We start from the raw sequence: 65,166 nt of genomic DNA, 5'->3' as shown, positions 1-65,166 counted from the left end.
CCCAGGGATCGAACCCTCATCTCTCACATCTCCTGCATTGGCAAGTGGGTTCTTTACCACTAGCGCCTCCCCAAAGGGCATGGAGGCCCAAGGGACATGTGGGTTATCTGCATATAATAATGCCGAACTGGTGGGATTGCTGTGAGGATCAAACCAGCTCTCTCTCATTCATTCATCAGCGATCCTTAGCACTTCCTGGGTGCTCACTACGTGTCACACTCTGTTCAAAGCCCTTGACACCCCTTCCTCCCTGCATCCTGATGAGACAGAAGGCTGTTGTCATTTTCCCCAGTGGACAGACACCTCCGAGAGGTGGAAGGACTCACCAGCGTCACATATCTCGCGGGCTCTGAATCCAGACCTGTCCTCGTTCGCTTTTAACCACTAGGCCTCTGTGTGTCTGACACAGGTCAGTCATTAGAGATGCAAACAAGGAAAATACAGACATGGGGTTTGCCCTAAGGCTCTCATAGGCTGACGAGAGCAAAATGTAGGAAGCTTCTGGACACAGTATCCCTTTACCAACATCAGGGATTATCTCTCTTTAAAACGGATGTGCTAGCCACATAATGGTTGCCAGAGATGATACTCAAAATATTTGATAGATATTATGATACAAGTCCCAGCCAATCAGAACTGAAGCCAAATCTTTGGTCCAGCCTCACCAGGATGACACCAGGGACAGCCCCAGTCACAGTCCCAGACAGCTAGTCTGACAATGAAATGCTTCCTCCTCAGGCCGGAAGGGGTGTCCCTGGAGAAGAACAAGGAATGCATATTTCCAGATCAGCTCATGTCTGGTGGTGGCATAAGGGGTCGGGGGATGGTTAGGTTGAGGGGAAGCAAGGAGATTTTTCAGGGAATAGGAAAACTGTTAGGAACCCAGAAGCAAAACCAGCTTGCCAAAAGGAAATTCACAAAAACCTATTGGCTGAAAGCAAATTAACCGAAAATTCAGCTTTATAAAATCATCCAGAGAAGACATAGTTTTCCTTTGAGAGGGCTCTCATTCATTTTCAATTCTGTTCAGCAAAATCTAAGAGCTAGATAGTTGTCAGCACAGGCAGAGCCTTAGCCTAGGCTCCTGGACCAGGGCAGAATGCAGAGCACTGTTTTCCAGGGGGTGGAAAAATCACAGGTTCACTCTTGGCCGCCTTGAGCTCCAGCCCCCCTGGCTTCTGTGCTGGTACTCTTGAGACTCTGGGTGAACGGCAGTGATGACATATTTAATGAAAGGTAAATATTTATGGTCAGTCTCCAGCAGATGTACTCGGTGGGTGGGTGGGTCAGTGGGTGAGTGAGTGGGTCAGCAAGGGCATCAGCACAGGAGCTGAGATCTCATCCATGGTTATGCCATGGATCTCACCCGATACGTTGCTGTGTGCCTAAACTTGACCCTTTTGTTGTTCTGACACCAAAGCAGGTAGGAAACCATGCACTTAAGATACCATCAGCAACCTTCCAACTCCAGGAGCACTGCTGTATGCTTGGAGCTGGAGCAACTTCTGTTTTGTTGTTTTGAAAATTCCCAGGTGTTCCCTGATGACTCAGTGGGTAAAGAATCCACCTGCAATGCAGAAGACACAGGAGACGTGGGTTCGATCCCTGGGTCAGGAAGATCTCCTGGAGAAGGAAATGGCAACCCACTCCAGTATTCTTGCCTGGGCAATCCCAAGGACAGAGGAGTCTGGCAGGCTACAGTCCACGGGGTCACAAAAATTGAACATGACTTAGCGACTAAACCAGAACCATTACCATCAGGGAGGCCCAGCACAGCCAGGCAGTCTCCTGGGACATTGCTGGCATCTAGTGGAAAGACAGGGGAGCAGATGGCATACAGATACAGCACTCACAGACAAAGGAGGGTCCCAAGGAGACCCCATCCTCTACTGCAGGTTTACATTCAACAGCCCGTGCTCTAACAAGAGTGGTACTAGCAAAAAGAGGAGCCAAAGGAACGGAAAGATGCCGCTCCAATTCACCCACAAGAATCGTTCTCAACACCATCAGACCCAACACCCTCTTTGTACTATGTATCCTTAGCTTTTGTCCCCTTTGCGTCATGCTGTGCTAAGACGCTTCAGTCATGTCCGACTCTGCGACCGTATGGACTGTAGCCCACCAGGCTCCTACATCCATGGGATTCTCCAGACAAGAACACTGGAGTGGGTTGCCATGCCCTCTTCCAGGGTATCTTCCCAACCCAGGGATCAAGCCTGCATCTCTTACATCTTACATGCAGTTTCTTTACCACTAGCACCATCTGGGAAGCCTTTTGTCCCCTCTACCACTCTAAAATTAAATTCATTGACAATAAAATCAGTTATGCACATTATTACGAAAATTCATATAATGTCATAACTATTAATATAATACAAAGGTGAAAATATAGTAAAAACATATGGTTTTTAAAAAATGTGTTTCAATATGTAGATATTCACACATGAACAAATTAGGACAGGCAATTTGGTCACATGTTTGCACTTACACAAAATGATTAAGTGTGAATTTAAGAAAAGTATAACTGTCAGAAGCCATTCTATACAAGAAGTGCGGGAAAATAAAAGAGGAGAAATATGGGTAGGGGCTAGAATAAATCCTTTTACTTGAATAAATGATAACAGACCACCCTAATTATTAGTACATGATAGGAGAAAAGAGGAAATGACCTTACTGAAAGAGGAAAGATGTGTTTTACATTTGGGCCAATGAAGAATAAAAACAAGAAAAACAGTTGAAATTTGGGTTGCAAAACACCCCCCAGGCAGTGTTGCTATCACTGTGTGAGCTTTATCAGCAGGACATGGTGCCTGGTTCAACAAAGGTTGGTTGGCAAGTGAGTAAATCTGCCATTTGATTGAGAAAACTGCCATCTGGTTGATGTATAACTCAAGTAGTCTGCTTAAAATTGAGGCTATCATTACCAGTAGGCACGTTATGTACATTACTTAATTCTTATAACTGTGCAAGGAATTCACTTGGGCTTCCCTGGTGGTTCAGACAGTAAAGAATCTACCTGCAATCTGGGAGACCCAGGTTCAGTCCCTAGGTCAGGAAGGTCCCCTGGAGGAGGGAATGGCACTCCAGTATTCTTGCCTGGAGAAGCCCCATGGACAGAGGAGCCTGGTGAGCTATATAGTCCATGGGGTCACACAGAGTTGAACACAACTGAGCTACTAACACACACACAAAGCATTCATTTATGATCTTCATTTAACAGAGGTGAAACCCCAGATTTGGGAAATTAAATAAGTAACACAGTCAAACTTTTGGTAGAATGTGGCAGAGCCAAGATTTGAATGCAGTCTGCATCTGATTTGAATCTCATACTCACCCTAGCAGGTAGGTGGATAGAAATAGGAATTGTTTCCACTTTGCTTTTGAGGGACCTGAAGCCGAGAGAAGTGACGTGACTTGCTAAATGTCCTGCAGCTGGAGTGTAATGTCCTTGTCCTGGCTGCAAATCTGTGTCTTCTCTAACTTTTCCATCATATCCTGGGATATTTATCCTATCTTGTTTAGGGATCTCAGAAATCAGCTGCAATCTTAAGCAAATTAAACTCTACTGGCAGGATATGAGCATGGTAATTTATCAGCTGTTTCATAATGGAGACCAGAAATGTAAATGTCACTTTGGCATTTAGTTAAGATCTGTGCTCAGTATGGGAACAATTAGCTAACAGACTGCAAATAAATTCTCTGATTACTTAGGCCTGGGATAGTGACTTGTTACAAAGCCACTCTTGGAGATGAGGGTGATCTGGCTTGAACATCTGTCATCAGATTGATAGCTGGGTTTGATCCTGCATGGTGGGCTGAGCTATAGTGCCGTCCCCCTTCACCAATCCTCAAGCATCCTTCCTAAGTTTGCACGCCGGGTCTAAGTTCCCAAGGAATGGAAAATCTTTTTCCTATCAAGGATACACAAGAATGAGGCATTTCATGGGGACAGACCACTCTCCGAAATCTATAAGAACCAATGTTAAGGTTCTTTGACCTGTTTCTCTAAGTAGCGACTATGAGATAATACAATGAAGCCTAGGTGCTAACCAAATTCTCCTACTCCGAGAATGGTGGGAGTACTCTGATGGTTGGGAGTGTGAGATGGCACAATTATTTCAAAGTTCTGGAGAACTTTTCTTACAAAGTTAAAAATGTTCTCACTCTGTTACTCAGCAACTTTACTCCTGGGCATCTATCCAAGACAAAAAAAAAACACATTCACAAAAAGAATTGTAAAAGAAATTTCACAGAAATTATGAAATGCTTCTCCAAGCTTCATAATAAACTTTCATAATAACCCCCCAAACTGGGAGCAACTTGAATGCCTACCAACAGGTGAATGGAGAAACATATTTGTGTTATATTAATATAATAGAGCAATGATGTTGTTGTTCAGTCGCTAAGTCATGTCCGACTCTTTGCGACCCCATGGGCTCAGCATGCCAGGCCTCCCTGTCCCTCACTATATCCCAGAGTTTGCCCAAGCTCATGTCCATTGAATCAGTGATGCTATCCAACCATCTCACTCTCTTCCATAGAGCAATACTCAACAGTTAAAAAAAGAAATAAACTACTCATACAAGGCTTCCCTGTCGGCTCAGAGGTTAAAAGCATCTGCCTGCAATGCGGGAGACCTGGGTTCAATCCCTGGGTCGGGAAGATCCCCTGGAGAAGGAAATGGCAACCCACTCCAGTATTCTTGCCTGGAGAATCCCATGGATGGAGGAGCCTGGTGGGCTACAATTCATAGAGTTTGCACAGAGTCTGACACCACTGAAGTGACTAAGAAGCAGTCCATGGGGTCGCAAAGAGTGGGACACGACTGAGCGACTTCACTTTCACTCGTACAAGTAACAACAGAAATGTATCTCTATAGCATTTGTTGAGTAAAAGGACCTATCCATACATAAATAACTATCTAATTGACTTCAATAATGTAAAGTTCTAGGACAGGTAGAACTAAGTTATAGTGATAGGAATCAGAACAGTGATCTCTGCTGTGGGTGGGAAGCCACTGACTGGAAAGAAACAAGGATATTTTCTGTGGCAATGAAAATGTTCAGTATCTTGACACTGGCAGTGGTTATACCAGTTATGCCAAAATTCATCAGGCTGTACACTTAAAATGAGTTTGTTTTATTGTGTAAAAATTACATTCTAATTTTTAAAATGAAACCTAAGATTGTTTCAGCTACTGGGGGAACATAACTGTTTTCTGTTTCTATTTCTGCCTTCTCTTCCACTTTGTTTTCCATGCCTTAGGCCTTAAACCATCAAGAATCATACAGTCAATCCTTAGTGGAAATAACTGGGAGTTGGGGGCTGGGACAGTGGGATCCATTGTAGTCGAGTAGTTAAATGATAGTCAACCCATGGTTCTAGGAATTAGATTCAGCAGCTTATGGATTTTTTTGTGTGTGTGTGGACTCAGCTGGGTCTTGGTTATGGTATGCAGGATCTAGTTCCCTGACCAGGGATCCAACCTGGGTTTCCTGCATTGGGAGTGCAGAGTCTTAACCATTGGCCCACCATCTGGGAAGTCCCCAGATTTTTTATTAGAGTATAGTTGATTTATAATGTTGTGTTAGTTTCAGGTGTTAGTTTCAACAGAGTGATTCATATATATATCTGAATATCCAATATATATTGGAATATGGCATATATATATATATATATATATATATATATATAGCTTCCCTGGTAGCTCAGTGGTAAAGAATTTGCCTGCAATGCAAGAGACCTGGGTTTGATCCCTGAGTTGGGAAGATCCCCTGGGGGAAAGCTTGGCAACTCACTCCAGTACTCTTGCCTGGAGAATTCCATGGACAGAGGAGCCTGGTGGGCTACAGTCCATAGGGTTGCACAGAGTCTGACACGAGCAAAGTGACTAAGAAGCAGCAACAGCAGCACACATATATATAATATCCTTTTATATTATGTATAATATTCTTTTTCAGATTCTTTTCCCTTATAGGTTATTACAAAATATTGAGTATAGTGCTATACAGTAGGTCTTTATTGGTTATCTATTTTATATACATTAGTCACTCAGTCATGTCTGACTCTTCATAACTCTGTGGACTGTAGCCCACCAGGCTCCTCTGTCTATGGGATTCTCCAGGCAAGAATACTGGAGTAGGTTGCCATGCCCTCCTTCAGGGGATCTTCCTGACCCAGGGATTGAACCTGGGTCTCCCACATTGCAGGCAGATTCATTATCATCTAAGCCACCATTTTATATATAGTAGTGTGTATATGTTAATCCCAAACTCCTAATTTATCCCTCCTTCAACTTTCCCCTTTGGTAGTCAATCACAAGTTTGTTTTTCATGTCTGGGAGTCTTTTTCCCTTTTGTAAATATGTTTGTTTGTATCATTTTTTTAGATTCCACATTTAAGTGATATCATATGATATTTGTCTTTTTCTTATTTACTTCACTTAGTATGATAATCTCTAGTTGCATCCATGTTGCTGCAAATGGTTTTTTTTATGGCTGAGTAATATTCCATTGCATGCATATACCCCGTTTTCTTTATCAATTCACAGATCAAATATTTTTGAAGCACATTAAACACTTGCTGTCACCTCCATGAAAAATATAAGAATAGCCAGGCAGCCTGTTCATGCAACTTGAATATGCCTGTCCTAAATACTCTTTGTTCAAGGAATGAGCCCTGAGCACAGGCAAGAGACTTTCAGGGAAGGATACCATGCAAAATCAGTGTATGAAGAGGGAAGGAGAAGGCAGATTCTAGCATCTGCTCTCAGAGACTCTAGGGCCTCCTCTTATCCGTAGTGACATCGCAGGCTAGTTAGCCCACTGGGGCCTGGGGCAGCTCACTCAACAACCACAGGGCTGGGCTCCAGTGGGAGTCAGTGGTGGTGTTTATGGGAAAGTGGCTGGGGCTGATCAGAATCTAAGGACTTTAATAAAGCTACCACCTCACGAAGCTGATTGTCCCTACATAACCCAATGTGTTTACGTGGAGTTTGGCCCTAGGTCTGCTGAGGTCATTGCACATTCAGAAATGTGAACATCAGTCAACAGTTCACGAACCAAAGTTATCCTGACCTTTGCATTAAACTGGCTGTGCTCTTCCAGTAAGACAGATGATCGAAAGGAGAGAGGAGGGAGAGGCTGGGTAGAAATGTAAAGGGAAGATGCTGACAGCATCTATGCTTGCTTCTTCATCTATTCTCTAATTCTACAACAAATATCGTCACATGTCAGGCTCTGGTGGGCTGAGTTTCAAGAATGAATACAACAGGGTTCCTGGCCTCAAGGAACTCCAAATCCTGCAAAGCCATAATGGACCAACTGGAATACAGTGTGACATGTTTCACACACACTCACTCACTCACACACACACACACACACACACAGAGTGCCAGCTCTGCCTGACAGCATTGGGGAGGCCTTCGTGGTTGGGAAGACACATCAACTGGATCATAAGGACAAGTAGGAGTGATAAGAATATTCCAGGAAGCATGCATGTGAATCTACAATTATCTCAAAAAAATTTTTTTAAGTTTAATTTTAAAAACTAAAAAAAAAAAAAGGGAAAATTTGAGGAAGAAGGAATAGCAAGTACAGGCAGAGACATGGAAACATCATGTTTTGGTTGCAAGTGGGGACAAAAGTCAGCCAGCGAGCCTCAAAGGCCCTCGCTGAGTCTTCCGGAGTCCCTGATCTCTAGGAGTCCTTCATTAACTGGCCCACTGGCTCTGGGTTCAGCAGGTCCGGGGCCTCAGCTGAACACCCTAGCTCCATCCACATAGGAGCAAGACTTGTAGGCTCAACCTCAGACTCACGGACTGGGATTGAAAGCAGGAAATAGAATTAAATTTATGTGAAAGCGCCAGATGAACATCTGTTAGTTCAGGTCCCCCACTTCCTTGGTCACCCCAGCCAGAAGCAACCTCTTCCTCCTCTGGTCTCCCATAAGCTACTCTGAAATATGAATCAATAGCATAACAGTTAACAGTGTCGGGCTTCCCTAGTGGCTCAGACAGTAAAAAATCTGCCTGCAATGTGGGCAACCAGGATTCAATCCCTGGGTCAGGAAGATCCCCTGGAGGAGGGCATGGCAACCCACTCCAGTATTCTTGCCTGGAGAATTCTATGGACAGAGGAGCCTGGCGGGCTACAATCCATGGGGTCACAAAGAGTCAGACAAGACTAAGTGACTAACACTTTGTCACTTTGTCTAACAGCGTAGACTCTGGAGCCAGATTTTCTGGCTTTGAATCCCAGCTCTGTGTTTGCCAGCTGTGTGCTCTGGAAAAAGTTACTTTCTGCTGTGTGCTTCAGTTTCCTTATCTGTAAAATGGGGATAAAGTTGATCCCTATGAATTAATACATGCAAAGCCCTTAGAACACTGCCTGGCACATTGTAAATGTCCTTTAAGTGTTATTGATTATTGTTAAGGATAACACTACCATTTATTGAGTACTCGGTACTATGAGCACAGTGTGAGGACTTTTACACACCTCATCATGGGGCAGCTGTGAGACCCCCTGGTGTCTGAGCAAGACCAAGTCACAAATGAGGTGTCTTTAGGGAGGAAACCACTGCTTCCTCTCCTGTACCAACTGTCCTTCCCTGTCACCTAACTCATATATAAGCTGTATTTGATCCTGAATCAGCATAAACCTTCTGAAGGATACAAATCATCTCCAAGATGCCAGCAGCTCTCATATCAATGGGCTGTTGATGGCGGCTCCCTCATTGTCTCCCATGGGGATAGCCATGCCTGTGACCCCAGACACCCAGCAGAATCTGAGATCCTGAACTCTTGTCTGCACCCAGCACCCAAATTTCTCCAAGATCTTGGGAAGCTTTATAATCCCAGCTCTTGCTACCTAGCTCACTTCCATATTCAGAAGCTCTCTCTACTTCCTATCAGACCTGATCTATGTAGCAAACTTAGCAAATGGAGAAAGAATTTTCCTTCCCCCTTCAGACCCTGTAAAACAAGGACAGACAATGCAGCCCTGTGACAAACGTCACTGGCATATAACCATATTCCCCAAAAAGCCCTTCTTCAGGCCGTGTCCCCATCCTTCCCTGTGACTCACTGCACAATTGCCCCCACCCAGGGGAACAACCACACTGCTGGTCTCTTAGCCTCTGAGAGGTTCAGTAGCTGCAGAAAGATCAAACTGTCCCTCGTTTGACCCCATCCACAACTGGTTGGCTTCAGGCTTCAATAATTCAAGGTTAATATTAACTTGCCTGCAGCTCCTTAGGGTCAGGCATGTGATGGGCTTGAGCCCAGACCTCAAAGTTCCAGGTTCATCTGATTTCTGGAATCAGCTTAAGCAAGACAGATGGCTGTGTGGCACAGCTGGGGCCAGGAGGGCCTAGGTGCCCCCCATCATAGGGGATTGGGGGGTGCCTTTAAGCTCGCAGAACTACATTTGTTCTCTAAGAGCTGGGCCATGACTGCTCAAGAATAACCTATCATTTCCCTTCACCCAAATTAAGCAGGCACATTTCCAGGTGGTGCTAGTGGTAAAGAACCCACCTGCCAATGCAGGAGACATAAAAAACATGGGTTCAATTCCTGGGTAGGGAAGATCCCCTGGAGAAGGAAATGGCAACCCACTCCAGTATTCTTGCCTGGAGAATCCCATGGACAGATGAACCTCGGGGGCTATAGCTCATAGGGTTGCACAGAGTCGGACATGACTAAAGTGACTTAGCACATACACATACAATGATTAATAAGTACCCCATGCGTGTGTGCATGCCAGGTCGCTTTTTAGTCACGTCCGACTCTTAGTGACCCTACGGACTGTAGCCCACCAGGCTCCTCTGTCCATAGGATTCTCCAGACAAGAATACTGGAGTGGGCTGCCATGACCTCCTCCAGGGGATCTTCCCCATCCAGGGATCAAATTCACTTCTCCTTTCTCTCCTGCATTGGCAGACAGGTTCTTTACCACTAGTGCCACCTGGGAAGCCCCAGGGCCACCTGAAAAACAACATCTCTTTACAGCCTTTTCCTGAAACATGCTCCAAACCCACTGATGCTGTCCTGTCCAACCCAGTGTCAAATCCAATGCTGAACCCATCATGAACACAGTCTCTGGAATTCGAGAGATGCTACAAACCACCTCAAGAGAGCTCTGCTTGTGTCCCTCTGTGCCCCTGTGGGGATTAATTCACTTGGGCTACAGCAGTGAAGGCTGATACTAAAGAAGAGAAAATGTTCCTTAGCTCAGTGACCAAATTTGAAAGATCCCCAGGACTTCACATTAGATTCAAACTTGAGAACCTAATTTGAAGTTGATTCAAACTATGAATCTAGCTATAAGAGCTATAGAACCCCCACTGTTCTACCGACTACCTGAACGTTATAAGTATTAACTCATTTACTTCTCATTAAAGTGTAGGAGACGTTGGGAGAAACTGCAGAACTCAGAAGTTAGAAGTGGCAACAGATGGGCACTCAGGCGCTCACAAGGCTCCCGGGTCTGTGTTCCTGACCATAACATAATGTCTCCTGGATAGCTAGGAGGCCCGGTGGTGTGAGAGCTGACTGCGGGCATGGCCTGGAGGCTGATTATGGAGGGGTAAAAATAACCGTGGCAAAGGGCTTTTCAGATCCTGCCGGCTGGTCACTTTGAAAGTATTTCTGAGGTAAGCCTGCCATCTAGTGGTAAAACAGCAGGTAGCAATTACCCTCAAGTGAATGTACAATGAGCCTTGAATGGGGAAGGTAAATACATCAGCAGCCAAGTTGTTTTTCAGTTCAGCTGCAGATTCTAAACGATAGGGAAATCCCGCTGCCATGGTCCTTGAAATAGCCTAGAATTGTCACCTGCCATTGAATGGGCTACAGGCTAGATGCAAATCCCAACTCTTCTCATTACTGATGGAAAGCTTGAGCCAACTAACTTCCTTTTCTCTTCTGAAAAATGGGAAAATAATACTGACCCATATGGTTGCTGTGAAAATCAAGTGAAATAATGTGTGTGACACGTCAGGCCTGTTGTCAGCACTTCATAACATGGTTGGTGCAGAATGAGGGGCTGGCTCAGGAGCACGGCGGGAAGGGCCTGGACAAATTAGACATTAATTAGTGACATTAGTGAGCCCCACAGGACTGCTCTTGGGGAATTCTTTTTTTTTTTAACATGTACTATTGTGAAATACATTGGCCACCTGATTCGAAGAGCCAACTCATTGGAAAAGACCCTGATTGAGGGTAGGAGGAGAAGGAGGGGACAGAGAATGAGACGGTTGGATGGCATCATCGACTCAAGGGACATGGGTTTGAGGAAGCTCTAGGAGATGAAGGATGGGGAAGCCTGGCATGCAGCAGTCCATGGGGTTGCAGAGTCTGAGCGACTGAACAACAACAACAAACTTGCATTGGCTTCCTCAGACTTCCACCTGATTACTGAGTCATTCTCCCACTCACAAGTGTTGGTGGTTCTCCCTGCTGCCCTTATTCGTCTCTGGTCAGGCCTGGAGGGCTCGACACAGCACAGCCCTCAGAACAACCTGGCTGGGTCACTGCTGCCTGTGTTCCAGTTCCCAGGTGTGACTGCTCCTTACCCATCCCCTCAGCACTTCCCCAGACAAGCCTTTCCTTTACAACATGGGGGTTTTTGTAATTCTCCACCGAAATCACTGATTCTCTTCCTTTAGCCATCTTTGAAGCATTGGGAAAATAAATTGTTGTTGTTCAGTCACTAAGCCATGTCTGACTCTTTGCAACCCCATGGACTGCATGCAGCACACCAAGCTTCCCTGTCCTTCACCATCTCCAGGAGTTTGCTCAAACTCATGTCCATGGCATCCATGATGCCATCCAGCCATCTCATCCTCTGTCACCCCCTTCTCCTCCTGGCCTCAATCTTTCCCAGCCAACTCTCTTCCAGTGAGTTAGCTCTTCACATCAGGTGGCCTAAGTATTGGAGCTTCAGCTTCAGCCCTAGTCCTTCCAATTAATATTCAGGGATGATTTCCTTTAGGATTGACTGGTTTGATCTCCTTGCTGCCCAAGGGGAAAAATACATGGCTTGAGCAAATTAACAACTATTTTATTTTGAGGTTGAATTTGGTAACGAATGTCACTTGAATGTGATGTAACTTGGCAAAGTTCATTTCATGGTTAACATGCTTTGGCCCACTTGCTCACTGGCTTCCAAGCTAGATGTTGTTCCCATTAAAGATTAACTTGTAACTTTGAACCTCTTCTGTCTTCAGTGCGCTACGGATGGAGACCTGCCATTCCCACCACAGCCAGCTGTGAGCCAAGATCGGGGTGGCTGCCGCCGGACACCACTATCCCCAGGCACTGGAAGAGGCTAATACCAGGTGTGTTGCTGGTTGTCTCCCGTGTGCTTGGAACTGGGGTGGGAGAGCAGGTGGCAGGTGGGGCGAGAAGAGAGGCTAGAGACTTCAGGAGGCACTGGAGGCGCTCAAATGTGAGTCTTCAAAGGTAGAGTCTTGGCAGAAAGATGCCATGTGGATGCAGGGAGTAGGACACTGAGGGGCCTGACAAAGGAAGGCTTTGCCACAGAGTCACTCCATCGGTTCCCATGAGTTATCTATTATATACAAAAAAGTTAAAAAGTGAAAGTGTTAGTCATTCAGTCGTATCCAACTCTTTGTGACCCCTTGTGGACTTTAGCCCACCAGGATCCTCTGTCCACGGAATTCTCCAGGCAAGAATACTGGAGGAGGCAGCCATTCCCTTCTGCAGTGGATCTTCCTGACCCAGGGATCCAACCCATGTTTCCTGCATTTCAGGCAGATTCTTTACTATCTGAGCCACCAGGGAAGTCCCATTTTATACATAGTAGTATATATAAACTAGGTAACTCATGAGAACCTATTGTATAACAAGGGAAATCTACCCAACGCTGTGTGATGACCTAAATGGGAAGAAAATCAAAAAAGAGGGGAAAAATGTACATAAATAGCTGATTCACTATGCTGTACAACAGAAACTGACTCAACATTGTGATACAATCATACTCAAAAAAAAAAAAACAACAACTATAGATAGAGAGGCTATGTCTAGGGAAGTTAAGTTTTAGAACCACCTGAGGGAGTAATTTTTTTTGGGGGAGGCCATACCAAGCAACCTGCAGGATCTCAGTTCTCAGGCCTGGGATTGAACCCTGGCCCTAGCAATGAAAGCCTGAAATCCTAACTGCTAGTCCACCAAGGAACAGCCCCGAGGGAGTATTTATGGATGTCCTTCGGAGGGGAGATAGCTTAAAAGATGTCCACTTGAAAGGGTTCTGGAAAATCTAAAAGTCACAGTTCCTGCCCTCGGGGATCTACTTTGTCACTTGACCACTGCTTCGTGGCCACAGACAGAGGATAACAGTGATGCAGCAACTGCTTCTAAAAAGCAAAAAGTTAATGTTGTCAGACAGTTGGGCTGGTGTAGTTTCTTTGGGGAGTATGTTTACTTGGAACCGGGTAACAATTCCTTCTGGTGTATAGCCTCCTGAAATTATGATTGGGTCAAGCTGAATCTGGCTTCCCCAGTGGCTCAGCAGTAAAAAAAATTTGCCTGCAATGCAGGGGGCACAAGTTCGATCCCTGGGTCAAGAAGATCCCCTGGAGAAGAGCATGGCAACCCACTCCAGTATTCTTGCTTGAAGAATCCCATAGACAGAGAAGCCTGGCAGGCTGTAATTCATAAGTTCCCAAAGACTGAGCATGCATGAACTCAAGTTGAATCTATGGATCAGTCCGGGAAGAACTGCCCCCAACAGTGATCAGTCAGGGTGGTATTGGTAGAAAGATACCCAGATCAGTGGATTGTAATAGAGAGTCTGGAAACAGGATCAAGGGAGAAATGGCTTTTTGTGATATCCTACCTCCTAACAGGAAGCAAAACTCCAAAGTCTTTACTACTGAAGTAATAGTAATAATTTACTATGATAATTTACTATTATCATTACTATTATTTAAATGATAACTCACTATTATCATTAGGCTATTCTGCATTTGACAAGATCCTTTGATTCTCATAAGAGCTCTGTGGGATAGACAGCCATAACCTAACTTTATAGATAGATGAGAATTGGAGCTTGTCTAGACTAGATGGAGTGGAACATCACTTACGGGCTACCATTTGAGAAGCAATGAGAATATTCCCACATTCCTGGGTAACCCTTCCTAGAAAAGGATTTCTGTTATAGGCAACACCATATCGACTAAAGGAGAGTCAGCTGTTGAAATCCACCTTCTCTTTTGACTGTAAGCTTCTTGGGAATAGAAACTAACATCATGTAGCTCTTTTTTTAACCTGTAGTGTTTGGCATGATGCCTAGATATAATAGGTTGGGTTTGGCTTTGCTGTCGTAAGGAATAAACCCTGAATTCTTCATGGTTTAACATTCAAACATCTATTTCTTATTCACAAAAAAACAGCTGATCTCCAGGGCTCCTCCTTTTCAGGTGATGATTCAGGGATCTAAGCTACCTTTATCCTATAGCAATGCCTCCTGATGGACATGGCCCCTGGATGTTGTAACAGGAGGAAAAAAAAGAGAGTCACATAGAATCTCTTAAATTCTTGGCCCAAAATGAACACATGTCACTTCCACTCCTAGCCCATTGACCAGAACTAGCCCTATAAAGCCTGTCTACCTATAAGCAGCTAGGAACCATCGAGGAGCACATGCGGAACAGTGACTGCCTCTGCTCGTCCTGGCTGAGAGTGTGCACTAGACAAGCCTTGTGGGATTAACCAACGAGTAAATCCAACACAGTTTGAATTATACCATCACCAGGACCTGGAGTCTGTCATACAGAGTAAAGTAAGTCAGAAAGAAAAACAAATATTATATGTTAATGCATATACATGGAATCTAGAAAAATGGTACAGATGAACCTATTTCCAAGGCAGGAATAGAGAGGCAGGCTTACAGAATGGACATGCAGACATAGGAGGGGAAGGGGAGGTTGGGATAAATCAGGAAATTAGGACTGACAAATATAAACTACCATTTGTAAAATAGCTAGCTAGTGGGAAGCTGCTGTTTAGCACAGAAAGCTCAGCTCGGTGCTCTGTGATGACCTAGAGGGGTGGGATGGTGAGGGGTAGGGAGAAGAGGTCCAAGAGGGAGGGGATATATGTATGCATACAGCTGATTCACTTTCTTGTACAGCAGAAACTAACATAACATTGTAAGGCAATTATATTCCAATAAAAAAGGAAAAAAATAAATTATACCATCACAGAATTACTCGAAGGTGAAATCCACTTTCAACCTCCAGAGCCTCAGAGGAGAATGTCATCAACAAGAGAAAGAATGCCAATGGTTCTACCATTTAAGGATAGTCTAGTCTATACAAGAACTTCCCTGGTGGCTCAGACAGTAAAAAAATCTGCCTGCAAAGCAGGGGCCTGGGTTCAATCCCTGGGTCAGGAAGATCCCCTAGAGAAGAGCATGGCAACCCACTCCAGTATTCTTGCCTGGAGAATCCCATGGACAAAGGAGCCTGGTCCTCTGAAGGATGGACCACAGTCCATGAAGTCACAGAGTCAGACGTGGCTGAGCGACTAACATTTCCACTGTCACTCTAGTCTATACAAGGCACTGCTCTAGAAACATTATGTGGACTGTAGTGTTGAGAATCCCAGGGACGGTGGAGCCTGGTGGGCTGCCGTCTATGGGGTCGCACAGAGTCGGACACGACTGAAGCGACTTAGCAGCAGCAGCAGCAGCAGCAGCAGTAGTGTTTAGTCCTCATGAGGCCCTGTGGGACAGGCATTAATAATCTTCTTTTAGAAATAACCTGTTCAAGGCACCTGGTGAACAAGCAGCAGAGCTGAGTTTGAGCCCATGTTTCCCAAGACATAACCCTTATGAGATCCTGTGCTCCTGGCTCCACGGGCTCCCTCAGCTACTGATGTCTCATGGAGCATTGTGAGCAGCTTCTCTGTCTTCTCACTCCTCTCCTGCTGCCTCTCAGGAGCTGCCACTCCTGCGTAGAGCTATGCCTACGAGACCTCAAGTCAGGAGTGAAAATAGTCGAGTTCAGAGCTTGTTCTGAACCTTTGTGTAGTTTCTGACATCTGTTTAGTGCGCTTCACCCTTTCTGAGCAAATGAAGGTGCAGGGCTGTGATCTCCACACAGGACACCTTTCCCAGTGGCCTAGATCTTGTGGGAACTGATCAGGCTCACTCTGTGCAGCTCTTTTATTTTCTGCCATGCCACAAGGCATGTGGGATCTTAATTCCCTGACCAGGGATTGAACCCACAACCCATGTGTTGGAAGCTCAGTGTCTTAACCACTGGATCACCAGGCAAGTCCCTGTGCAACTCTTCTGACCCTATAGAGCAGAGACCTGAACTAATCTTGCACGTGTGTGCTAATTCGCTTCAGCCGTGTCCAACTCATTTGCCACCCTGTGGACTGTAGCCCATCAGGCTCCTCTATCCATGGGATTCTCCAGGCAAGAATACTGGAGTGGGTTGCCATTCCCTCCACCAGGGAATCTTCCTGATTGAATCCACGTCTCTTATGTCTCCTGCATTGGCAGACGGGTTCTCTGCCACTAGCGCCATCTGGGAAGCCTAGCAAACCACTAACACCATGTACTGGCCAACTAAACAATATTCAGAGCAAACCAGAGGAATTCCTAGGCAGGCCCTGCCATCCTCATCATGTGAATAGAGACAACTTATTTGAATTTTCTGAGTTTTAATTTTTTCATTTATAAAATGGGACTCTCACCATTTTCGATGCCAGCTCTCACCCTACAAACCACACTTGGCTGCAGATATTTGCTTCTTTTCGTGATGCTTCAGAGCCAAGCCACAGGAGTCAGAGTATATGACTGGATATGTGACGCTGGGCAAAATATTTTAATCTCTCTGAACCTCCGGTTTCTCATCTGCAAAATGAGGATAATGATATTTGTGTTTGGAGATTACACATTAATGCACCTAAAATAAGTTACACTACACATGACACGTCACAAAGCATTCCATAAATGGTTGCGAATTTATCGTCACTATTCTTGTTATTAAGGAGCCACCACGCTGTCTCCAAGGGCCTTTGTGTAATCAAATGATTCCACTGCTCAAGAGAAGAAAATTCCCAGTCTCTGCAAACACCCTGTGAACCCTTGGATCAAGGTCTCCCAGTATATCCTAAACGATAGCCAACAGCCCATAGAAAGCACACTATTCACAACGAGGCTTGTGCTCCAAAGCTCTACTAGGAGGTCATTTGTTGGGAACTCAGCACATATTTTCCCATAGAAAGAAAGCTATTAAGATAGTGGCTGGATTCCTAGGTTACTGAAAATACCCACTTGATTTCCAGAGAAGCAGAAAATTAGCATATTTGCAATGCAAATGAGTATAGAGTCCTGTACGGCTAGTAATAGGCTAAAACTGAAAATGAAGAAGTTGCTTACTAAATAGTTTCTTTTGTTTTTATAAATGCTGATGAAGAGGACAAGCAGGCTTAATTAGACAAAGAAAGAACTCTGTGGTGACAGAGGGTAGAAATCTTGTGCCCCTGAGGCTATATTCAAAGGCTTTGGAGGTTTTCTTTAACCAAGTCTAAATGGCAACCCACTCCAGTATTCTTGCCTGGAGAATCCCAGGGACAGAGGAGCCTGTTGGGCTGCCATCTACGGGGTCGCACAGAGTTGGACACGACTGACGCGACTCAGCAGCAGCAGCAGCAACGTGACTTCAGAACTTTTTCACTTTGTTCATAATCCAAGGAACTCCACAACACCAGTCTCATCCACCACAAGGGGGTTATTTTTGGTTTGCAAATGGAAAAGGGAAGGAGACGGGAGAAACTAGGGAAAGGGAAAAAGTGAGAAAGGTTTCCTGAAAGAAAAAGCAACCAATAGTTTGGAGAAATCAGGGAAAGAAGAGGATACATGTGTAGGATGATGAATTAGCTGGTGGGCCATCTGGGAACCCAGGTGGGGTGAGAACCCGCCTGTAAAAGGGAAACAGTGCCCTGACTGGTGAAAGTGTTCCCCGCTGAAGCCTTTGGTTGCACCACAGGGTCAGAAGAGATTGTAAAAACCAGCCTCAAGGTTGGTGAGGAAGAGCAAAGGATGTCTGTGAGCTTCCAGCTGATTGGTGTCAGGAACCAGCCTAGATAAGGGGCTGGTTCCCTGCTCTGCACTTTATCACCATGAAGTAAGTGCTGAACAAGAATGCTAACGTGATCCATCTAAACAGAGGTCTTTGCATTTTTATGGACAAAGGAAGCATAGAATGAGGACCTCAAAAAACATCAGCCCAACTAATTTCTAGTGGCTTCGAATCTGGTATTGTTGTTGTTTAGTCACCCAGTCGTGTCTGACTCTTTGCAACCCCATGGACTGTAGCCTGCCAGGCTCTTCGGTCCATGGGATTGTCCAGGCAAGAGTACTGGAGTGGGTTGCCGTTTCCTACTCCAGGGAATCTTCCCAAACCCGGGATGGAACCTGCGTCTCTTATGTCACCTGTATTGGCAGGGTTCTTTACCAGTAGCACCAGCTGGGAAGCCACAGTGCCATCTGGAAAGCCCCCCAAATCTGGTGGAGATTATACCTAAATATATAAAACCCACAGTTTCTCCAGTGAGGAACTGAGGTCCAAAGAGGGGAAGTAATTTGCCTCTGCTCATAGAGCTAAGTGTCAGTAACCTCCTCTGAAGCAGACTGCTTCTCCATCCCCAACAAGTGTGGGTCCACTGACTACACAGGCAAGAGTCTATTCTGTTCCTCCAGCTTCAGCCCCTTTTTGCTGATATTGGCTAACCAAGCAGGGTCAGGAGGAGTTGGAATGATAAAATCCAGTGTAGATAAGTTCAGTCTCTACAAACCTCAGGTCTACGCTAGAAACTAATGCCCACGTAAGGAGAAGCAAATTCCAGGTAATTTCACCAGGCTCTTCAGAGAAATTCTGAGTCACATACTACGTCAGAAAGAGCACTGAGCATGGAGACAGGAGACCCAGGCTCATTTTTTAATTCCGCTGTGCTGTGAACTTGTGGACGTCTCTCCATCTCTCTAAAGTCCCTCTCAGCTCCATCAAGCACAGCCGCTCTGTATTCTCATTCTCACCAGGCAGGATTTGCAATCATTACCATCCGCAGAGGTGGAACACTGGGTCACTAATAACCTAGTTACGTCACAACAGCTCCAGAATGAGCATTAATATAAATATACCTCCCCTCACAACCTCACACTCTCCTTAAACAGAGCTCCTAGAGTAAGACAAAGACAGTCTCCATAGTTAGTGACAGAATAGTTTCTGAAGAGCCCACATGTATTACTCTTCATAGGAAGATGTGCCCACAGCTCAAGAGGGGAGTTTTAATGACTGGGGAGAAAAACCAGCTCATGAGAAAGGATGGTAGGGTGGTGGCTGGAGAGGACAGATTATTATTGCACAAACAGAATAAAACAAAACCACAGCCCTCTTGTCCTGGAAGGGGTCCTGAGTCCTCGGCTCAGTGTGGGAAGCCTCAGGGAAAAGGCCAGGGCTGACCCTGGGCTGATAGAACCCTAGGTACATTCTTGCAGCATTAGACTACCGGCACCTGTCAGACCCACACCGGGCTCTCTGCCTCTAGGCCCCCATATAAATGCCATCCTTGGTTCCTCAGGGCATGCCAATGTTAGGGACACTCCCATCCCATCTTTACTCTGATATCTGACCTTATGTTCCTGAGAGTCCAAGTCCTGTTTTTGTTTTTACATTTTATTGGAGTTCAGTTGCTTTACAGCATTGTGTTAATTTCTGCTGTACAGCAAAGTGAATCTGCTATTCGCATACACATATCCTCTCCTTTTTGGATTTCCTTTCCATTTAGGTTACCACAGAGCACTGAATAGGGTTCCCTGAGCTATACAGTAGGTTCTCTTCAGTTGTCTATTTTATACATAGTATTAATAGAGTATATATGTTAATCTCAATCTCCCAATTCATCCCACCCCCACTTTCGCCCTTGGCGTCCATATGTTTGCTCTCTATGTCTGTGTCTTTATTTCTGTTTTGCAAATAATATCATCTATACCATATTTCTAGATTCTATATACATGCGTTAATATTTGGTATTTGTTTTTCTCTTTCTGACTTACTTCACTCTGTATAATAATCTCAAGGTCCACCCACATCTCTGCAAATGACCCAGTTTCATTCCCTTTTTTGTGTGACAAGTAATATTCCATTGTGTTATATGTACCACAACTTACTTATCCATTCATCTGATGTCCATCAACAGAGGAATCCGAGTCCCTGACCTTGACCTTTCCTCCTCACTTCAGGGTTCCCTGGGGGCTGGCCTGCCTCAGTTATGGGTGTTGTTGGCTCCCATCCCCTGGTCCCGACACTGCCTGTGGCTCCAGCAACACCAGCACCCCTCCTTCCCCTGCCCATACCTTCCACTCCCAGGGCCTCCTCCTGCTACAGCCTCTCCGGCTCCAAGGCCACTGTTGCTATGGCAATGGCTCCAGGCTTTGCAGCCACTGTCCTTAAGACAGTCAGTCACAAAGAGATTAAAGCACTGGCAGCCAACCTTGAACAGAGTAATGTCTCAAACAAGACTCCCAACGTGTAGCCTTGATGTTATCTCTACCACTCCATTGGGAAACTTGGCATAAGCTCCCAGGGGACAAGGCCACATGGTCTAAAGGACAGCAAGCATTTGATCCTGGAGGCAGGTCATCTGAGATAGCCCTGAGAGTCTCCCTTGAATCTCAGCCACCTGCGCATTGATGTCCCCTCACCCCGAGATTTATTACAGAGTGCATACAAGTCAAAGCATTCCTAAAGAGACATCAACATATGAGCCATATGAAACTCCAGAGGAAGACAGGTTGTTATCTAGCCTAATTTGGTAGGTACTTAGCAATTTTGAAGAAAGCAAAATCTGCCTTGAAATGCTAACCAGCCCCAGTCTATGAACTTCCCCTTTCCCTCACTCGGGAAGATGTGAACTTCAGATCGTTAGCAACAGGTACCACTGAGTGTCTTTACACTTAGGTTTTAGTTTCCTTATTACGGGTATGTAAGTTGCACCTCATCTTTTTTTTACCCTAGACAAAAAAAGAGCTAAACAGATGAAATGAGCTAAAATGAGCTAAGCTGTTGATCAGCAAGCAAAAGACTTTCATCCTTTTCTCCCTTTTCTCTTCCTCTTGCATAATTGGGGTAGAGGAGAAAAGAAGAAAAAAATGCTGGAATGAAGGTCAAATGAAATGGGAATACAAAATATACCCGTTAGACAACTTGGACCCTCTCTTTAATTTCTGGTGGCTTTAAAGTCAATATGGGTCAAACTGAAATTCATAATAACATATAGTGCTTAGTTTCCTTCCCAAATAGGGAAAACTTAAACAACACAGTTGTCCTTCTCTTCAGTTATAAACCTTATGTTAGACCTCTAGTAAAAATTACGGGCTCAGGGCTCTACTACAAGGTATTTGTTTCCCAGGCTCCATTCTCTTCAGAGGAAACTAACACCTTCATCTACTTCACTAGGAAGCAAAAAGGAAATAGGTGAAAAAGGAAATAGTAGATAGACATTCGATAAAATTGTGTTTGCTATATGTAAAGATGGTGCGTTATTTATTTCCAAGCAGCTTTATTCACATTATCCCAGGTGAGTGATTCTGAGTGAGGCCGTACCATTTCCTTTAGATTAGAAGCAAATACTGTTAAGTTTTTATGCTAAAAGTCTGCAGAAGAACATTTCTGTGAGCGGGTAATGTTTAGGATATGGGGATTTGTTGAGACACTGGGAGCTGAAACTTGATGATGAATTCTCAGCCCACAAAGCAGAGAGATGATACACAGGGGAATGGTAAATTCAAGGAACGAACACTTATGAACAGCAACTCAGTGTCACATAGCGTCCCACTGCTTGGGGAGGCAAAGTGTGTTGGGGGTCTCAGGTTCAGTGATTCATGAGGAAGATCTACAGGACACAGTAGACAGTTGAGGCTATGATTCATTACAGTGAAAGAATGCAAAGCAAAATCAGCAAGGGACAAAGGGCAAAATCTAGAGGAAAACAGGCATAAGTTCCCAAGAGCCCTCTCCCAGTAGAATCACAGACAATGCAGTTAATTCCTCCCAAAATGAGCTGTGACGGCACTTTGTGAGACGTTGTCTACCCGAGAAGCTTGTTTTAGAAAGTTGATGCCCAAGGTTTTTTGCTGGGAGCTGGTCACAGGGACACTGTCTGCCTAACCCGTACCAAAATTCTGGACTCTCAGAGAGAAAGCAGATGTTCAGCATAGAGCACATTGTTTGCACAAATAGTTTAGACACAGAGAGACATTCTTATCAGGAAATGGTGGGAACCCGCTTGGAATCCAAGTTCCCAGACTTCAGCCAAGGTCCAAACTTTATGCAAGCTTTCCGAGGTCTAGCATTCTCAGGTCTGCTTTATTAACCCTTTTATGCACAGAGAGGTTTAAATAATTGATTGCAATACAGCTGGATAAATACAATGATGAATTCATTCACTGAAAGTCACTGAGCCTTTAAGGGTCAGATAGGAATGAAATAAATTAGACATTGTTCCTGCACTTTGCCAAACTCAACTTAGCACCCCAATTGCTCTCTGCCCATGACAGGTTGTGCTGTCCACAAAAAGCTCTGTGATTGTGCTCCAAAGTCCACCTCCAGGCCTCCTTGCAGAACTCACGGCACATCCCAGGGGTGCTTCCTATCTGTTGTATAACTTCTTTCTGCTTAGCCTTTCAAGCGGGTGTTTAGGCTACTTTCCTCTGACTTAACTGGATTCTGGCACAGAATCCCACCTCCACCAAGATTCCCAACACCCCACATTTCATCTGGCCTCTCTGGTCGCATCATTCATTAAGGGAGTTGCCTCATTAGTGTTGGAAGCCCTAGTCCCTGGGTCTTATCTGCATCCTTCAGATGATAACTTGGTAGGCACTTAGTTTCTACCCACAGGCTTTGGGTAACTCACCCCATGGCCAACCGCTGGGGAGATGTGCTGAGCTACGTACTACAAATTTCATCACCCTTCATAGTGGAACCTTCTTATGCGGAAGCTCTACATGCTGAGGCTGATCGTAACCGGTGCCTTCAGGATTTCTGTAGATACTTGCTCCTACTAGAGAGATTTGCCACCTAATCCTGCCCTTTTTCCTCTTTCAGGGATGGTCATAGCAGAAGTACCAAGCTCCATGTATTTACGAGGTTCAAATAAGGGGATAGGAATGAATGGAGAGAGCATGTATCATTTTCTTTGGCTCAAAATTAGCACCATGCTCAATGACGCAGCCAAAGAGTTGCAAAAAGTCAGCTTCCTACCAGATAATGAACTAACTGCCCCATGTATTCATATACCCAGAGGTTCCTAGGAACTCCCAGATATTGATCTCTGTTCAGACCCAGTTTTCTTGCCCTGATGGATCTCCTTCCCAAAAGGCAGAGATACGAAATAGCCTTCCAGAATGTTCAGAAATTGTTTATAGTGACTCAGCTGATGAGAAAAAGCCACCAAGAAATTAAGCTGGTGTCAGGAGCCAGGTCCTAGAAAGGTGCAAATGCCACGCTATGGGCACTTGAAAGCCAACAGCCATGGCCAGACTTGCATTTTAGAAAGGTCCCAGACAGCTGGAGGGAGACAAGATGGAAACTAAGAGACAAGAAATTTTCATAATAATCTTATATGAGGTGGTGGGGCCTCAATAAGATCTGAGGCAGCAGGCCTAGAAACAAGGGGACAGACCTGAAGGATAGTGAGAAGACCCAACAACCAGGAGTGGGAGCCGGGGCTGGGAGAGCATAGGAGGGCAGCACGACCCCCTGCTCTCAGTCTGGGAATCAGCCTCTCTGGCAGCCCCTCCTTGTGGATGAAGATTACACGGGGGTTCACATTGAATCCAAACAGCTCTGTGCTATAGTCCACCCCTACCCCTTCACCGGCCTCAACTATCTGAAGAATTCTCATTGAGTTTTGTTTGGTTGGTTTTGGTTTTTCCTTTAAAGGTCCAGAAATGCCCTTGGTGTGTTTGACAGACTTTCAGGCGCATGCACGGGAGCACCTATCTAAGTCAACCTGGGATTTTATCGAAGGAGGAGCTGATGACTGCTGCACGCGGGATGACAACATGGCGGCGTTTAGAAAGTCTGGTCTTCCGTATCCTTTCTATTGCTAAGCTAAGGTGCCCAGGGCGAAAGCTCCTTGGAAGGTAGCAGTCCTGGTTCTGCCTCCAAAGAACAGAGTATTCAAAACATCGTAATGGGCTTTTGTTGGTGGTGGGGATTTGGGGGGTTTTCTCCACAGGTGAGTGGGTAACTGGGGATAGGATGGGTGGAGAGACCTTTTATCTTAGGGCCTCTGCACAACTAGCACAAGTGAGTCACCCTCTGCCGATCATGCTGACTCTCCTACTTGAAAAGATAGCACAACAGTCTCAGGGTCTCCAGCCCCCAGGGCGGGGAGGAGAAGCCAGCTGGGTAAGCCTAAATCTCCTGAATGCCTGAACTTCCAGCTTGGAGGTAAAACAGGAGAGAGGGCTCAATGCTGGAGGAAACATGGAGACCCAAGGAGTCTTGGGGAGAGCAGGAGATTGATTCAAGAGAGAAGAGCTGGGCTGGCACAACAGTGGTAAAGTAGGGGTCAGTAAACAGGTCAGGTCAGGCCCACTGCCTATTTCTGGATGGTCAGGTCGGGCCCACTGTTTCTGGATGGTCCACAAGCTAAGGCTGGGCTTTTTTTCATTTTTAAATCATTGACAAAAACCAAAAGAGGAATTACAAAATGTCAAAATTAGAAGAAATTTTCATTTCAATGTCCATAAATAAAATTTTATTAGAACACAGCCATGCTCAGTCATCTACATCTTATCAGTGGTTGCTGTGATGTTACAACAGCAGAGCCAAGTAATTGCGACAAAGACCTCATGGCACTAAGCCTAAAATATATACCATCTAACCCTTTACAGAAAATGTTTGCTGACCTCTGTGATACCGAGGCCAGAAAAAACTGGAAAATGGGACACAAGGTGAACCCTATCTTCTATGTTTTCATACTATTGAGCACTATATTAAACACTTTAATTGCCTCCTCTCATGTGTCTTCACAAGACTATTAGGAAAGTCGAATTATTACTCCTATTTCACAGATAAAGTAACTGAGGCTCTCTGACCCAAGTTTGCACAATCAGCATTTCCAGAAAAATTTTTCTCAGTTTATGTAGAGGAATAATAGTATTTTGTGGAAAACAAGTACTTTTGGACCCCGAAGCTAACTAAGTCTCTGTTGGGACTTACAAATGTGTTTCATATAATTAACACTTGTTAATTTCCCTACCTTCTTATAAAGTAGTGTTTAAATCAGATCTTCAATGAATTAACCTCTAACCAAAAAAAAAAATGTGACACTTCTCTGGGATTTGTCCTCTTGCAATGACCTTTTCTTGCCTTAAAGAGACTTGTGTCTGGGCTTCCCTAGTGGCTCAGATAGTAAAGAATCTGCCTATAATGCAGGAGACCTGGGTTTGTTTCCTGGGTCATGATGATCCCTGGAGGAGGAAATGGCAACCCCCCACCACTCCCGCCCCAGTATTCCTGCCTGGGAAATCTTGGCAAGATTTCCAGAGGAGCTTGGCATGCTATATCCACGAGGTCACACAGAGTTGGACATTACTGAGCAACATACACACACGCACAGACTTGTGTTTAACCTAAGAGAGAAGAGCCTACAACTATGCCCTGCTCATTTATATCCATTCTAGTTCTTGTTATGATGCATCAATCAAAGCCTCCACATGCTGAGAGTCTGGTCATGGAGGCATGGCTCCAAGACACAGACTCTGATTGAGCAGGCAGAGAACAGAAAGACTATATGTGCAGTGGGAGTTCAGGGAAGGCCAGGTTAATGTGGAATAGGGAGTTGGGAGAGGCTTTCCAGAAGAAAGGTGCCTCCTGCTTGTCTATACTGCCTCACCAGCCAACTGACCCCACGAGTGATTTCTTGGGACCCAATGAGGTCCTAGACCTGTGCCAGGAATCTGGAGGTCCCAGCAGCACCTTCATGCTGGAGAATGATCCCACCAACAGAACATCTCTTTGTTGTCCAGCACAGAATCCGCCTCCGTCCCCGGTACCTGAAAGATGTGTCTAAGGTGGACATGCGGACCACCATCCAAGGAGCAGAGATCAGCGCTCCCATTTGTATCGCACCCACAGGTTTCCACCGCCTCGCCTGGCCTGATGGAGAAATGAGCACAGCCAGAGGTGTGAGCTGCCCCCACCTTGAGGCTCCCCTCCCAAGGCCCTGTAGGTGTGCAGACATGTCCTTCAGGGCAGGGGCAACCAGCTTCTCTATGGAAGAGGCTTACAGACATGAACCTGGTTGGAATCAAGGATAGGAAAAGGAACAGATAAAGCTACATTTGCCTAATATTTCACCTAAGATTGAGGAAATACCAGTTTTCCATTATAAAGAATGGTTAGGGTGGGAGGGAGCTACAGATGAATAGGAGAGTATGAAAACCCCACCAAGCCATGCCAAGAAAGGGGCACTGGCCCTGTGGGGTAAGGGCTGCTTAGTGTGGCCAGCAGGGGGAGGCCTTTCTTTGAGCCCTCGTGGGCCAGGGCTGGGGCTAATTGCCGAGTCTCTTAATTCAGGATGAGGAGAAAGTCATGACCTTACTCCTGACATGAGGTCCTGGAAGGTGCTCTTGTCCTAATGTTCCGTTTCTCTTATCCTCTGGGAAAGGTTGAGGGCAGGAGGAGAAGGGAATGACAGAGGATGAGATGGTTGGATGGTATCACTGACTCAGTAGACATGAGTTTGAGCAAACTCAGGGTGATAGTGAAGAACAGGGAAACCTGGTGTGCTGCAGTCCATGGGTTGCAAAGAACTGGACACAACTTAATGACCAAAAAACCACAGTTGATCTGATCATCTTATTTGAGAAAAAGTTTTCCATTGGCTTTTGTCTTCTTCCTAGTCCCATCTCAGTCTCTTTCCTCATTTGCCACCACCAAAAAACAAGAAGAGAGGAGAAGGGAAGGGCAGGGGGCAAAAATATTCCTGGGATTCATTTGTCATCTTCAACTGAAATCAAATCTTTTTTTCTCAAGTTGCCCAAGGGTTCCCTGGGGTCTTTTCCTTTGACTCTGTGATATAGGAAGTGATGAATCCAAGGATACTAGAGCTAAAGTGACATCCATCTGGTTAGGAACAAATTTGGCTGAGTTAAAATATGAATACCCTGTATGAATATGACTGCTTTACTAAATCTTCATAGTTGAGGGTGTTGGGTTGTTTGGGGCAGGAGAAAGCGTTATCTCCTGTTGATGTTAGGAACTGAAAATATTAATTGTGATTAGGTCAAATTCTCTACCCGTGAGTTGTAGAATGGTAGTGACATTAACCTCTTGGGGAATCCCCTCCTTGAAAATGATTAAAATGAGAAATGAGAAAGGTGCAATTGGCACATCATCGTCACCATCATCAACAACATTATTACTAGCATTTGTACAGTACCTCACTTCATAGCTTTAAAAAAAAAAAAAGGATACCATAGCTGGTATCCTATTTAATCTTGCAACAACCCTATAAGAGTGATATTATCATTTCCCCCTTTACAGATAAAGAAAAAGAGACTCAAGGCCACACAGCTAAGAAGTTGTAGAACTAGTTTTCTTCTACCTCCAGATAGCATGCTTTTTCTACTGCAAAGCTCAGTCTTCTCCTTGGAATTATGTTCTCAACCTTCACCTTCTTTGGTTCCTTTCTGCTTCATTAATGAGTTCATAAGATGTCCATTTCCTATCTGAAAGCTGCAACATGTTCAAATGGTTTTGGGAAATGGTTTTGGGGACTCAATGTCATCTCTAGCCTGAAATATTTTAATGGAATACAGAGTTTATAAGACCAGTTATACAGTGGAGGACCCAGGCAGTCTGATCAAACACCTCTGATGCCTGCCCGATAGGGAAGAAGAATGAAGTCAAGCTTTATCTTCACTCACAGGCAAGCTGGCCAGAGGGAACACAGACCTATAGGGCATTTCACCCCAGTTCAGAATGTCACTGCCCTCCAACCTGAGCTGTATCATTTGCTTTACAGCTGCACAGGCAGCCAGTATCTGCTACATCACCAGCACATATGCCAGCTGTAGCCTTGAAGATATCGTTGCTGCTGCTCCCAGGGGCCTGCGGTGGTTCCAACTGTATGTGCACCCGAACCGGCAGATAAACAAACAGATGATCCAAAAGGTGGAATCCCTGGGTTTCAAAGCTCTGGTCATCACTGTGGATGTACCCAAAGTTGGCAACAGACGAAATGACATTACGAACCAAGTGGACTTGATGAAGAAGTTATTGTTGAAAGATCTCGGATCACCTGAGATGGTAGGAAAGATACCAGAGCTGGGAGGGCAGGTGTAACGAGGCAGATTTCTATCCCTCTTTCCTCTCTTCTTTCTTTCCTCAAGAAGTCATTGTTCTATACCTGTTCTGTGCCAGGCACTAAGGATGCAGCAGTTCAAAAAGCAGATGGAGTTCCTGCTGCTGAGAGCTTCCAGATAAGCAGAATATAAGACAAATTGTTCTCACCTCTGGAGCTGGCCAGCCTGTCCCCAGAAGTGTTCTGGGCAGGGCTGGGTGTTAGGAAATAAGAAAGCTAGGGAAAGGAGTTTTTGTTTTTTTGTTTTTTCATGAGACAGAAGAGTAAAAGTTTCTTCCAACATTTTCTACTTTATGGCACACTTAGAAAATGATCATACATAGATAAATGGACTATGTGAAGAAGATGCTCCTATTCAAGGTGAATGCCTATGGAGCAGGACTGCCTTGAAAACTGGGCAGCAATATCTCTGCACACCTGGAACTCATTCATGAGGCACCAGAGAGCTACAGTGTAGTTTTTTGAACAAGGTGACTACAAAGGCACTTCCTCCATTAAAATCCTTTAGTCCAATGGGATGAAGTGTCCCAGAGAGAGAAAGCTGTGGTAAAGTTGGAATCCCTTGACTGCATTAGAAATAATGATACCAGCCTTTTCAGCCAATGAGCAGCTGTGATATCCAGCCAAGTGACTCAATAGTTCTACCCTTTAGCCACAAATTGGCCTTGAGGGTTTCTGGTATCTTAGCTCAGATTCCAGGGATACCTTGGGGCCTATAGATATTTGATTCACATGGTGAGCAAAGATAAATATGGGCTTCCCAAATGACTCAGTGGTAAAGAATCTGCCTGCCAATGCAGGAGACACAGGAGATGTGAGTTTGATACTTGGATGGGGAAGAGCCACTGGAAAAGGGAATGACAACACACTCCAGTATTCTTGCCTGGGAAATTCCATGGAGAGAGGAGCCTGGCAGGCTACAGTTCAGAGGGTCACAAAGAGTTGACATGACTGAGCAGGCACGCAATATCTGACTTAAGATTATTGAAGTCTTGCTTAGTTATTGTTACCTTGTACATACCTCAGTCACAACAATCACATTGGCCTATAAATGTTTTTGCTTATCTATCTCACTTAATAAACTCTGAGATTTGGGGGGTTTTTTTGAAAGTAAGGACTGTGTCTCATTTGTTTTTGTGTTCCCAGGTCTTAGAAAAATTATTGAGCATGGACACAAGTAATGGTTAACAAATAAGCAATGGGAGTAGAAATTCTTTAACAAAAGTTTTGTTTGGACAGGAGCTAGAAGTAGTGTTGGCTTTTATGGTTCCTCTTTTCAAGCTTACAAATGGCGGCTTTTCAAATATGCCTCGTCTTTGGAATGAGAGTCTCAAAGGAATTCAAGGCTAAGGTTCTCTTATTCCCCACAGGGAAATGTAATGCCTTATTTCCAAATGTCCCCAATTGACCCATCCATCTGCTGGGAAGATCTCTCCTGGTTTCAAAGTTTGACTCGATTGCCCATCATCCTTAAGGGGATCTTGACAAAAGAGGATGCAGAGTTAGCTGTGAAGCACAATGTCCATGGCATCATTGTTTCCAACCATGGTGGGAGGCAGCTTGATGAGGTTCCTGCTTCAGTAAGTAGAATGACTTCAGAGTGGGTGTGTTTGTAAGTGCTGTGTGTGTGCACATGCATTTGTATGTGTGTCCACAGCAAGGCACTCTGTGATATTTGGTGCTCGTTCCCCTCTCCCTAACCGACTATGTTGGTTATATGTGTGTATATATATATGAAGGTTATATGTGTGTGTGTGTATATATATATATGAAGGACTTTTAATCATTAATAATAGTCTAGTGTGTGCCAGGCTATTTTTACAAACTCAACATGTGTCATCTCTAAAGCGCACAACAGTCCTGCATTATTATCCCTACTTAACAGATGAGGATACTGTGAGATGTAGAGATGTTAAGTAACTTGTGAGTTCACACAGTTAATAAGTAGTTAAGGTGAAATTTGATAGAAGAGTTGTTCCCAAGGCATAGTGGTCACCTGCCTTCTGGAAGAAGCATTCAGCTGGAAGCTTGCCTGTCTGCATGGATTGGAACCTCATATTTTCTCATATGACACATCCCAGGAAGAAATGGTGCCTCACTTAAGCTAATAAATAACTTTCACAGTAAAACTTAAAATGCTCTATGAATCTTTTGCTAAAAATCCAAGACAGTCTAAATTTTCCCCTAGCTGATGAATTTGTCCATTAGAGATGGAGTCTGGGGAAAGAAAATGAAAAGGAGGGAGGCAGGGAAAGAATTTTTAAAGGAAGTTCATTGATGTTCATGGAGATTGATAGCTTGTATTTTTCAAGGGATTCTTCTATGCTGCTTGACTCATTCTGAGAAATGGAAATAAGTTTTTTTCCTCTTAAGGTTTTTTGTTGGTTTTTTTTTTTTTTGGTCTTTTAAGTAGGACATATTCACTGCAAGTAAATTGTAAAATATACCTAAACAAAAAGAATTAAGATAAAAATCATTATTATTAATGACAATAGTTTGGTAATCAACTTACTGTAAATGTAACATTTTAGGTTTGAAAACTATATATGATATTGTGCAATTTTCTTCTCTTCATTTATCAATATATCAAGAGCATCATTTTACTTCAATAAATTTGCTTTTGTTTTTAATGGTGTATAGTATGAATGGACAATTTATATGACCAACTTCCTATTGTTTAACATCTGGATTGCTTCCAAGGGTTCACTCTTTTAAACAATACATCAGTGACCATCCTGAAATCTTTAGCACATTCTCAATTTCTCCTTTAAAAAGAATTACAGGAAATAGAAAAAGTTACACCAGCCAGTTTATACATTTCAAGGCTTATGAAACTTGGAGGTTTCAGATGCCAATCACTGGCCTCCTCCTCTCTACCAGGTTCTACCTCATAGCAAACAAGCACAGATTGAACTACAGGGAATGGTCAAGCCTCCTACTTCCCATCCCAACTCTTGACCTAAGACTTTAGGAGAATGTAGGTCTTCAGAACATGTGCTGAGCTCTCTCACCCAACTCCTTCAAGGATACGCATAAAGCCATCTCTCATGCATCCAGTAATTGACAAAATTGAGGGTGCAGAGCATAGCAGGTCCTGAGCTGACCCAACTGTGCTGACAATAAGAACAGAAAGCAAAGAGCCCCTCACCAACCAGCAGCAAACAGGGTAGAATACTGACTTTTGAAATAACTCTAATAAAACATTATATAATTGGCTGTCTCTCATTAATCAGTTTAGCTAGTCTTGCTCCCTCAGGGAGTTCTGAGAGAGGAGTGGGGATAAATGGCCCACTAATTTTCCCACTGCACTTCCTCAATAAAGAATGAGCAGTGATGAAGGAAGGTGCCAGAACAAAAAGAGTTTCTTCTGCCCCATCACACTGATCAACATGCTGTTCTCCCAGGCCATCTGACCTAACAGCCAAACCCAAGATCATCCAGGGAGAGTACCAAGTGAGAGACCCACCCTTGGCTCAAAATTCAAGAAGATGCCAAAAAAAACTGAATTGGGAATAATAGTTTCATGAACCATTTGAAAGATGAAAATTAATGCAGAAAAATCCACAGTGAATAGCAACAGTTTTAACAAAGATAGGATCTGATCCTGCACTTGCATAAGGTTGCCTCACTCATTTCACTGTAACCTGGCCCTGGTTCCAATAAAGTTTTATTTATAAAAACAAGCCCCAGCTTGCAGGTCAAAGTTTGCCATTTGATTTTTGTAAACATTGTATTCAAATATTATTTATATTTTTGACACCCTTTAAATTTTGTGCCTGGGGTAAGTTGCTCACTCTTCTCAACCCAGTCCCTCCTTGTGAGGGGTGTGACTGTCTCAGTGATAGTCCATCTCTGTAATGTTCCATATCTAACACTCCTGTGCTTCCTTCCAGAACCAGGGGAAAGCTAGCTTTGGCCCCAGAAGACTCTAATGAATGCCCTATTGTGGCTTATCAAAAGTTAACTCTCAAGCCATACTGAGTGAACCCCAGGCTGAAATTCACCCCCGATTGTGCTTCTTAAACTACTCTCAGTTCCATTGTCCAATGTGGCTCACTAGAAGGGCTTTCCTGGTAGCCCAGACAGTAAAGAATCCCCCTGCAATGCGGGGGACCTGGGTTGAATCCCTGGGTTGGGAAAATCTCCTGGAGAAGGGCATGGCTACCCAATCCAATATACTTGCTTGGAGAATCCCCATGGACAGAGGAGGCTGGCAGGGTGCGATTTATGGGGTTGCAAAGAGCTGGAGACAACTGAGCAACTAAGTGCACAGGGCAGAAGAGTTTGCACAAGTACATTTATTTCTTTCTCACAGCATGCCAATTCAGGAGACGTGGGTTTGATCCCTGGATCGGGAAGATCCCACAGGCCACAGAGCAACTAAGCCCAAGTGCCACAACTATTGAGCCTTTGGTAGAAATGTTTCACATAGTACCATGGTGGGACTGTAAAAATACCCTGATTTTGATGCACATTCTCTCCAGTCTTTACACGTAGGTTAACAAAATGTTCAATTCTCCCCCACCCACTTGGAAAGTACAAAGCTCTTTCCTCCCTGATTTCATACTCTGCTTGGTCTCACCAAAGGATCTCATTCAGGCAGAATTCAATCGACTCCTTCCGCTGCAGATTCTACTCCTCCTCTTCAGTCATTCCTCAAAGAGACAGAACAGGAGCCCTGAGGCAGTTCCATAAGCTTTTCCTGCAGGACCCTCCCCCCAGACTCTGCCATCACCCCTCCTTCCAGACTTGGAGGTGCCCAGGAACATAGCTCAGTCTGGGGCACCTTAGGTTCACAGGGCTGTTGACCACACAGCTGGGAATGAAAGAGAAAAAAAGGTGGGAGAAAAGATCCAGTTGAGAGAGGCAGCCAGAGTGATCAGGCGTTTTTGTTTTGTCTTTCTAAGGCTTCAACCAAGCTCTTACAATGTCACCGCTGTCTTTCTCTCCCATGTCTCAGATACCCCGTAAGGGAGTCAGGAACAAGTTGCTCAGATGTGTTGAGTCAGAAATAAGTTACAGTCCAGTTACATGGAACAGGCTGTGGTTCAGACACTAGGGTCACAGTTGATCACATTTATTTTGCCAAAAAGACTTAGGGCCTTAGCAATGATGAACATTTCTAATTGTGCCACCTTAGAAGCAGAGAAAGTGGACGAGAAGCAAAAGTCAAAATGTCCTTTAAAAAGAAGAAGATTAAAACGTTGTGTGCAGCCTGGATGGGAGGGGAGTTTGGGGGTGAGTGGATACATGTATATGTATGCCTGAATCCTTCTGCTGTCTACTTGAAACTACCACATTGCTACCTGGCTATACCCCAATATAAAATGTTTGTAAAAAATAAAATGAAATAAAAAGAACATGTGGCCCTAGTGCTAAAGAATCTCCCTGCCAATGCAGGAAAAATAAGGAACCTGGGTTCAATCCCTGGGTTGGGAACATCCCCTGGAGGAGGGCATGGCAACCTGCTCCAGTATTCTTGCCTGGAAAATCCCATGGACACAGGAGCCTGGAGGGCTACAGTCACGGGGCAGTAAAGAGTCAGAGACGATTGAGTGACTCAGCACACAAAAGCGAACACTACAAATGGAAAAATGCCCCCTCAGGGATGTTAAGAAATACCAAGAGTTTCTTCTAAGCTGTAAACACCTGAACTCTGTCAGAGCAGGAAAGGGCAGGAGGGGGTAGCCTGGAAAGAGTCCCTGGGCCTTGGGAATGTAGCTACCCTGCTTTGACAGCACCTGCAGCCTCAAGCATAGAAGCACGAGGCATTGCCCCAGCTTAGACCTCCTGGAGCCAGCCAAACCCGGGGGGCAATGCTGTCCCGTGACGCCCTGAGAGTCCAAAAGGAAGTCTCTGAGCCACACTTGTCTCTCGTTTTCAGATCGATGCCCTGACAGAAGTGGTGGCCGCTGTGAAAGGGAAGGTTGAAGTGTACCTGGATGGTGGGATCCGGACTGGCAACGATGTGCTGAAGGCTCTAGCCCTCGGGGCTAAGTGCGTTTTTGTGGGGAGACCCATTCTGTGGGGTCTTGCCTACAAGGTGAGAGTGGTAAAATGAAAACCAACCAGAAGGCACCCCACTTCTCATTTGTTTCCACGTGCTTCTGTGGTTTAACCCCCAAATTTAACCAGGTTTTGGAGGTGCCACAGATGCTGAAGGACAGTGACACCTCACCTGCCCCTCCACACTTCTCCCACAGCATGCTGTAAATTTTCAAGAGCTCTCAGCCCCACCTTTTTCCTCTTTGCTTTCCTTTATTCCCAACATAGTTCAAATTTCACAGATAGCCCCCATCCGCCCCACCACAGCTCTGAGCTCACGTAGAAGTATTTTTTAATGTTTATTTACTTTGCTGCACCAGGCCTTAGTTGCATGCATCACGCCGGATCCTCAGTTTTGTTGCGGCATATGGGTTCTTTAGAGGAGGCACACAAACTCTTAGTCAAGGTGTATGGGATCAAGTTTCCTGACCAAGGATGAAACCCAGGCCCCCTGCATTGACAGCATGGACCACCAGGGAAGTCCCCTCACTTAGTATTGAAACTCAGCCTGTGGTCAGGATGTTCCTTCATGCCACTTTGTGTCTCCTCTTTTCTCTGTCTTGTGAGCAGGGTGAACATGGTGTTAAGGAAGTTTTGGACATTTTAAAAAATGAATTCCACACTTCCATGACCCTGATAGGTAAGTTTTTACCATGTTTTTCCTAACTCAGAGCTGAAAGCAGGCTGTCTAAAGAACAGAAGCTCGGGCCCTTCCTTCTCATTTGCCTCCCCCAAACCCAGAGAGAGCACAGAGGAAATCCCCAAGACAAAAGTGAAATGAAAGTGTTAGTCTCTCAGTCCTGTCTGACTCTTTGTGACCCTGGGGATTTGTAAACCTGCGAGGTTCCTCTGTCCGTGGGATTTCCCAAGCAAGAACATTGGAGTGGGCAGCCATTTCCTTCTCCAAGGGATCTTCCCGACCGAGGGATTGAACCTGGGTCTCCTGCATTACAGGCGGATTCTCTACCATCTGAGCCAGTCAAACACAAACTCAGAATGTGATACCTCTGCTACAAAAGCAAGTGCAATTTCAGATTGTGGTAAAGAGGGTCCCATCTCACTGTGGCCTGCTCAGATCCCATCAAACTTGTCAAATGTAGTTCTGGGGGTGATCTTTAAGAAAGATTCATGGATTGTGAAGAGTAGGGAAATTAAGTCACAGGGAAAGCATGGAGGAACTGGAAAGGTGGAAGCAAGCAGGATGACAGAACAGAGAGAAGGAAAAACATCAACCTGAATAACCACAGGCAGCAAGACAAACTTGAACATCTCAGAGTTACACACAGGCAGGTATCAGGCATAAATGAGGTAACTATAAAGCAGTGTTCATAAAAACTTATATGTGTTCAGCAAATCCATGTGATCACTGGAATCCAGTGATCCTGTGAAATAGTGATTCTCGGCTAATGATGGTAACTTCCTTCTTCAGAATTATTTGGTTTGGGGGTGGGGGTGGCTTATCCTTTTTTCTCATTGGCACAATGATGCAGGGTTGGTGTTGGAGGTGTTCAGTACTCAGGGATCAAGGATGCTAAATGTCCTAAAATGCCTGGAGCTGTCTCATAGAAAATTAGCCTGCCCAAATGCCAGTCACCGGCAGCTCTGTCTCTAATTGTCTTTGTCTGCTGTAGATGGTAATAGATTGTAATGTGAGAGGCAGACAAGATAAACCCAAATAAGACCTCCATTCATGCCTCAATTCTAAAATTTGGTAATAATAGGAACTTCCTCCAGAAGTAACAAAATGATGAATCCAGAGATCTGAAGTGGAGTCATTTTTGTGCCATTGACTTATTTCCACAGATGATGCTACCAAGTGTCTGCCAATCTGCCAGGCACAAGGCAAGGTATCCAGGTCTTTTCTAGTCTGGTTTTCATCAGCTATTTAAACAAGTATCTTGTACTCAGCATCCAAGCTACATAGTGTTCACTGGGGCTGTGAACTCAGCCTTTTGGGCTTAAGTAGTTTAAGCTAGAAAACTTAGACCAGCATTAATGCCAGTCCCTTTCAACTGAGTAGATTAATAGGAAAAAAAAAACTGGGGGAGTGGATTAAGGCATCAAGGACCAGGACTGTCCATTTGGGGCCAAAGCCTATGAAGATAAGTTAGTAAATAACCCAAGGTTACCAAGTCTCTCCCATGAGGGCGAGGAGGGCACAAGTGTGAACAGATATCATGTTGATGTCTTTTGCCCTTGGGAGGGAGAGAGAGATGGAAAGATCTATGAGTTTCTGCAGGTTCCGAGAGACTGAGGTGACTTCTGTTGCTCCCCCAAATATTTTCTCCTGTCTTTGTGACATTATGTCTGAACTTTTAAAACAGAAGCCTGGAGGGGGAATTCACAATAACAAAGCTTTTTTATTCCACCAAAAGTTTATACTTAACAACCATTGGGATGGAAATAGAGGCTGGAAAATCTTTTTCTGAAATAAAGGGTAGAGAGCACTCTTTTTAAATGGGGTCAGGAAAAAAAGAAAGAGAAAACAGGATGATGAATACTTTTATGCCTAACTTTTTATATTTCTTTCCTTCTAATTGTTCTCCAATAAGAATGTACTGTTTAAATGCAGAGAAAAATGACTAACCAACAACCAAATGTGGGATGGGCAGGAGGGTTTGGGGAAGAAGAGAAGAGAAAACCTAGGCTGAAGGGCATCCCTCAGCATTCTCTATGGGTATTGGTCCCTCAGGAAAGACTCCCCAAGCTGATCCCTGAGGAGACGGGGGTCTCAGGTGAGGAGGGCTGTGTTTTCAGTGGAACTTACTCAAATAGAAAATCATAATGTGAAACTCCATAGAGTTTCATATTCAGTTCAGTTCAGTCGCTCAGTCGCATCCGACTCTTTGCGACCCCGTGAACCGCAGCACGCCAGGCCTCCCTGTCCATCACCAACTCCCACAGTCCACCCAAACCCATGTCCATTGAGTCAGTGATACCATCCAACCATCTTATCCTCTGCCGTCCCCTTCTCCTTCTGCCCTCAATCTTCCCCAGTATCAGGGTCTTTTCAAATGAGTCAGCTCTTCACATCAGGTGGCCAAAGTATTGGAGTTTCAGCTTCAACATCAGTCCTTCCAATGAACACCCAGGACTGATCTCCTTTAGGATGGACTGGTTGGATCTCCTTGCAGTCCAAGATTAGCCCTTCACTGCACAATGCATGTAAGATGCTTGACACAAAACCAGCAGCCAGGAGGTGATCAGTCAATATGACTTCTCTATCCTAAACCTCCTGGAGATGTGTGACATTTTTCCTCTGTGACCTTGTGACATCTCAGCCCTGAGAAGAGAACCCTATTTGCACTATTGTGAAATCAAAATAAGCTTAGAAATCATCTTTTCCTAATTGTGAGACCATACGCCAAAACTGTACATATAGGAATGTTACAATCCCAATTTGTCTTGGAAAACAAAACCGTGCACATATAAATCATGTGTACACAGACCTCACTTAGGTCTCATCTCTTGTAAGGGACAGGGTCTGAAACAGAAGATTCAACAGGGGCTGAATCTTCTTGAGTTTTATTGCTCGAAACTACCCACTTTGCTTTAATTTAGCCGAAGTGTTTTAGTGTGAATATCCTCCTAATTTACAAGAATGAAAAAAAAAAAACAGGAATACATTGTAATTATGAATTCATTGTTAAACCTTTAGTGAACCTCTACCAAGAACGAGGCAGTGTCCCTGGTACCATGTGGACCAAGACTCCGTCTGATGAGCTTATACTGATAAGCAGAACAAGTACACAAACAGCACCAGGGCTTACATGGGAACAGATACTTCAGAGTGTCTCAAAATGGTATCACACGCTTTGATGCAACTACTGAGACATTTTTACATAGTTTAAATATTTATTTCTACTACTAGCAGTTTCTATTCTGGCATCTCTGCGCTCCTTGAGGAAGTCTACCCTCTCCAAAGCTGCACAATTTTGTCTGCCCCGTGGAAACCCGGACCTGTCAAAATCATTGTCACTTCTGATGACAGCACCTCTGGCTCCAAATTCCTGCTTCTGCTGACTTAGTTCATTTTATGAGTTATTTACGCATCCCTCACCTGCCGTTCTTGTCACCTATCATCAACACCAGGGGCTTCCCTGGTGGTTCAGTAGTCAGGGATATTCACTGCACACAAACTGACTTTTCAAAAGGCTGAAATACTGCTTTTATGTTTTTTACCATCCCATTTTGCCATGGCTGTTTTAAACGAGGACACAAGCACAGGCTTACAAAACAATTCCCAGATATGTTCTGTATATATAACATTTTATCAGGGTGAGGGCAAGGGTCAAGGCTTGTTTCTATCCCCATGGTGGGGTGGTGACTGGGGTTTCAGAGAAATGAGCTTTTAAACTACTTTTTTTTTTTTTTTAGGTTGCCGATCGGTTGCTGAGATCAATCAGGACCTGATCCAGTTCTCCAGGTTGTAAAGAAAGACAGCTGATGGCCTGACTGCAGAGTTTGCCCATAGGAGGAAGACAAAATCATAGGGTGTGTGATGCCCTCTTGCCTCAATCCCATCCTGGCCAGCAGCTTATCCCTGCACCCTCAACCACTCCACCCCAAATCCCTCATCTTCCTCAAACATGCCAATGCTCTTCTTTGCCTCACTGCCTTGTATATGTTGCTCTCTTGCCCGAAATCCTCCTCTGAAAGCAGAGATCTTAAAAGAGCAGATCAGCAATGGCTGAAATAGCTAGTGATTAAAACTATTTGAATATACTATGTTTCTATGAAATAACTATGGAAATCTGTACCCAAGAACAGAAGAGCTATACCATAAAATATTCCTCAACGAAAATCATACTCCTATCTGTAGACAACAGAGAAATAATATAGTTAAAAACATAAGCTTTGGAGTCATACAGACATAGGATTGCCAGGTCTGTTACTGACAAGCTGTGAGACTTGGGAATGTTTTTTGATCTCTGTTCTTCCATGTCTTTGTGTATAAAATGAGGTTTATAATACCTACCCTATTAGGTTGGGAGAAAGATTGAGGGAGATAATATACATAAAGTTCAGAGCACAATGCTTAGCCCCTAAGTTTAAGAAAGAGTAGTTTTTGGACTTCCCTGGTGGTCCAGTGGTTGAGACTTCACCTTCTAATATAGGCGCTGTGGATTCAAGTTATGGTGGGGGAATGAAGTTCCCACATGCTGCAGGATGTGGCCAAAAATTAAAATACATAAACAAAACTTGAAAAATCCCTCTTAAAAAATAAAGAGCTAGTAGCTTTTATGATTATTATTTGGCAAATTCCTATTTATCTTTTAAGATCTTGTTCAAATATCACCTATTCTTACCTGGCTACTTGTTAAAGGTTTCCTATTGGGCTTTGCATATTATACTATTACAATCCTTATTATAATGTGTGATGTTTATTGGTCTCTCTCCATAAATAGACTTTACATGTCTCTGAGCAAGAAACTATATGCTTCGTACTGGGTTTGGCATATAGCAGCATCTCAATAAACATTTGTAGGATGGATAGATGGGTGGATGGACTGAAAATGGTGAAAGGAGAGATGGGAAAATGAATAAATGCCCTATCAGAGTAAAAACTCCCCAGACCTGCAGTCAGCAAGAATAGACTTCTAGAGCAGGGGCGCTTGGCTAAATAAGATCTGACACTTGAAGACATTAAGGAAGTTAAGGATAAATTCCCGATATCCTAAATAAATATTGATAATTTAATAACTGGTGTTCATGTTCTATCTTGGTCCTTGTTATAGTCTGTTTTCTATACAACAATCATTGACTTTTTTAAGTACAAGCAAATCCTGCTAGTTTAGTGCTTAATTCAGTCGCTCAGTCATGTCTTACTCTTTGCAACCCCATGGACTGCAGCATCCCAGCCTCCCTTGTCCATCACCAACTCCCAGAGCTTGCTCAAACTCCATTGAGTTGGAGTCCATTGAGTTGATGATGTCCATTAAGTTTGTGTCCATTGAGTTGGTGTCCATTAAGTTGGTGATGCCATCCAACCATCTCATTCTCTGTTGTCCCCTTCTAAAGCCTTCAATCTTTCCCAGCATCGGGGTCTTTTCTAATGAATGGGCTCTTCGTATCAGGTGGCCAAAGTATTGGAGCTTCAGCCTCAGCATCAGTCCCTCTAATGATTATTCAGGACTGATTTCCTTTAGGATTGACTGGTTTGATTTCCTTGCAGTCCAAGGGACACTCAAGAGTTTTCTCCAACAACATAGTTTGAAAGCATCAGTTCTTTGGTGCTCAGCTTTCTTTTTGGCCCAACTCTCATACCCATACATGACTACTGGAAAAACCATAGCTTTGACTAGACAAAACTTTGTTGGCAAAGTAATGTCTCTGCTTTTTAATGCACTGTCTAGGTTTGTCATAGCTTTTCTTTCAAGGAGCAAGTGTCTTTTAATTTCATGGCTGCAGTCACCATCTGCAGTGATTTTGGAGCCCAAGAAAATAAAGTGTGTCACTGTTTCCATTGTTTCCCCATCTATCTGTCATGAAATGATGGGACTGGATGCCATGATCTCCGATAGGCAAATGCTATACCTCACCTGCTTAAGGCTTTTCTATGGCTTCCTATTCCATTCAGTATCAATTCTACACTGAGCATCAGCTCTCCAGGAGATTGCACGATCTGGTTCTTCCTGATTCTTCCCTCAGCCTTCACTCTCCCCTTCCCTCATCATGCCTTAGCCAAAATGCGTCCTTTCTATTCCTTTTTTTTTTTTTTTCTAATTGGAGGATAATTACTTTACAATGGTTGGTTTCTGCTATACAACAAAGTGAATCAGCTATAAATATACTCATATCCCCTCCCTCTTGAACCTCCCTCCCACCCACTCCCACCCCATCCCACTCATCTAGGTCATCACTGAGCACAAGGCTGAGATCCCTGTGCTATATAGCAACTTCCCACTAGCTGTCTATTTTACACATGGTAATGTATATATTTCAGTGCTGCTGTCTCAGTTCATCCCACCTTCTTCCCTCTCTGTGCCCACAAGTCCATTCTCTACATCTGCATCTCTGTTTCTTAAATAAGTAAAACTCTGGACTTTCATCCTTATTATTCCCTCTACATAAAATGTCCTTCCCCATCCTCTTCCCATGAATGGCTCTTTCCCTATAGTTAGATCTAAGCTTAGCTCAGACGGTAATCTGCCTTCAATCCAGGAGATCTGAGTTCAATCCTTGGGTTGGCAAGATTCAAGTTGGGAAGATTTCCCTGCAGAAGTGAATGGCAACCCACTCCAGTACTCTTGCCTGGAGAATCCCATGGACTGAGGAGTCTGGCAGGCTACAGTCCATGGGGTTGTAAAGAGTCAGACAAGACTGAGCGGCTAACTCCACTTAAGTGTGTCACCACCCAATCAGATGAGAGTTCCCTGACCATCCCATCTAGAATAGTCTCTCCTTTACTCATCACATCACCCTGTGTTTTCCCCGCCCAGCACTTAACACAATTGGCAATTAACTTATCCTTTGTTTATTGCTCATCTGCACTACCACAGCACCGTTTATCAGCTGTGGTCACCTCGTCATTCCCAGAGCATGAACCAGGCCCAGCTCCATGGAAAGCTTTCAGTAAATATGTGTTAAATGAATTAATCCAAAAAGACAAAGCTGGATCAAACTGCGTTGCCACATATGGAGAAATATAGTGATCCCAGAGGGAACACAGTTAGTTAGCAACAGAAAGAAGCTGAATCAATCACTATCTAAGCCAACAGACTCAAAAGTCTCCTATCATTCCTAGGCCGACACTTTTCTGCATGAACTCCTGCCTTAACAAAGGTCCTCTGTTGCCCAGCTTATTGCATATAAGCAAGATCAAGGGAACATTAGATAGCATGGGAAACACGGAAAGAGAAAGCAGTCCTGTGGTAGCCTCCCTGATCATAACTCTTAATGCTCTAACCATCTGCCTACACAAAGGTATGGAGTATATGCCACCTACATATTTGTGAAGAGAAATTAAACTATGGTGGCATTAGAGAATCTTGTTTGCCTATACTGGGGTTTATTTAGAACCCAGATTACAGGAGATGTGAACACCCAGACTCCCAAATCATCAATTCCTTTGATTCTTCTCTGAATAAAAGATCTTTAAAGGGCAGATCAGCAATGACTGAAATAGCTCTATTTTTTGTACATCTGCTATATCTTTATGACATAACTGTGGAAATTTGGACTCTGGACAGAGAGCTATCCACATAAAATATTCCCCAACAAAAATCATACTCCCTATCTATCAGACAGGGCAGAACAGATGAACCAGAATAAAGAAGGAAAGGAAAGTTACTGTAGTTAGAATACTGAAAGAGCAGTAACTTCTTTATAGAATTGTGGTCTTTGAAAAGAGGCCCAGGAGAGTGAGTTAGATGGCATTGTTAATGGGTTTTAAAAGGAAAAAGGTAATTGACCGTGACCCTTGTGCTAGACCCTATCTTTTTATTCAATTAAAAGTTAAAATTGGCTCCTACATTGTTAGGCTAATGGTCAGTTTGAGGCCAAGGAGGGGGTCTTAATTTGGCAGCAAGAATACGTGCTTGTGCTCAAAGTTTAGGGACATACCAAGGAAGGTCCATGTCCAAGGGCACCTGCCTGGCTGATACAGCAATCACCGTTGCACAGCTGTGGGACAGGAGGCCTAAATGACCGTGGGTTTGAAGAAGGCCCTCAACACACAGATTGGAGAAGAAACTTGTGGAAGGTTCACAGGACCTAAAAGGGTTATGGTGCAGGGGTGGTCACAGTGTAGACTAATTTACACACTGCTGCGGGAATCTTCTGTAATTTTTTTTACTTTAGTTCACAGAGCCAAGACCAAAGACATGAGAGAACAGAAAAGCAAGAGAAAGCGTAAAACATTTGTGCTTGTGACCTAGCATGCTACAGGACCTAATGGCCCATTAAGTATGCCTGTTCTGTGTAGCACACTGACCTCCAGGAGAGGTAGTAAAGACAGAGTTTTCAGACAAGAGCTTCAGGGACTCTGGACACAAATTAAAATTGACTGTATCAGTCCTTGGGGGGCTTCCCAGGTGGCTCAGTTGTAAAGAATCCATCTGCCAATGCAGGAGATGAGGGTTCCATTCCTGGTTTGGGAATATCCCCAGGAGGGGGAAATGGCAACCCACTCCAGTATTCTTGCCGGGATAATCCCATGGACAGAGGAACCTGGGGTTGCAAAGTGTTGAACGTGACTGAGAAACCAAGCATGCTCATAGGCATCAGTTCTTGACCAATAAATGAGAAAGGAGAGGCCTTTACTGCACTCGTATTTTAGTTTTACTAGATAGATGTAGGCTTTCTCCATAGAGTGCTCAACCAACTAAAGAGATTAAAGTCTAAAAAATAATTTCTTACACAAGGGTCCCCAAGAACATGGACTCTGACAGTAGATAGGCTTTGGGCAGACTCCTGAGAGAACTGGACAGCCCAGCCACATCATGTCTAGATGGACTTTGCTCTTCTCTGCCCTGTTCCTCAGCCCCCATATCCCTGTTGCCCATTACAACTCAGCATCGCATCCCCTGGGGCTTAGTGCACTTTCTAGAAATTCACTGTCTAGAATTCCACTTATAGATCACAGAACTATGCCTCAGATACCACTTGTTGAAGTCTCTTCCAATTTGTGTTAAGTCTGTGACTCTGGTCACATGATTCCCTTATGTCAGAAACCAGATGAGAATATCGCAGTACCACATTGTCCTTTGTGGTCTAAAATAATAAATAGGCAGCCTTGACAGTAAGGTTTGACACCAGAGAAATCACTGGTAGGAGAACATCCACTCCCCTAGCCACCTCACCACAATCTCATAAATCAGATTTTTTATTTTCATGCTAAGATTATTTTGCTGGCTGATGAACATGCAGTAAAATTAGCCAAGTTTCTCTGTAACAACTGTACTTATTACAGGGTACACTGTCTATTACCCCTTCTAAGTAGGCATGATGGCCAGGAAGTCTCTTCCATCCTGAAATCACCAGCTGGGATCTTGACTGAGTCATCCAGACTGGTTTGGGGTAAGAGAGAAATAAATCATAATAGCATATGGCATGAAGGTATTTGGTGTGCAGATAATGGAGTTAGCTTTATGAGAGAATCTGATGTAAGTTCTCCCTGGGCACATCTACTTGGGTGATAACTGTACTCTTTTTTTGGTCCTGGACACATGTGTGTGTTATTTTTTGAGTTGCTTTTCCTTCTGGACTCAGAGGATGGATCTAAGATTCAAAGGGATATGGGCAAAGATGTTATAAAGGGAGTGTCCAATGAACCAGAAGTGTGGACAACAGAATGTCCTCAGTTACATGGAGGGATACATATGAAACATCAGAAGGGACTTCTTGGCCTCTAAAGATGTCCCATGTGCCTGTGTATTCACTCTCTTCAGTTGTGTCCAACTCTTTGCGACCCTACAGACGTAGCCCACCAGACTCCTCTGTCCATGGGATTTTCCAGGCAAGAATGCTGGAGTGGGTTGCCATGCCCTCCTTCAGTGGATCTTCCCAACCCAAGGACTGAATCTGCATCTCTTATGTTTCCTGCATTGCAGGTGGGTTCTTTCCCATTAGCGCTACTTGGGAAGCCCAAAGATGTCACACACTAGAATGCATTTGTAAAGAAGGCAGAGAAATCCTCCCCACTAGAAAGTTTCAACAATTGAACAGAACACTGAGTATGTAAAAGAAATGTGTTCTGATAAAGAGGATAAGCTTTTGAGTCACTCCAAGGTCAGGCTATCTGGATTCAGATTCTGACTCCACTATCTTCAAGACTCTTAGCAAGACCCAAAACATCTTTTGCTTCTTCTACTAAATAATAATACCAATCTCCTTGGATTATCACTGTGAAAATTAAACACTATAGGGGACTTCTGATTCCCAATATAAGATATAGGGAGCTTGGAAGTTGCCAGTCCATCCCCAAAACAAGCAAAATGTTGAACAAACTCCTCTAGTTCCTTCAGAAAAATGAAGTCACAGGGCACACCACTGACCCTCAGATTGGAAGAACTAACAGATACAGAGAACTATAATTTGTCTGAGCAGAAATCCATGAGCAGAAGCCTCCATGAAAACCAGCCCTGACATTAGAAAACCTGAACTGTAACTGATGAATAGCTGGAGGCTCAGTGTGGACAAATCTGAGAATTAAAAATCCAGGTGGAAACAGTAAGGGGAGACTCTGCCCCATACTTTTGTTTTACCAACAGGAGCTCTACTAGGTTCTCACAGTGAATATCAGAGAAAAATCCCACAGAGCTTCCACTGGGAGCGGGGAGTAACCATTTTGAAGTACTCCAGTGAATTCTGTTCTTTTTTTTTTTTTTAATATTTATTATTTATTTATTTGGCTGCAGTGGGTCGTAGTTGCAGCATGTAGGATCTAGTTCCCTGACCAGGGATCAAACCTGGGCCCCTTTCACTGGGAGCCTGGAGTCTTAGCCACTAGACCACCAGGGAAGTCCCAATAGTATGTTCTGTTCTTAACTAGGCCTGCCCTCAAGAGGGACTTCCCAGATGGTGCAGTGGTAAAGAACCTGCCAATGCAGGAGCCCAGGAGATGCGGGTTGGATCCCTAGGTCAGGAAGATACCCTGGAGGAAGAAATGGCAAGACACTCCAGTACTCTTGCTGATTTAATCCCACGGACAGAGGAGCCTGGCATACTATAGTCCATGGGGGTCTCAAAGAGTTGGACATGACTGAGTGATTGAACATGAGCATGCCCTCAAGAGAAACCACTTTACCCGACCCTCACGTACTAGGATTTTATCACAACCTAGAAAGTTATGACCAACCTAGATAGCATATTCAAAAGCAGAGACATTACTTTGCCAACAAAGGCCCGTCTAGTCAAGTCTATGGTTTTTCCAGTGGTCATGTATGGATGTGAGAGTTGGACTGTGAAGAAAGCTGAGCACCAAAGAATTGATGCTTTTGAACTGTGGTGTTGGAGAAGACTCTTGAGAGCTCCTTGGACTGCAAGGAGATCCAACCAGTCCACTCTAAAGGAGATCAGCCCTGGGTGTTCTTTGGAAGGAATGATGCTAAAGCTGAAACTCCAGTACTTTGGCCACCTCATGTGAAGAGTTGACTCATTGGAAAAGACTCTGATGCTGGGAGGGATTGGGGGCAGGAGGAGAAGGGGATGACAGAGGATGAGATGGCTGGATGGCATCACTGACTCGATGGACGTGAGTCTGAGTGAACTCCAGGAGTTGGTGATGGACAGGGAGGCCTGGCATGCTGCGATTCATGGGGTCACAAAGAGTTGGACACAACTGAGCAACTGAACTGAACTGAACTGAACTGAACCAACTTGTTGTTATTCAGTCTCTCAGTCATGTCTGACTCTTTGTGACCCCATGGACTGCAGCACAACAGACTTCCCTGTCCATCACCATCTCTCAGAGCTTGCTCAAACTCATGTCCATTGAGTTGGTGATGCCATCCAACCATCTCATCCTCTGTCATCCCCTTCTCCTCCTGCCTTCAACCTTTCCCAGCATCAGAGTCTTTTCTAATGAGTCAGCTCTTCACATCAGGTGGCCAAATCATTGGCGCTTCAGCTTCAGCATCAGTCCTTCCAATGAATATTCAGGAATGATTTCCTTTAGGATTAACTGGTTTGATCTCCTTGCAGTCCAAGGGACTCTCAAGAGTCTTCTCCAACAGCACAGCTCAAAAGCATCAATTCTTTGGTGCTCAGTCTTCTTTATGGTCCAACTCTCACACCCACATAGGATTACTGGAAAAACCATAGCTTTGACTAGGTGGACCTTTATTGGCAAAGTAATGTCTCTGCTTTAATACGCTATCTAGGTTTGCCATAGCTTTTCTTCCAAGGAACAAGTGTCTTTTAATTTCATGGCTGCAGTCACCATCTGCAGTGATTTTGGAGCCCAAGAAAATAAATTGTGTCACTGTTTCCATTGTTTCCTCATATATTTGCCATGAAGTGATGGGACCGGCTGCCGTGATTTTAGTTTTTTGAAACCAACTTGGGAGATGGGAAGTACCCAACTCCAGCCCCCTCTAGCCACCTGGTCCCACATAAGGGGGCAAGGAGGGACCAAGAAGCACTGGTAAAATTCACAGTCCATGGTTACAGGCTCACCAAAAGACTAAGACTAACCATAGGGCTAGAAAACACTTTCCCTAACACAGACCTTACCAGCACATCACTATAGGCCTATTGACTGGAGTTCCTCTTACCCAGTACATCATGTCTGGCTTTACTCTTCAATAACAGTGAACAATTCCATTTCCATTTGTCACTAATGCCAAATAGAATTTCTATTCAAAGGTTTCTGTAAACAGTAGTAACTACATATATGCATGGACATCAAGAACTTGCAGGGCTTCCCATTGGTGGTTCAATGGATAAGAATCTTCCTTGCAGTGCAAGGGATGCCAGTTTGATGCCTGGTTCGGGAAGGTTCCACATGCCTCGGAGCAACTAAGCCCGTATGCCACAACTACCAAGCCTGTGCTCTAGAGCCTGAGAGCCGAAACTACTGAGCCCACGTGCCTGCAACTACAGAAGCCCACGTGCCCTCGAGCCTCTTCTCCACAACAAGAGAAGCCACTGCAATGAGAAGCCCGCTCAGGAACGAAGACCCAGCACAGCCAAAATAAATAAACTAATAATAAAAAAGAAGCCTACTACTCTCTTAAACAGGTTCTGTTTAGAGACAGACCGCTTTTCTCTCTAAAGGGCCAGATGGTAAAAATTTAGGCACTGCAGACCATACAGTCTGTTGCATCTACTTAAGTCTGATGTCATAGCATGAAAGCTACAAGTATCAGATATTAAGTAGAGCAGACAAACTGTTCTCATACTCCTTCTCCCTTTGCCTATCTGGTACCCCTCCTTGTTATCATATACTTGGGGTATATTTACACTGGGTTCTGTGTTGAGCTATTGGTACTGAATTTAGAAGGGTTAATGCATTCTTTCAATAATGTGGTACATTTCATGGGACTGTTTAGAGGAAAGTTTTCACTAATCAAATATGTTTAATGATTGTTAACAGTCTTGTCAAGTGACTAGAAAGACTGGCTCAGCTAGACTAGACAAGGCAACAGGTTTGGCAGACGTTTAACCTTTTAAATCAATGGGCCCGCAGGGAGTGGGTGAGCCTTTCCCCTGCACTCTTGACCTGCTTACACCCCTTACGCTGCCTATCATCTGCTGGCTCCAGGAGGCAAAACACATACCCTGTGACATTATTACCAACTGTCCATCTCCCGCCTCTTACAAAATCAACCAACACAGCATAGAACATGGGGTATGAATCTGAACTAGCACATTCTACCTAAAATCGTGGATTTCCAGGGAGTATCACACACCAGCCAGTGGCTATACTGAGACAGACCATAACATGTGTACCTGGCATGTAGTTTAGAAGGACTGCAATGTTTCCTTCTATTTCTAACGAGCCTGTTACCTTTTCTCTGTCTCCATATCACTACTTGAGAGTGAGTTACCATCCTTTGTCTTACACTGCCAAACTCCTTTCCCAGTGGATTTCTCTGAGTCTTCTTAGCTCACACTAATCTGTTCTACACACAGGAGCTAAAGTGATCTTTTAAAAATGTAATTCTCATCATGCCACTGCATGACTCAAATTTCTTTTTTGACTTCACATTGCTCTTAGGAGAAAGCCAAAATCATTATCACGACTTCAAGACTATGCATGTCAAGGCCCAGCTCACCTTGACAACCTCATCTAATCCCACCCTCTCCCAGATTCTTGTGTTTCAGACACACACTTGTATTGTTCAGTTCCTTGAACTAACTCTCCATATATACAAACTCTCCATTCCTTTTTCTATTTACCCACTGATGGACATTTAGATTATTTGCATATCTTCTTTATTGTAGATAATGGTGCAATGAACATGGGAGATGCATAAATCTTTTCAAGTTAGTGTTCTCATTTTCTTTGGATAAACACCCAGAAGTGGAACTGATGGATCATATGGTAGTTCTATTTTTAGTTTTTCAAGGAGCCTCCATACTGTCTTCTGTAGTGGGTGCAATTTACATGCCCACAAATAATACACAATGGAGGGTTCCCTGTTCTCCATATCCTTACCAACACTTGTTATTTCTTATGATATGATAGATATTAACCCAGCTATATAAATACTTCCTTTAAGCATCAGTGGTCTAAATACAGCAAATAAGATTTAAAAAACAGAGACTGTCAGACTGGATCAAAAAACAAGACCCAGTGTTTTTTTGTAGTCACTCTATTGACGTCATCTGTTCTGCAACATACTCCAATTAGAATTTTGAAATCCATGGAAATTGATCTTACCAACTTACTTATAAACTCCATGTTGTCAAAACCAATGGTCAATTGTTTTCTTCATTGCACTTGATGCTTCAGCAACATCCAATACAGTTGACCACATTTTCCTTCTTTAAGTACTTCCCTCATGTCATTTTCCTAACGTCATACTCTCCTGATTTTCCTCCTGCCTTACACCACTCCTCCTCAGTCACCTTAGCTGGCTCTTCCTCCTCTGTTCAACTTCTGTATGTTGTTAAGTTTTTCCCGGGGTTTCAGTTCTGAGGCTTTTCCTTTTATCCACGAGCATTCTTTCCGTATAGTATCTCGCCTAACCCTGTGGCTTAAAAAATTATCATATACTTTCTCTTTCCAAATTTGCCTCTCTAGAACTGTGGCACAAGGAACTTAATTGTCCTAAATGGCCCAGGACTTTCACAACTTATCCAGGTAAAGGAATTCCCTCTTCCCAGCATGAGAGACTGTACCATGAATAGATCCCTTGGAAACAGTGGCTTCTTTCCAAAGAGAGAGAAACACTTACTATGAGCCCCATGGACTCCAGGTGCTGGGCAGTTGTCTTTCCCATGCAACTCTTTTTCAAAATTTATTATTTTTAATTAGTATTTTTTTATTTTTTAAATATTTATTTATTTATTTTATTTGTCTACACCATATCTTAGTTGCGGCATATGGGATCTTCTGTCTTCCTTGTGGCAGGCAGGATCTTTAGTTGCAGCATGTGGGATCTAGTTTCCTGATCAGGGACCAAACCCACACCCCCTGTATTGGGAGCACAGAGTCTTAGCCACTGGACCATCAGGGAAGTCCCCTCATATAACTTATAAATAGCTGGCACTCCAAATCCAGACTGCTTGGCACCAACAGGATGTATGTTCCTCTATTGATTAGCCTGCTTTCTTGTGCTAACAGGATATCAAAAAAAAAAAAAAAAATCGAATAAAGGAAGCTTGTGTCCCCACACTAGAATACAGACCCATACTGTAGGCCAAGCAGTTTCCTGAACATTAACATGCCCTCTGTTCCTTTGCTGACCTTTGTGAATGTCCCTGATGCAGCATATTATTCAACCCATGCGGTGTCATATTGAGGAGTTCTTCCCAAACTCCAATGCCAACTGGGGGTAACCCAGATGGGCCCGGCCTTACTTAACAGGCTCTGACCTTCCCTGAACAGGTACTGATCTCAGTCTTGAAGGGGATGGAGGACAGTCCAGTTGTCCCAGAGTCATTTGTTTAAAGGCTATCATTTTCTCCCACTGAAGTTACTCGACATCTTTTCAACTGACCATCTGAACTAGACCATTAACTCACACCACATGCAAAAATCCCCTCAAAATCGATCATAGACATAAATGTAAAGGCTAAAACCATACACTTCTTAGAAGAAAAAATAGATTAAAAATCTTCCTGACATCCTGACATTGAGTTAGACAAAAAACATGAGTGGTAAAAGAAAAAAAATTGAAAAATGGGATTTAATCAAAATTAAAAATATTTATTCTTCAAAAGACGTTATCAATATCATTTTTCTAGATTCCATAATATGCATTAATATACTATATTTGCTTTTCTCTTTCTGACTTCACTCTGAATTACAGACTCTAGGTTCACCCACCTCACTAGAACTGACTCAAATTCATTCTTTTTTATGGCTGAGTAATATTCCAATGTATATATGTACCACATCTTCCTTATCCATTCATCAGTCAATGGACATCTAGGTTGCTTCTGTGTCCTGGCTATTGTAAACAGGGCTGCTATAAACACTGGGGCACATGTGTCTTTTTGGATTATGGTTTTCTCAGAGTATATGCCCAGTAGTGGAGTTGCTGTGTCATATGGTAGATTTATTCCTAGTTTTTTAAGGAATCTCCATACATTTCTCCATAATGGCTTTATCAGTTTACATTCCCACTGACAGTGTAGAAGGGTTCCCTTTTCCCCATATTCTCTCCAGCATTTGCAGGGAAGGAAAGGAGACTTAGATGTAGAGAATGGACTGTGGACACAGTGGAGAGGGAGAGAACGAGAAGAGTGCAGAAAGCAGCATCAACATATACACACTATCAGGTGTAAGATGGACAACTGGTGAGAAGTTTCTGTATAGCACAGGGAGCCCAGTCTGACACTCTGTGACGACCTGGAGGGATGGGATCGGGGGAGGGGGAAGGCTAGGGAGAGAAGGGTGTGTGTGTCATTATGCATGATTTGCACTGTTGTATGGCAGAAACCAACACAACATTGTAAAAAAAAAAATGCTTTAAGTATTAAAACAAAAGACATTATCAATAAAATGGTAAGACAAGTTATAGACTTGGAAAAATATTTTCAAATCATGTATCTATGAAAGAACTTGATATAGAATATAAAATACTTTACAAATCAAAACAAAAAGATAAATAACCCAATTTTAAAATGGTCAAAGAATCACATAGATTTTTCACCGAAAAGCTATAGGAATGTTTAATAAGCATATGAAAACATGCTTAGCATCACTCATTATTAGTGAAATATGAATCAAAACCAAGATGAGATACCACTTCTTACCCACAGGAATGGCTATGATTTTAAAAATAGACAATGTTGGACTTCATTGGTGGCACAGTGGATAAAAGCCCATCTGCCAATGCAGGGAACCTGGGTTCAATCCCTGGTCTAGGAAGATGCCACATGCTGCGGAGCAACTAAACGCATGTCTGCAACTACCAAGCCAGCGCTCTAGAACCCGTGAGCTGCAGCTTCGGAGCCCACGTGCTGCAGCTACCGAAGCCTGTGCGCCTAGAGCTCATGCTCTCCATCAAGAGAAGTCACCGCAAGGAGAAGCCCGAGCACCGCAGGAGTAAGCCCCACTGCCACTAGAGAAGGCCTGTGCAAAGCAGTGAAGACCCAGCGCAACCAGAAGTAAATAATTTTTTTAAAAAATAGAGAATGTCAGTTGAAGAATATGAAGAAACAATAATGTGGAAAAACTGAAATATTCACTCAGTACTGGTAGAGAGCACAACCACTTTGGAAAACAGTTAGACAATGTCTTAAGTTAAAGATAAATTTACCGTATGACCCAACAACTTCACTCCTAGCTATCCACCCAAAAGAAATGAAAACATACATCCCCACAAACACTTGTATGTGAATGTTCCTAACAGCTTTATCCATAATAGTACAAAAAGTGGAAACACCCCAACTATCAATTGGTGAAAGAATAAACAGAATATGGGAGATCAATACAATGAAATAGTACTCGACACCTAAAAGGAATGAAATACTGATACATGCTGCAACGTGGATGAACCTCAAAAGTGTGTTATGGTAAGAAAAAGAAGCCAGACACAAAAGACCACGCACTCACTGTATGACTCTTGAATGATGCTAAAGCTGAAACTCCAGTACTTTGGCCACCTCATGTGAAGAGTTGACTCATTGGAAAAGACTCTGATGCTGGGAGGGATTGGGGGCAGGAGGAGAAGGGGATGACAGAGGATGAGATGGCTGGATGGCATCACTGACTCAGTGGACGTGAGTCTGAGTGAACTCCGGGAGTTGGTGATGGACAGGGATGCCTGGCGTGCTGCGATTCATGGGGTCACAAAGAGTCAGACACGACTGAGCGACTGATCTGATCTGATCTGATAGGGTGTTCAGAAAAGGCAAATCTATAGAGTCAGAAAGTTAATTAAAGGGTGTCTACAGCTGGGGTAAAGAATTCACCTGCAATGTGAGAGACATTCAATCCCTGGGTTGGGAAGATCCCCTAGAGACGGGAAAGGCTACCTACTTCAGTATTCTGGCCTAGAGAATTCTACGGACAGTATACTCCATGGCATCACAAAGAGTTGAACATGACTGAGCGACTTTCACATGGCTGGGGAGCGTGAATGAGGAGTTGCTGCTAATGGGTACAGGAGATCTTTTAGTGGGGATAGAAATGTTCCAGGGCTTCCCAGGTGACACGAGTGGTAAAGAACCCACCTGCCAATGCAGGAGATGTAAGAAACTCAAGTTCCATCCCTGGGTCAGGAAGGTCTCCTGGAAGAGGACATGACAACCCGCTCCAGTATTCTTGCCTGGGAAATCTCATGGACAGAGGAGCCTGGCAGGTTATAGACCATAGGGTTGCAAAAAGTTGGGCACGACTGAAGCAACTTAGTACACACATGCACACACATACACAAACCCAGAAATGTTCCAAAATAGGACTATGGTGATGGTTATACAAGTTCATAATTTTACTTAAAATAGTTGAATTGTACACTTAAAATAAGTTAATTTTATATCATGTAAATTTGTTTTACAGCAAAGATGTCTGAAAATAAAACAAAGGTAATGTTCTGGCCCCCGTCTGCCTTCCCCTTTATCTCTCACCGTCTACATGGTTTATCAGTTCCACTCATTGACTCTGAACCCTTGTTCCACTGGTTCTTTGGCTGAAGGCAATCCTCAGAGAGACACTAGATGAAATCTACCAGCCTCCAACATTTCCAAGAGCTGGGGGAATTAGCTCTACAGCCCCAGCCTTGGAGGGGATAGGAGGTATAAATGCCCACTTACAGCATCCCCACAGCAGGCAAAGCTGTACAATGCATCTTGATGACCTCAGATAGGCACCACGGGTCTCAGTGAGACTGAGGGCCTTTAGTTAGTGCTGAGAGAAGAAGACGCTGTAGCTCAGTGCCTTTTCCCAAGCAAGGGCGTTTGAGGCATTGGGAGCAAGTCCCAAGTGACAAGAGGAGGATGTCCACAACGCAGGAAGAGGGGGAGACCTGAGGAGGGTATCAAACCCACTCTTATAAAGCATCACTCTCAGCAACTGTTGGCAATTTAAAGAATTCTTTTCAAGTGCTTGTGGCATTTCACTAAGACAGACCATTTGTACTGAACCACCAAACAACTGTCAATAAATATCTGAAAATCAAAATCATACGGACTATATTCTCTGACCACTATAGTATTAAATTAGAAATTGATAACATTATCTCGAAAATCTCTGGTTTCTGACATTTAACAACATGCTTATGAATAACTCATGCATTAAGGAAGAAATCACAGGTAAGTCAGAAAATATTTTTACCTGAATGATAACAAAACTGTTAAGGGACTTCCCTGGTGGCCCAGTGGTTAAGACCCTGTGCTTCCACGGTAGTCTGCAGCTTCAGTCTCTGGTCCGGGAACTAAGATCCCACATGCCTTCAATGTGCGCCCCACCAAAAAAAACACTGTTGGTTGCACATAATATGGTGCTTAGACAGAAATTTGTAGTTTTAAATGCAAATGCCCGTTGTCAAAAAGAAGAAATCAAGTATCTAATCTTCGACCACAAGAAACTTGAAAAGTATAAATTAAACACAAAGTACATAAAAGCAAGCAAATAATTAAAACAAGAGACATTGATGAGAGAAAATAGATAGACAATAGAGGAATACAATAGTAAAATTTCCTGTATGCAGTGTATAAAACTTGATTTTAGATGAATTCTATATTTAAATATACATCCAGAATGATGAAGACTTTAGAAGAAAAGTTAGGAGAGTATCTATCCACTAAATATCAGAGTGTCGTTGTTTTGGGGTAGGTTGGAAGGGTGGGAATTGACTGAAAATGGGCAGGAAAGAATTTTTTGCAGGGAAAAAAAAAACATTCTAGATCTTGTTTTAGGTGGTTTCTTACATAGCTGTATATAATTGCAATGGTTCGTTGAACTAACGTTTAAGATCTGGACATTTTAAGGCACGTAAATTACACCTCAATCTTTTGACAGTATCTTGAGATGCTGATGGTAGTGGTATTTGGACATCTCTGGGGTATAGGCTTCTGAACCATATAAGCATCATCCGTTCAAGAATCTACTGAGAGTGTTTTTGCAAACAAAATGTGGGTTGAGTGCAAACATTCATAATAAAAGCTACTATGGCCCACAGCTAGAGACCCCTACCGTTGGAGGCACGCCCATCAAACTGAGAAGACATCTTGGGAAGGAAAAGTGAAGCAGGCAGCTCCATGTAATCGTTGGATCAGTTTATCAGAGTGTAACTTACAGAGTAGGGTTTGGTGGACAATGACCCACAAGCATTCACACACGTACTCAGCATTGCTGAGGGGCCACGGGGACAATTTTATAACTAACCTAGGGTATGAGGTAGGTGCTAGGAACACCTGCATACAAGACATACATTCCTAAATTAGTATTTATGAAAGGGTAACTAGTTTCATGGGTGCCAAGAATACAAATAGTTTCATTGTCATTTGGGACTAACAGAGCCTAGAGGCCATTTGGCCCTAACAGTTATTAAGCAATATCTATTGCGTTTCCCAGGTGACTCAGCAGTAAATAATCCTCCTGCCAATGCAGGAGACACAAGAAACCCAGGTTCTATCCCTGGGTCAGGAAGATCCCCTGGAGAAGGAAATTGCAACCCAGTCCAGCATTCTTGCTTGGAGAATCTCATTGACTGAGGAGCCTGTTGGGCTATAGTCCAAGGGTTCACAAAGAGTTGGACACCATTTAGTGACCAAATAACAACAACAACTAATATCTTTAAAAAAAAAAAAAAAAAACCCTTGATGACAGAGAAGTGGTTCACTGTACAGTCCTGGGTAGGGTTAGGGAAAGGACAGGAGAAACTATAAGGGACCAAGGTGGAGATAGCTATGCTAACAGCCATACACCTACTCACGTTGTACAGGTCATAGAACTAGACAGTTATCACCAGATAGCTTCCCTTCAACGGTGCTCTTCCTCCCGAAACCCAGAGCTCTGCAGGGGGAAAGAAACTGAGGATCCAGATATGTTGGGTGGGAAAGAAAATTGCCTTCCACCGAATTTAGTGATTGGAGCTTCCATCACTGCAAATTTCTAAACTTTAAACTCTGCAAAACAGCAACACTTCAAAGAACACTCTGACAGACGAGACAACAGGCTACCGTGGATCCACCTCACCCCCACGCCCTCCAGATGTCTTTGCTGCACGAGGCAACAGTTCACATTGTTGGAGATTTCACCCCGTCCCGTTTCAGTTCACAGACGGTGGATCCCAGCAGACACTGACTGCCAGGAGCCCTGTTGAGGGTAGAATCAAGAATCTTTATCGCGCTGTGGCCTCGAAGCTTGCTCTCTCCTCCTATGCCTTAGAGGAATGAGGGCTACAAGGTAAAGGTCACTACTGTTTGGAGAGGAAGTGAGGAGATGTGAGCAATGAGTACACTGTAAGAATTCAAGGCTGAGTGGGCTGAGTCAGAGGCAGCAGCATATAAAGCTCTCTCCAGTCCCGTCTTTTGGAGATCTGGAGATCAGAACCCGGGTGCTTCCATCTGGCTTGCCACAATCTGACCGGTTAGAGCTTTTTCACTTTCTTTCTGCTACTCCTGGGAGGTGGGCACAAGGGATTTTTGCAAAAATGGAATAGAAGGAACACAGTGTATCTTTATGTGCATGGAATCACTTGAACTCTCTTTGTGGCTCTCTCCAGCATCGTCCTCTCGCCCAAACTGTCCCCCAGTGCTTTCTGGTTCCTGGTGAGTGTTTCTCAGTGCTCAGATTTGGCATGGCAGGGTGGAGCTGCCTCGTGACCGGAGGAGGAGGCTTTCTGGGCCAGAGGATCATCTGCCTGTTGGTGGAGGAGAAGGATCTGCAGGAAATCCGGGTGCTAGACAAAGTCTTCAGACCAGAAGTTCGGGAGGAATTTTCTAGTAAGTAAGCAAGTGAACTCCGGGAGTTGGTGATGGACAGAGAGGCATGGCGTGCTGCGGTTCATGGGGTCACAAAGAGTCGGACACAACTGAGCGACTGAACTGAACTGAACTGAACTGAAGCTCGAGTCATGGGTGTGTAGCTCCCTTTGAAGACTTATGTGGGTGTGGGGGAGGGGGTTCTTGTCTAGCAGCTTAAGGAAAGTGGTAGCCAAATGAAGGCTAATCCTGTTATCAGAAAGGAAGATCACAGATTGGGTAAATCCATGGTGTAATCACAAGTAGTGTCAGAAGACGGGGTAGGGTAATACATGGTGCAGTCCCAGATGAGTCGGGGCCCCAACCCAGGGTGAGGGGTGAGCGGTGGACCAGACACTTAGAGTCTGTTCTTCTCATCTAGAAAGTCATGTTTCAGTTTTCTCCCTGTCCACAAGCCTTCAGTGTTTCCACTTGTTACTTGTTGTGTACTGTCTGCAAAGAGTGAGCCAGCGCTGTCAACCTGGGGATGCCACCAGTGAGTTCCAGAGCTTCTTGATTGCCCTTATCTTTCTGTGGCTTCACTGAGAATTTCTGTTGAAGGTGAAATAGAACGAAGAGGGAGTGAAGTGTGTGAGTGCGTGTGTGTCTCTGTGAGTGTGTGCATGTGAATGAGAGAGAGGGGGAATTAGAGAAGGAGCCAGAAAGAGGGGGAAGGAAAGGATGAACAGGCACGCAACAAGGAAGCCAGAAAGAGAACTAGAGGCAGCGTGAATGGAGACATGCCTCGAGGGGATTCCCTGTGCGTCTCTTTGTACTATTGGCCTCTCTCCTCATCATCACAAGGACGTGACTACAGAATCTGCTAAAGCAGCTCATGGCTCTCTTTCCTGATTGCTGCCCATAGTGCCAAGGCAAACACTTGATTTATAGTGTATTTTCCAGCCTGCTTTGCTCCCGGATCCTCAAAATATCTTGTGAGGAAGGTAGGAGAGGGTAACACCCGCCCGGACAATGAGGAATTGAGATCCTCAAAGGTAAAGCGACTTGTTGAGGTCTCTGGAATCGATGGGGAGCAGAGCTCAGACGAGCCCCAATGGCCCGAGGGCCAACTCTTGACAAAGTGAGTCTTCAGTCTCTCCCATTTCCTGCCTGTGTGCCCCCAAACCAACTCCCTGCCTCCCCTCCCCAGCCCTGGTGGATTGGCCATCTACACACAGGCCCTGGCTGCCCAGGACACCCCTCCCCACTGAAAGTCCCCCTCCCCAGATCACTCTCCTGGCCCCTGCCCATCACTGTCTTCTCCTTTCCCCTCCCTGACCTCTGCAAACGTCTGTTTCCTCTACCCTCTGCTTCAACAGTGTCTTTGACTTTTTTTTAAAAAATTCACAAATGATTAACACCAACCTTTGGTAATCCCTACATCCCAGCAATATATGCAGGCTGATGACTTATACCCAGAGAGAGTGATGCTCAACCTAGCAAAACAGCTCCCAAGGTGAATAAGTCAGGTGCTGTGGTGGGTGGGCAGGGGCCTCTGTCAAGATAACGACAGAGAATACTTATGGGGTCCCTTTTGTGCCAGGTGCTGTGCCCAGCATCTTACGTGTGTCAACTCATTCACTCCTCATCACAACCCTCTCTCTGGGATGGGCAACAGGGCTTCCATTTATTTTTTTCTTTTTTTTTATGAGAATACAGGCATAGACAAATCCAGTCAATTCGGGCTGCTGTAACAAAATACTGCAAGCTGGGTATCTTATAATTTGAAATGTATGGGTCACAGTTCTGAAGTCTGTGTGTGTGTGTGTGTGCTTAGTCGCTCAGTCATGTCCAACTCTTTGTGACCCCATGGACTGTAGCCCGCTAGGCTTCTCTGTCCCATGGGATTTTCCAGGCAAGAATACTGGAGTGGGTTGCCATTTCCCCCTCCAGGGGATCTTTCCAACCCGGGGATCGAACCTGCACTCCCTGTGTCTCCTGCATTGCAGGTGAATTATTTATCCACTGAGCCATCTGAAGTCTAGAAGTCCAAAATCAAGGCAGGGTCAAGTTCTGGTCAGAGGTCTCTTGCTGGTTCATAGCTGCACCATCTTGCTGTGCTCTCTCTCAGTGGAAGGCATGAGGGATCTCTCTGGGGTCTTTTCTATAAGAACATTAATCCTATCCGTGCTCTACCTTCATGATCTAATAACCTCGCACATGCCCCTAACTCATAACACCATCAAATTAGGATTTCAACGATGGCTCTGAGGGGACAGAAACATGCAGACATAGCAGAGGTTAACTAATTTGTTCAAGGTTCCACCTCGGGAGACACTGGTTCGATCCCTGGGTCGGGGAGGTCCCTGGAGGAGGTCATGGCAACCCAGTCCAATATTCTTGCCTGGAGAATTCCATGGATATAGGAGCCTGAAGGCAACAGTCCATAGGGTTGCAAGGAGTCACGCACGGTCTGGCTGCAGTATCTGTGCTCTCAACTGCTAGTCTGTCTAGTAGCTTCTCTCTGGGCCTCCCTCCAACCCCGCTCACAACAGGTAAGCTTACATTGCATATTCAGTCTATGCAAAACACTGGCCAAGCCCACAGAGGCTTGGAGGAGGAGGGAGCTAGGGGTTCCAGCTGAGGCACCTACAGCACCCTCTGCTCGTCACTCTGCATCCCTGCAGACTAACGGGCGAGCGGTCTTTCCTCGCTTGGCCTTTGAGCCAGTCTGCTGAAGTCAGCCTTGAAAGAGAGGAAGAGGAAGGGACAGGCAGGGCAGAGGTGGAGACACAATCAGAAAATTCTGCTCTCCAGCTAACTCCTCTGCCTTTCTCCCACTCTGTGGCCTTTTGGGAGTGGAAGGGGCTGGGGCGGAGCTAATCTCAAACAGGCTTAAAGGAGAGCAGATGGTTTTATCAAGTTGTAACCTAAGAAGGAAATTCAGTCTATGAGGTCTCTACCTTCACAATCTAATAACCTCCCAAAGGCCCCTAACTCCTAACACCATCACATTAGGGTTTCAACAATGGATCTGAGGGGACAGAAACATACAAACCAGATGTAGCAGAGGCTAATGAACTTGTTCAAGGTCCCACACCTGGAAAGTGGAAAAACTGGATTTGAACCCAGGCTGTCTGGCTGGCTCCTCTGGTGGCTCCGTGGTAAAAAATCTACCTGCAATGCAGGAGACTTTTCACTCTGGATTTCTCTCTCACTGTTCTCTGGCCTCCACTGCCCATTTCATTTAAATTGACTGATCCTGAACTGATCTGCGGTCCAGCAAGTGGGCGATGGGACAGCAAGCAAGGCTTGAAGGCAGGTGGGCAGGCTGGAGCCTTCATTAGAAGTGTGACTTAAGACTATTCCTCTGAGCCTGGATGGCCTTGCCTGTAAAGTGGAAACTGGAATCCCTGTCTCATGAGATGGCTGGGGAAGGAAATTAGAAAGCTGAAAGTCATGTGTGAAATAAATAGCACAAAATAAGTGCAGGGTACTTATCCAAGCTCTTTGTGTGGCATTTATTTCATGGGCTAATCTAAGGTGGGCCTTCCCTGGTAGTTCAGACAGTAAAGAACCTGGCTGCAATGCAGGAGACCCGGGTTCGACCGCCGGGTTGGGAAGATTCCTTGGAGAAAGGAAAGGCTACCCACTCGAGTATTCTTGCCTGGAGAATCCCATGGACAGAGGAGCCTGGCCGGCTACAGTCTGTGGGGTCGCACAGAGTAGGACTCAGCTGAGCGACCACACTAATCTGAGGTGATGTTGTGCCACGTCCACTGGGCTTCAGAGGAGCCGGAGACCCTGATGACATCTCTGTGACCCTTGGCTAAGATAGCCAGAATGTTAGTCCCTTGGTGGCTAGCTCATTTTCAGCACTGATATCTGCTTTTGATGATATCTAATAAGAGCTCTTGCAGTTAAATTCAGCATTGGGGCTCATTCTAAATTCCTGTTAAAAAGCACCACCATGCTTTTAATCACTCAAGAGGAAAAAACTCGGGCAGCCTTTGACTCTTCCTCTCAGCCCGTCTCCAGTAAGAACCAGGACCTGGAAGGTAAGGTCTGAAAGTCAAACCTTCTGTACTTCTTCTCTTCTCAACTCCCTCTGCTGGATCCCTGGTTCCAGTCCTCGTCATGTAAACTGTGGTGCCATGGCCCGATTAATCCCTTAATCACCTTGCTTTTTCTTAGCCACCCCCACCTTGATCCACTTTATAATACTGCAGCAGGGGTTTGCTTCCTACACCACAACTCTTGCTTACATTTATCCTTTAATTCCAAATCCATACCCGATTCCGCATTGCATTTAATTTGAATTAAATGCAAATTCTTTCCTTAATGAATTTTACACATGCCGCATGAGTCTCTTTCAATTTCGTGTTCCAGGCACTCATGACTCCTCATAGCTCAAACTCTCTTTTTTATGTTTTTTGGAAGGAGATGGGATGGAAAGAGATGTTTGCTGTTTCTCAAGAAATGCTGCACATTCTGATTGCTATGCCCTTGTTGACCTTCTCCTTCCATGGGCTGTTCACCTCTCCTCCCTGTCTCTCCTTCCCCTCAGTCTACCTGTCCTTGGAGACCTAGGTAAAATGCCACCTTTATCAGGAAACTTTCAGATTCAGAGAGCTTTCCAGTGACCTGCCTCCTGTTCACACAGAACTCCAGAGCAAGATCAAGCTGACCCTGCTGGAAGGAGACATTCTGGATGAGCAGTGCCTGAAGGGGGCCTGTCAGGGCACCTCAGTGGTCATCCACACTGCCTCTGTCATTGACGTCAGGAATGCTGTCCCGCGAGAGACCATCATGAACGTCAATGTGAAAGGTACAGGATCACGGGAGGAGCTGGAGGGAGGACAGGATCACGGGAGGAGCTGGAGGGAGGTGGGCCAGTGATAAGCGAGGCCAGGATAAGGGAGGGGGTGCCTGGTGAACACCTGCTGGGTGGACACCAAGTGTTTTTGTTCATCACCACCAACAGAGATTCCTGGTGGCTCGGAGAGTAAATAATCTGCCTACAACTTGGGAGACCCTGGCTCAATCCCTGGGTCGGGAAGATCCCCTGGAGGAGGAAATGGCAACCCACTCCAGTATTCTAGCCTGGCGAATTCCGTGGACAGAGGAGCCTGGTGGGCTACAGTCTGTGGGGTCGCAAACAGTCAGATATGACTGAACAACTAACACTTTCACACACTTTCTTCCAATCAACAGACTCACAGCCATAATCCTCAGTTTTTTAGATGAGGAAACTGGGGCTGAGACAGGCTAAATAACTTGTCTAAGGCCCTATGGAGAGGAGTGAACAGGCTAGAATTAAAACCCACACCTCGGTAAGTCCAAAGGCCACAAAAACCTTTCTGCTGGTCCAATCAAGTGTTGACTCAACTCCAACCTCAAACTCTTGTTCTCCGACCACCACCTGCCTCCACTGCATTGGAACCAGAATTTACAAGTGTTTCCTTGGCCACCATGTTAGCCCTTCTGTGTGGTTATAAGGCAGGGGTCACAGTACAGCCAAGAACTAACTAACAGCTTTGTGATACGAGGTGCCCCCAGGTCAGGAGTGATGGGCCACAGCTCTGGGCTGGTTTCCTTCAGGCAAGACTTCTGAAAAGGAAGGGTTATAAGGGTAGTGAGAATGTTGAGAGAATTTCTGCTCATCCCAGAGAAGAGTTCCTCACAAGAAAACTACCAAAGCTGGTTCCTCACAAGAAAACTACCAAAGCTGGTCTGGCAGTACAGAATTAGCCAGCTCTGGTCTTCCTGTAATATCTTCTTAACAAGACTAGTTTTACATTATCCATAATACCATCTCTTCTGTTCACTTGTTATGCGGTTGCTCAGTTGTGTCTGACTCTTTGCAACCCTGTGGACTGCAGCATGCCAGGTCTCCCTGTCCTTCACTATTTCCCAGAGTTTGCTCGAACTCATGTCCACTGAGTCAATGATGCTATCCAACCATCTCATCCTCTGTCACCCCCTTCTCCTCCTGCCCTCTATCTTTCCAGCATAAGGGTCTTTTCCAATGAGTCACCTCTTCGCATCAGGTCACCAGAGTATTGGAGCTTCAGCTTCAGCTCACTACCAGGTCTTTTTTTTTTTTCGTTCATTTCTTTGGCTGTGCCACATGGCATATGGAATCTTAGTTTTCTATCCAGGGATCAAACACATGCCCTCCTGCTTTAGAAATGGACCACCAGGGAAGTCCCACCAGGTCTATTATTGAAGAGTAGCTCTTAGCCAGGTGTCCAAAGTATAGCATCTTAAGATCCTTATCCCTTAAATGCTTCCTGGCTCTCTCTGAACTGTGACTTTTCCAATCTACTTTAAATCTAGACACTTCGCTCAAGGGATTAGCTTAAATCCCTTATTGGCTTGCTGTGTAGTATCCTCCTCTGATCCCTGGAGGCCAGTCTCTCTAGGACCATAGCATCCCAACCCCCAGCGCATCTGCCTTCCACACCCTGCCCACCAGAATTAGTCTACACAGAGACTCTTTTTCTAAAGCAACTCTTTGCTTTTGCGTCTCTGGCCTAAAATCAGTCTCAAAAAAGACCCTTTCTAGTTTTGCCTTAGCCATGCCCCTGGTTACCCCCACACTGCCAAGAGAGTGCTAACGGGTCTTGAGTTTTCAGCTCCCCTACTCCATAATTTCCTACTCTCCACAGCTCCCAACACTGGGGATTTGAAATCCCTGGGAAGAGTTAGAGGCCTCCATCGACTAAAACTAGTATCACTGTATCACTCTCCAGTTTAGAAAATGCTTCACAATCGCGGTCATTTTTTCTTGTGCAGTTTATGTGAGTGCATGCTCAGTGGCTCAGTCGTGTCTGACTCTGGCCCCATGGAGCCTGGCCCACCAGGCTCCTCTGTCCATGGGGTTCTCTAGGCAAGAATACTGGAGTGGGTTGCCATTTCCTTCTCCAGGGGATCTTCCTGACCCAGTGATCAAATCTGTGTCTCCTTTGCCTCCTGCATTGGCAGGAGATTCTTTACCATTAGCTCTGAATTATCTCTGCTTTTAGATTTAAATGTTTTTAACGAGGATGTCTTTCCTGAAAAATCAAATTGCACAAAGACATTAAGAGGGTTTAAAAAAAAATACTACTCCAAAATGATGTTTTTTCCAGGAAATCATTTCTTTGCTGTAGGGAAGACTCTGGGTTCCTCTAGGAGTAAAATTCTCCCCAGGTTAAGGAATTCTACAAGATCCTCCCATGACAGATATTACCAGCAGAGGGCGCACTCCTTTCTGGTTCTTCACCAGGCTCAACATATAAAGCCATTGCCAGGTTCCAGAAGACTAGTATTGAGAAAAGGTTTACCACCCCAGTTTTTCATACCTTCGTAAAAGGAGTCATAGCCAGAATTAGGAGTGGCCTTTGCAAGAAGCAAAATCAGAAACACAGTCCGGATCTCCAGCTTCTCCCCACCGTTCATTTGCTCAGTGACAAAAAGTCCTTGTGACAATTTTTTATTGGTCTTCAAAAAAAAAAAAAAGATAAGAAAATACCAACAATTCAATTTATATTTAAGAGTATATATTACTTGCATCTTTCCTGATGGACAGGGAGGCTTGTGGGCTACAGTCCATAGGCTCACAAAGAGTTGGACACAACTGAAACAGCTTAGCGTGCACGCTCACATTACTTACATACAACTCTGTGTGTGTGTGTGTGTGTGTGTGTGATTTGAGTCCTTCAACTGTCCTCCTATGGATCAGAGTTGTCCCTATT

At 44.4% G+C, this 65,166-nt stretch overlaps 2 protein-coding genes across 2 annotated transcripts in view; both read left to right on the top strand.

Annotated features, from left to right (window-relative positions):
- Positions 1-10,541: 10,541 nt before the first annotated feature.
- Positions 10,542-38,895, top strand: HAO2 (hydroxyacid oxidase 2). The gene is made up of 9 exons (XM_055586863.1): positions 10,542-10,650; positions 12,226-12,336; positions 23,983-24,121; positions 26,084-26,235; positions 28,079-28,362; positions 29,788-29,997; positions 34,302-34,460; positions 35,033-35,102; positions 38,840-38,895. The coding sequence occupies exons 3-9, from the start codon at positions 23,991-23,993 to the stop codon at positions 38,893-38,895; spliced, it is 1,062 nt and encodes a 353-aa protein (XP_055442838.1). The 5' UTR covers positions 10,542-10,650; positions 12,226-12,336; positions 23,983-23,990.
- Positions 38,896-57,324: 18,429 nt separating this feature from the next.
- LOC129656078 (3 beta-hydroxysteroid dehydrogenase/Delta 5-->4-isomerase) overlaps positions 57,325-65,166 on the top strand; it is a 9,296-nt gene continuing 1,454 nt past the window's right edge. Inside the window, exons 1-2 of the mRNA XM_055586862.1 lie at positions 57,325-57,469; positions 62,091-62,255. Of these exons, the coding sequence (XP_055442837.1) occupies positions 57,325-57,469; positions 62,091-62,255 (310 nt within the window). The remainder of the gene's footprint in view (positions 57,470-62,090; positions 62,256-65,166) is intronic.

The sequence above is a fragment of the Bubalus kerabau genome, chromosome 6, assembly GCF_029407905.1.
Source record: "Bubalus kerabau isolate K-KA32 ecotype Philippines breed swamp buffalo chromosome 6, PCC_UOA_SB_1v2, whole genome shotgun sequence".
Classification (NCBI taxonomy): domain Eukaryota; kingdom Metazoa; phylum Chordata; class Mammalia; order Artiodactyla; family Bovidae; genus Bubalus; species Bubalus kerabau.
The sequence above is the reverse complement of the archived record's forward strand: the minus strand, read 5'-3'. Positions and strand labels throughout refer to the sequence as shown.

Bases quoted from the DNA above. Each gene is read 5' to 3' on its own strand.
- HAO2 (XM_055586863.1), top strand. From the start codon at position 23,991: ATGCCCTTGGTGTGTTTGACAGACTTTCAGGCGCATGCACGGGAGCAC. The intron at 24,122-26,083 runs GTCTGGTCTTCC...TGTCCAGCACAG, and splicing joins AACATGGCGGCGTTTAGAAA to AATCCGCCTCCGTCCCCGGT. The intron at 35,103-38,839 runs GTAAGTTTTTAC...TTTTTTTTTTAG, and splicing joins CACTTCCATGACCCTGATAG to GTTGCCGATCGGTTGCTGAG.